The sequence below is a fragment of the Dendrobates tinctorius genome, unplaced genomic scaffold (genome assembly GCF_039654945.1).
Source record: "Dendrobates tinctorius isolate UK_male_01 unplaced genomic scaffold, ASM3965494v1 ptg000554l, whole genome shotgun sequence".
In the NCBI taxonomy this organism is placed as follows: domain Eukaryota; kingdom Metazoa; phylum Chordata; class Amphibia; order Anura; family Dendrobatidae; genus Dendrobates; species Dendrobates tinctorius.
Window position 1 is genome coordinate 255448 of NW_027362212.1, and position 72089 is coordinate 327536.

Consider the following 72089-nt stretch of genomic DNA (forward strand, 5'->3'; position numbering starts at 1 on the left):
TATACACTGGAGGATTCTGGGTGTTGAGAGTTGACAGCTGGGAGATTATACAGTATACACTGGAGGATTCTGGTTTATGAGAGGAGACTGCTGGGAGATTATACAGTATACACTGGAGGATTCTGGGTGATGAGAGGAGACTGCTGGGAGATTATACAGTATACACTGGAGGATTCTGGGTGTTGAGAGTTGACAGCTGGGAGATTATACAGTATACACTGGAGGATTCTGGGTGATGAGAGGAGACTGCTGGGAGATTATACAGTGTACACTGGAGGATTCTGGGTGATGAGAGGAGACTGCTGGGAGATTATACAGTATACACTGGAGGATTCTGGGTGATGGGAGGAGACTGCTGGGAGATTATACAGTATACACTGGAGGATTCTGGGTGATGGAAGGAGACTGCTGGGAGATTATACAGTATACACTGGAGGATTCTGGGTGATGAGAGGAGACTGCTGGGAGATTATACAGTATACACTGGAGGATTCTTGGAGATGAGAGGAGACTGCTGGGAGATTATACAGTATACACTGGAGGATTCTGGGTGATGAGAGGAGACTGCTGGGAGATTATACAGTATACACTGGAGGATTCTGGGTGATGAGAGGAGACTGCTGGGAGATTATACAGTGTACACTGAAGGATTCTGGGTGATGAGAGGAGACTGCTGGGAGATTATACAGTATACACTGGAGGATTCTGGGTGATGAGAGGAGACTGCTGGGAGATTATACATTGTACACTGGAGGATTCTGGGTGATGAGAGGAGACTGCTGGGAGATTATACAGTGTACACTGGAGGATTCTGGGTGATGAGAGGAGACTGCTGGGAGATTATACAGTATACACTGAAGGATTCTGGGTGATGAGAGGAGACTGCTGGCAGATTATACAGTGTACACTGGAGGATTCTGGGTGATGAGAGGAGACTGCTGGGAGATTATACAGTGTACACTGGAGGATTCTGGGTGATGAGAGGAGACTGCTGGGAGATTATACAGTATACACTGGAGGATTCTGGGTGATGAGAGGAGACTGCTGGGAGATTATACAGTATACACTGGAGGATTCTGGGTGATGAGAGTTGACAGCTGGGAGATTATACAGTATACACTGGAGGATTCTGGGTGATGAGAGGAGACTGCTGGGAGATTATACAGTATACACTGGAGGATTCTGGGTGATGAGAGGAGACTGCTGGGAGATTATACAGTGTACACTGGAGGATTCTGGGTGATGAGAGGAGACTGCTGGGAGGTTATACAGTATACACTGGAGGATTCTGGGTGATGGGAGGAGACTGCTGGGAGATTATACAGTATACACTGGAGGATTCTGGGTGATGGAAGGAGACTGCAGGGATATTTTACAGTATACACTGGAGGATTCTGGGTGATGAGAGGAGACTGCTGGGAGATTATACAGTATACACTGGAGGATTCTGGGTGATGAGAGGAGACTGCTGGGAGGTTATACAGTATACACTGGAGGATTCTGGGTGATGGGAGGAGACTGCTGTGAGATTATACAGTATACACTGGAGAATTCTGGGTGATGAGAGGAGACTGTTGGGAGATTATACAGTGTACACTGGAGGATTCTGGGTGATGAGAGGAGACTGCTGGGAGGTTATACAGTATACACTGGAGGATTCTGGGTGATGGGAGGAGACTGCTGGGAGATTATACAGTATACACTGGAGAATTCTGGGTGATGAGAGGAGACTGTTGGGAGATTATACAGTATACACTGGAGTATTCTGGGTGATGAGAGGAGACTGCTGGGAGATTATACAGTATACACTGGAGGATTCTGGGTGATGAGAGGAGACTGCTGGGAGATTATACAGTATACACTGGAGGATTCTGGGTGATGAGAGGAGACTGCTGGGAGGTTATACAGTATACACTGGAGGATTCTGGGTGATGGGAGGAGACTGCTGGGAGATTATACAGTATACACTGGAGAATTCTGGGTGATGAGAGGAGACTGTTGGGAGATTATACAGTATACACTGGAGGATTCTGGGTGATGAGAGGAGACTGCTGGGAGATTATACAGTATACACTGGAGGATTCTGGGTGATGAGAGGAGACTGCTGGGAGATTATACAGTATACACTGGAGGATTCTGGGTGATGAGAGGAGACTGCTGGGAGATTATACAGTATACACTGGAGGATTCTGGGTGATGAGAGGAGACTGCTGGGAGATTATACAGTATACACTGGAGGATTCTGGGTGATGAGAGGAGACTGCTGGGAGATTATACAGTATACACTGGAGGATTCTGGGTGTTGAGAGTTGACAGCTGGGAGATTATACAGTATACACTGGAGGATTCTGGGTGATGAGAGGAGACTGCTGGGAGATTATACAGTGTACACTGGAGGATTCTGGGTGATGAGAGGAGACTGCTGGGAGATTATACAGTATACACTGGAGGATTCTGGGTGATGGGAGGAGACTGCTGGGAGATTATACAGTATACACTGGAGGATTCTGGGTGATGGAAGGAGACTGCAGGGATATTATACAGTACACACTGGAGAATTCTGGGTGATGAGAGGAGACTGTTGGGAGATTATACAGTATACACTGGAGGATTCTGGGTGATGAGAGGAGACTGCTGGGAGATTATACAGTATACACTGGAGGATTCTGGGTAATGAGAGGAGACTGCTGGGAGATTATACAGTATACACTGGGGCATTCTTGGTGATGAGAGGAGACTGCTGGGAGATTATACAGTATACACTGTAGGATTCTGGGTGATGAGAGGAGACTGCTGGGAGATTATACAGTATACACTGGAGGATTCTTGGTGATGAGAGGAGACTGCTGGGAGATTATACAGTATACACTGGAGGATTCTTGGTGATGAGAGGAGACTGCTGGGAGATTATACAGTATACACTGTAGGATTCTGGGTGATGAGAGGAGACTGCTGGGAGATTATACAGTGTACACTGAAGGATTCTGGGTGATGAGAGGAGACTGCTGGGAGATTATACAGTATACACTGGAGGATTCTGGGAGAGGAGACTGCTGGGAGATTATACAGTATACACTGGAGGATTCTGGGTGATGAGAGGAGACTGCTGGGAGATTATACAGTATACACTGGAGGATTCTGGGTGATGAGAGGAGACTGCTGGGAGATTATACAGTATACACTGGAGGATTCTGGGTGATGAGAGGAGACTGCTGGGAGATTATACAGTATACACTGTAGGATTCTGGGTGATGAGAGGAGACTGCTGGGAGATTATACAGTGTACACTGAAGGATTCTGGGTGATGAGAGGAGACTGCTGGGAGATTATACAGTATACACTGGAGGATTCTGGGTGATGAGAGGAGACTGCTGGGAGATTATACAGTATACACTGGAGGATTCTGAGTGATGAGAGGAGACTGCTGGGAGATTATACAGTATACACTGGAGGATTCTGGGTGATGAGAGGAGACTGCTGGGAGATTATACAGTATACACTGGAGGATTCTGGGTGATGAGAGGAGACTGCTGGGAGATTATACAGTATACACTGTAGGATTCTGGGTGATGAGAGGAGACTGCTGGGAGATTATACAGTGTACACTGAAGGATTCTGGGTGATGAGAGGAGACTGCTGGGAGATTATACAGTGTACACTGGAGGATTCTGGGTGATGAGAGGAGACTGCTGGGAGATTATACAGTATACACTGGAGGATTCTGAGTGATGAGAGGAGACTGCTGGGAGATTATACAGTATACACTGGAGGATTCTGGGTGAGGAGAGGAGTCTGCTGGGAGATTATACAGTATACACTGGAGGATTCTGAGTGATGAGAGGAGACTGCTGGGAGATTATACAGTATACACTGGAGGATTCTGAGTGATGAGAGGAGACTGCTGGGAGATTATACAGTATACACTGGAGGATTCTGGGTGATGAGTGGAGATTGCTGGGAGATTATACAGTATACACTGGAGGATTCTGGGAGATGAGAGGAGACTGCTGGGACATTATACAGTATACACTGGAGGATTCTGGGTGATGAGAGGAGACTGCTGGGAGATTATACAGTATACACTGGAGGATTCTGAGTGATGAGAGGAGACTGCTGGGAGATTATACAGTATACACTGGAGGATTCTGGGTGATGAGGAGACTGCTGGGAGATTATACAGTGTACACTGGAGGATTCTGGGTGATGAGAGGAGACTGCTGGGAGATTATACAGTATACACTGGAGGATTCTGGGTGATGAGAGGAGACTGCTGGGAGATTATACAGTATACACTGGAGGATTCTGGGTGATGAGAGGAGACTGCTGGGAGATTATACAGTATACACTGGAGGATTCTGAGTGATGAGAGGAGACTGCTGGGAGATTATACAGTATACACTGGAGGATTCTGGGTGATGAGAGGAGACTGCTGGGAGATTATACAGTATACACTGTAGGATTCTGGGTGATGAGAGGAGACTGCTGGGAGATTATACAGTGTACACTGAAGGATTCTGGGTGATGAGAGGAGACTGCTGGGAGATTATACAGTGTACACTGGAGGATTCTGGGTGATGAGAGGAGACTGCTGGGAGATTATACAGTATACACTGTAGGATTCTGGGTGTTGAGAGGAGACTGCTGGGAGATTATACAGTATACACTGGAGGATTCTGGGTGATGAGAGGAGACTGCTGGGAGATTATCCAGTATACACTGGAGGATTCTGGGTGATGAGAGGAGACTGCTGGGAGATTATACAGTGTACACTGGAGGATTCTGGGTGATGAGAGGAGACTGCTGGGAGATTATACAGTATACACTGGAGGATTCTGGGTGATGAGAGGAGACTGCTGGGAGATTATACAGTATACACTGGAGGATTCTGGGTGATGAGAGGAGACTGCTGGGAGATTATACAGTATACACTGGAGGATTCTGAGTGATGAGAGGAGACTGCTGGGAGATTATACAGTGGACACTGGAGGATTCTGGGTGATGAGAGGAGACTGCTGGGAGATTATACAGTATACACTGGAGGATTCTGGGTGATGAGAGGAGACTGCTGGGAGATTATACAGTATACACTGGAGGATTCTGGGTGATGAGAGGAGACTGCTGGGAGATTATACAGTATACACTGGAGGATTCTGGGTGATGAGAGGAGATTGCTGGGAGGTTATACAGTATACACTGGAGGATTCTGGGTGATGGGAGGAGACTGCTGGGAGATTATACCGTATACACTGGAGGATTCTGGGTGATGAGAGGAGACTGCTGGGAGATTATACAGTATACACTGGAGGATTCTGGGGGATGAGAGGAGATTGCTGGGAGGTTATACAGTATACACTGGAGGATTCTGAGTGATGAGAGGATGCTGCTGGGAGATTATACAGTATACACTGGAGGATTCTGGGTGATGAGAGGAGACTGCTGGGAGATTATACAGTATACACTGGAGGATTCTGGGTGATGAGAGGAGACTGCTGGGAGATTATACAGTATACACTGGAGGATTCTGGGTGATGAGAGGAGATTGCTGGGAGGTTATACAGTATACACTGGAGGATTCTGAGTGATGAGAGGATGCTGCTGGGAGATTATACAGTATACACTGGAGGATTCTGAGTGATGAGAGGAGACTGCTGGGAGATTATACAGTATACACTGGAGGATTCTGGGTGATGAGAGGAGACTGCTGGGAGATTATACAGTATACACTGGAGGATTCTGGGTGATGAGAGGAGATTGCTGGGAGGTTATACAGTATACACTGGAGGATTCTGGGTGATGGGAGGAGACTGCTGGGAGATTATACCGTATACACTGGAGGATTCTGGGTGATGAGAGGAGACTGCTGGGAGATTATACAGTATACACTGTAGGATTCTGGGTGATGAGAGGAGACTGCTGGGAGATTATACAGTGTACACTGAAGGATTCTGGGTGATGAGAGGAGACTGCTGGGAGATTATACAGTGTACACTGGAGGATTCTGGGTGATGAGAGGAGACTGCTGGGAGATTATACAGTATACACTGGAGGATTCTGGGTGATGAGAGGAGACTGCTGGGAGATTATACAGTATACACTGGAGGATTCTGGGTAATGAGAGGAGACTGCTGGGAGATTATACAGTATACACTGGAGGATTCTGGGTGATGAGAGGAGACTGCTGGGAGATTATACAGTATACACTGGAGGATTCTGGGTGATGAGAGGAGACTGCTGGGAGATTATACAGTATACACTGGAGGATTCTGGGTGATGAGGGGAGACTGCTGGGAGATTATACAGTGTACACTGAAGGATTCTGGGTGATGAGAGGAGACTGCTGGGAGATTATACAGTGTACACTGGAGGATTCTGGGTGATGAGAGGAGACTGCTGGGAGATTATACAGTGTACACTGAAGGATTCTGGGTGATGAGAGGAGACTGCTGGGAGATTATACAGTATGCACTGGAGGATTCTGGGTGATGAGAGGAGACTGCTGGGAGATTATACAGTATACACTGTAGGATTCTGGGTGATGAGAGGAGACTGCTGGGAGATTATACAGTGTACACTGAAGGATTCTGGGTGATGAGAGGAGACTGCTGGGAGATTATACAGTGTACACTGGAGGATTCTGGGTGATGAGAGGAGACTGCTGGGAGATTATACAGTATACACTGGAGGATTCTGGGTGATGAGAGGAGACTGCTGGGAGATTATACAGTATACACTGGAGGATTCTGGGTGATGAGGGGAGACTGCTGGGAGATTATACAGTATACACTGAAGGATTCTGGGTGATGAGAGGAGACTGCTGGGAGATTATACAGTGTACACTGGAGGATTCTGGGTGATGAGAGGAGACTGCTGGGAGATTATACAGTATACACTGAAGGATTCTGGGTGATGAGAGGAGACTGCTGGGAGATTATACAGTGTACACTGGAGGATTCTGGGTGATGAGAGGAGACTGCTGGGAGATTATACAGTGTACACTGGAGGATTCTGGGTGATGAGAGGAGACTGCTGGGAGATTATACAGTATACACTGGAGGATTCTGGGTGTTGAGAGTTGACAGCTGGGAGATTATACAGTATACACTGGAGGATTCTGGTTTATGAGAGGAGACTGCTGGGAGATTATACAGTATACACTGGAGGATTCTGGGTGATGAGAGGAGACTGCTGGGAGATTATACAGTATACACTGGAGGATTCTGGGTGTTGAGAGTTGACAGCTGGGAGATTATACAGTATACACTGGAGGATTCTGGTTTATGAGAGGAGACTGCTGGGAGATTATACAGTATACACTGGAGGATTCTGGGTGATGAGAGGAGACTGCTGGGAGATTATACAGTATACACTGGAGGATTCTGGGTGATGAGAGGAGACTGCTGGGAGATTATACAGTGTACACTGGAGGATTCTGGGTGATGAGAGGAGACTGCTGGGAGATTATACAGTATACACTGGAGGATTCTGGGTGATGGGAGGAGACTGCTGGGAGATTATACAGTATACACTGGAGGATTCTGGGTGATGGAAGGAGACTGCAGGGATATTATACAGTACACACTGGAGAATTCTGGGTGATGAGAGGAGACTGCTGGGAGATTATACAGTATACACTGGAGGATTCTGGGTGATGAGAGGAGACTGCTGGGAGATTATACAGTATACACTGGAGGATTCTGGGTGATGAGAGGAGACTGCTGGGAGATTATACAGTGTACACTGAAGGATTCTGGGTGATGAGAGGAGACTGCTGGGAGATTATACAGTATACACTGGAGGATTCTGGGTGATGAGAGGAGACTGCTGGGAGATTATACATTGTACACTGGAGGATTCTGGGTGATGAGAGGAGACTGCTGGGAGATTATACAGTGTACACTGGAGGATTCTGGGTGATGAGAGGAGACTGCTGGGAGATTATACAGTATACACTGGAGGATTCTTGGAGATGAGAGGAGACTGCTGGGAGATTATACAGTATACACTGGAGGATTCTGGGTGATGAGAGGAGACTGCTGGGAGATTATACAGTGTACACTGAAGGATTCTGGGTGATGAGAGGAGACTGCTGGGAGATTATACAGTATACACTGGAGGATTCTGGGTGATGAGAGGAGACTGCTGGGAGATTATACATTGTACACTGGAGGATTCTGGGTGATGAGAGGAGACTGCTGGGAGATTATACAGTGTACACTGGAGGATTCTGGGTGATGAGAGGAGACTGCTGGGAGATTATACAGTATACACTGAAGGATTCTGGGTGATGAGAGGAGACTGCTGGGAGATTATACAGTGTACACTGGAGGATTCTGGGTGATGAGAGGAGACTGCTGGGAGATTATACAGTGTACACTGGAGGATTCTGGGTGATGAGAGGAGACTGCTGGGAGATTATACAGTATACACTGGAGGATTCTGGGTGATGAGAGGAGACTGCTGGGAGATTATACAGTATACACTGGAGGATTCTGGGTGTTGAGAGTTGACAGCTGGGAGATTATACAGTATACACTGGAGGATTCTGGGTGATGAGAGGAGACTGCTGGGAGATTATACAGTGTACACTGGAGGATTCTGGGTGATGAGAGGAGACTGCTGGGAGATTATACAGTATACACTGGAGGATTCTGGGTGATGGGAGGAGACTGCTGGGAGATTATACAGTATACACTGGAGGATTCTGGGTGATGGAAGGAGACTGCAGGGATATTATACAGTACACACTGGAGAATTCTGGGTGATGAGAGGAGACTGTTGGGAGATTATACAGTATACACTGGAGGATTCTGGGTGATGAGAGGAGACTGCTGGGAGATTATACAGTATACACTGGAGGATTCTGGGTGATGAGAGGAGACTGCTGGGAGATTATACAGTATACACTGGAGGATTCTGGGTGATGAGAGGAGACTGCTGGGAGATTATACAGTATACACTGGAGGATTCTGGGTGATGAGAGGAGACTGCTGGGAGATTATACAGTATACACTGGAGGATTCTGGGTGATGAGAGGAGACTGCTGGGAGATTATACAGTGTACACTGGAGGATTCTGGGTGATGAGAGGAGACTGCTGGGAGATTATACAGTATACACTGGAGGATTCTGGGTGATGGGAGGAGACTGCTGGGAGATTATACAGTATACACTGGAGGATTCTGGGTGATGGAAGGAGACTGCAGGGATATTATACAGTACACACTGGAGAATTCTGGGTGATGAGAGGAGACTGTTGGGAGATTATACAGTATACACTGGAGGATTCTGGGTGATGAGAGGAGACTGCTGGGAGATTATACAGTATACACTGGAGGATTCTGGGTGATGAGTGGAGATTGCTGGGAGATTATACAGTATACACTGGAGGATTCTGGGAGATGAGAGGAGACTGCTGGGACATTATACAGTATACACTGGAGGATTCTGGGTGATGAGAGGAGACTGCTGGGAGATTATACAGTATACACTGGAGGATTCTGAGTGATGAGAGGAGACTGCTGGGAGATTATACAGTATACACTGGAGGATTCTGGGTGATGAGGAGACTGCTGGGAGATTATACAGTGTACACTGGAGGATTCTGGGTGATGAGAGGAGACTGCTGGGAGATTATACAGTATACACTGGAGGATTCTGGGTGATGAGAGGAGACTGCTGGGAGATTATACAGTATACACTGGAGGATTCTGGGTGATGAGAGGAGACTGCTGGGAGATTATACAGTATACACTGGAGGATTCTGAGTGATGACAGGAGACTGCTGGGAGATTATACAGTATACACTGGAGGATTCTGGGTGATGAGAGGAGACTGCTGGGAGATTATACAGTATACACTGTAGGATTCTGGGTGATGAGAGGAGACTGCTGGGAGATTATACAGTATACACTGGAGGATTCTGGGTGATGAGAGGAGACTGCTGGGAGATTATACAGTATACACTGTAGGATTCTGGGTGATGAGACGAGACTGCTGGGAGATTATACAGTATACACTGTAGGATTCTGGGTGATGAGAGGAGACTGCTGGGAGATTATACAGTATACACTGGAGGATTCTGGGTGATGAGAGGAGACTGCTGGGAGATTATACAGTATACACTGAAGGATTCTGGGTGATGAGAGGAGACTGCTGGGAGATTATACAGTGTACACTGGAGGATTCTGGGTGATGAGAGGAGACTGCTGGGAGATTATACAGTATACACTGTAGGATTCTGGGTGTTGAGAGGAGACTGCTGGGAGATTATACAGTATACACTGGAGGATTCTGGGTGATGAGAGGAGACTGCTGGGAGATTATACAGTATACACTGGAGGATTCTGGGTGATGAGAGGAGACTGCTGGGAGATTATACAGTGTACACTGGAGGATTCTGAGTGATGAGAGGATGCTGCTGGGAGATTATACAGTATACACTGGAGGATTCTGGGTGATGAGAGGAGATTGCTGGGAGGTTATACAGTATACACTGGAGGATTCTGGGTGATGGGAGGAGACTGCTGGGAGATTATACCGTATACACTGGAGGATTCTGGGTGATGAGAGGAGACTGCTGGGAGATTATACAGTATACACTGTAGGATTCTGGGTGATGAGAGGAGACTGCTGGGAGATTATACAGTATACACTGGAGGATTCTGGGTGATGAGAGGAGACTGCTGGGAGATTATACAGTATACACTGGAGGATTCTGGGTGATGAGAGGAGATTGCTGGGAGGTTATACAGTGTACACTGGAGGATTCTGGGTGATGAGAGGAAACTGCTGGGAGATTATACAGTATACACTGGGGGATTCTGGGTGATGAGAGGAGACTGCTGGGAGATTATATAGTATACACTGGAGGATTCTGGGTGATGAGAGGAGACTGCTGGGAGATTATACAGTATACACTGGAGGATTCTGGGTGATGAGAGGAGATTGCTGGGAGGTTATACAGTATACACTGGAGGATTCTGGGTGATGGGAGGAGACTGCTGGGAGATTATACAGTATACACTGGAGGATTCTGGGTGAGGAGAGGAGACTGCTGGGAGATTATACAGTATACACTGGAGGATTCTGGGTGATGAGAGGAGATTGCTGGGAGGTTATACAGTGTACACTGGAGGATTCTGAGTGATGAGAGGATGCTGCTGGGAGATTATACAGTATACACTGGGGGATTCTGGGTGATGAGAGGAGACTGCTGGGAGATTATATAGTATACACTGGAGGATTCTGGGTGATGAGAGGAGACTGCTGGGAGATTATACAGTATACACTGGAGGATTCTGGGTGATGAGAGGAGATTGCTGGGAGGTTATACAGTATACACTGGAGGATTCTGGGTGATGGGAGGAGACTGCTGGGAGATTATACCGTATACACTGGAGGATTCTGGGTGATGAGAGGAGACTGCTGGGAGATTATACAGTATACACTGTAGGATTCTGGGTGATGAGAGGAGACTGCTGGGAGATTATACAGTGTACACTGAAGGATTCTGGGTGATGAGAGGAGACTGCTGGGAGATTATACAGTGTACACTGGAGGATTCTGGGTGATGAGAGGAGACTGCTGGGAGATTATACAGTATACACTGGAGGATTCTGGGTGATGAGAGGAGACTGCTGGGAGATTATACAGTATACACTGGAGGATTCTGGGTAATGAGAGGAGACTGCTGGGAGATTATACAGTATACACTGGAGGATTCTGGGTGATGAGAGGAGACTGCTGGGAGATTATACAGTATACACTGGAGGATTCTGGGTGATGAGAGGAGACTGCTGGGAGATTATACAGTATACACTGGAGGATTCTGGGTGATGAGGGGAGACTGCTGGGAGATTATACAGTGTACACTGAAGGATTCTGGGTGATGAGAGGAGACTGCTGGGAGATTATACAGTGTACACTGGAGGATTCTGGGTGATGAGAGGAGACTGCTGGGAGATTATACAGTGTACACTGAAGGATTCTGGGTGATGAGAGGAGACTGCTGGGAGATTATACAGTATGCACTGGAGGATTCTGGGTGATGAGAGGAGACTGCTGGGAGATTATACAGTATACACTGTAGGATTCTGGGTGATGAGAGGAGACTGCTGGGAGATTATACAGTGTACACTGAAGGATTCTGGGTGATGAGAGGAGACTGCTGGGAGATTATACAGTGTACACTGGAGGATTCTGGGTGATGAGAGGAGACTGCTGGGAGATTATACAGTATACACTGGAGGATTCTGGGTGATGAGAGGAGACTGCTGGGAGATTATACAGTATACACTGGAGGATTCTGGGTGATGAGGGGAGACTGCTGGGAGATTATACAGTATACACTGGTGGATTCTTTGTGAAGAGAGGAGACTGCTGGGAGATTATACAGTATACACTGGAGGATTCTGGGTGATGAGAGGAGACTGCTGGGAGATTATACAGTATACACTGGAGGATTCTGGGTGATGAGGGGAGACTGCTGGGAGATTATACAGTATACACTGGTGGATTCTTTGTGAAGAGAGGAGACTGCTGGGAGATTATACAGTATACACTGGAGGATTCTGGGTGATGAGAGGAGACTGCTGGGAGATTATACAGTATACACTGGAGGATTCTGGGTGATGAGAGGAGACTGCTGGGAGATTATACAGTGTACACTGGAGGATTCTGGGTGATGAGAGGAGACTGCTGGGAGATTATACAGTATACACTGGAGGATTCTGGGTGATGGGAGGAGACTGCTGGGAGATTATACAGTATACACTGGAGGATTCTGGGTGATGGAAGGAGACTGCAGGGATATTATACAGTACACACTGGAGAATTCTGGGTGATGAGAGGAGACTGCTGGGAGATTATACAGTATACACTGGAGGATTCTTGGAGATGAGAGGAGACTGCTGGGAGATTATACAGTATACACTGGAGGATTCTGGGTGATGAGAGGAGACTGCTGGGAGATTATACAGTGTACACTGAAGGATTCTGGGTGATGAGAGGAGACTGCTGGGAGATTATACAGTATACACTGGAGGATTCTGGGTGATGAGAGGAGACTGCTGGGAGATTATACATTGTACACTGGAGGATTCTGGGTGATGAGAGGAGACTGCTGGGAGATTATACAGTGTACACTGGAGGATTCTGGGTGATGAGAGGAGACTGCTGGGAGATTATACAGTGTACACTGGAGGATTCTGGGTGATGAGAGGAGACTGCTGGGAGATTATACAGTATACACTGAAGGATTCTGGGTGATGAGAGGAGACTGCTGGGAGATTATACATTGTACACTGGAGGATTCTGGGTGATGAGAGGAGACTGCTGGGAGATTATACATTGTACACTGGAGGATTCTGGGTGATGAGAGGAGACTGCTGGGAGATTATACATTGTACACTGGAGGATTCTGGGTGATGAGAGGAGACTGCTGGGAGATTATACAGTGTACACTGGAGGATTCTGGGTGATGAGAGGAGACTGCTGGGAGATTATACAGTATACACTGAAGGATTCTGGGTGATGAGAGGAGACTGCTGGGAGATTATACAGTGTACACTGGAGGATTCTGGGTGATGAGAGGAGACTGCTGGGAGATTATACAGTGTACACTGGAGGATTCTGGGTGATGAGAGGAGACTGCTGGGAGATTATACAGTATACACTGGAGGATTCTGGGTGATGAGAGGAGACTGCTGGGAGATTATACAGTATACACTGGAGGATTCTGGGTGTTGAGAGTTGACAGCTGAGAGATTATACAGTATACACTGGAGGATTCTGGGTGATGAGAGGAGACTGCTGGGAGATTATACAGTGTACACTGGAGGATTCTGGGTGATGAGAGGAGACTGCTGGGAGATTATACAGTATACACTGGAGGATTCTGGGTGATGGGAGGAGACTGCTGGGAGATTATACAGTATACACTGGAGGATTCTGGGTGATGGAAGGAGACTGCAGGGATATTATACAGTACACACTGGAGAATTCTGGGTGATGAGAGGAGACTGTTGGGAGATTATACAGTATACACTGGAGGATTCTGGGTGATGAGAGGAGACTGCTGGGAGATTATACAGTATACACTGGAGGATTCTGGGTGATGAGAGGAGACTGCTGGGAGATTATACAGTATACACTGGAGGATTCTGGGTGATGAGAGGAGACTGCTGGGAGATTATACAGTATACACTGGAGGATTCTGGGTGATGAGAGGAGACTGCTGGGAGATTATACAGTATACACTGGAGGATTCTGGGTGTTGAGAGTTGACAGCTGGGAGATTATACAGTATACACTGGAGGATTCTGGGTGATGAGAGGAGACTGCTGGGAGATTATACAGTATACACTGGAGGATTCTGGGTGATGGGAGGAGACTGCTGGGAGATTATACAGTATACACTGGAGGATTCTGGGTGATGGAAGGAGACTGCAGGGATATTATACAGTACACACTGGAGAATTCTGGGTGATGAGAGGAGACTGTTGGGAGATTATACAGTATACACTGGAGGATTCTGGGTGATGAGAGGAGACTGCTGGGAGATTATACAGTATACACTGGAGGATTCTGGGTGATGAGTGGAGATTGCTGGGAGATTATACAGTATACACTGGAGGATTCTGGGAGATGAGAGGAGACTGCTGGGACATTATACAGTGTACACTGGAGGATTCTGGGTGATGAGAGGAGACTGCTGGGAGATTATACAGTATACACTGGAGGATTCTGGGTGATGAGAGGAGACTGCTGGGAGATTATACAGTATACACTGGAGGATTCTGAGTGATGAGAGGAGACTGCTGGGAGATTATACAGTATACACTGGAGGATTCTGGGTGATGAGGAGACTGCTGGGAGATTATACAGTGTACACTGGAGGATTCTGGGTGATGAGAGGAGACTGCTGGGAGATTATACAGTATACACTGGAGGATTCTGGGTGATGAGAGGAGACTGCTGGGAGATTATACAGTATACACTGGAGGATTCTGGGTGATGAGAGGAGACTGCTGGGAGATTATACAGTATACACTGGAGGATTCTGAGTGATGACAGGAGACTGCTGGGAGATTATACAGTATACACTGGAGGATTCTGGGTGATGAGAGGAGACTGCTGGGAGATTATACAGTATACACTGTAGGATTCTGGGTGATGAGAGGAGACTGCTGGGAGATTATACAGTATACACTGGAGGATTCTGGGTGATGAGAGGAGACTGCTGGGAGATTATACAGTATACACTGTAGGATTCTGGGTGATGAGAGGAGACTGCTGGGAGATTATACAGTATACACTGTAGGATTCTGGGTGATGAGAGGAGACTGCTGGGAGATTATACAGTATACACTGGAGGATTCTGGGTGATGAGAGGAGACTGCTGGGAGATTATACAGTATACACTGAAGGATTCTGGGTGATGAGAGGAGACTGCTGGGAGATTATACAGTGTACACTGGAGGATTCTGGGTGATGAGAGGAGACTGCTGGGAGATTATACAGTATACACTGTAGGATTCTGGGTGTTGAGAGGAGACTGCTGGGAGATTATACAGTATACACTGGAGGATTCTGGGTGATGAGAGGAGACTGCTGGGAGATTATACAGTATACACTGGAGGATTCTGGGTGATGAGAGGAGACTGCTGGGAGATTATACAGTATACACTGGAGGATTCTGGGTGATGAGAGGAGACTGCTGGGAGATTATACAGTATACACTGGAGGATTCTGGGTGATGAGAGGAGACTGCTGGGAGATTATACAGTGTACACTGGAGGATTCTGGGTGATGAGAGGAGACTGCTGGGAGATTATACAGTATACACTGGAGGATTCTGGGTGATGAGAGGAGACTGCTGGGAGATTATACAGTATACACTGGAGGATTCTGGGTGATGAGAGGAGACTGCTGGGGGATTATACAGTATACACTGGAGGAATCTGAGTGATGAGAGGAGACTGCTGGGAGATTATACAGTGTACACTGGAGGATTCTGGGTGATGAGAGGAGACTGCTGGGAGATTATACAGTATACACTGGAGGATTCTGGGTGATGAGAGGAGACTGCTGGGAGATTATACAGTATACACTGGAGGATTCTGGGTGATGAGAGGAGACTGCTGGGAGATTATACAGTATACACTGGAGGATTCTGAGTGATGAGAGGAGACTGCTGGGAGATTATACAGTATACACTGGAGGATTCTGGGTGATGAGAGGAGACTGCTGGGAGATTATACAGTGTACACTGGAGGATTCTGGGTGATGAGAGGAGACTGCTGGGAGATTATACAGTATACACTGGAGGATTCTGGGTGATGAGAGGAGACTGCTGGGAGATTATACAGTATACACTGGAGGATTCTGGGTGATGAGAGGAGACTGCTGGGAGATTATACAGTATACACTGGAGGATTCTGAGTGATGAGAGGAGACTGCTGGGAGATTATACAGTATACACTGTAGGATTCTGGGTGATGAGAGGAGACTGCTGGGAGATTATACAGTGTACACTGAAGGATTCTGGGTGATGAGAGGAGACTGCTGGGAGATTATACAGTGTACACTGGAGGATTCTGGGTGATGAGAGGAGACTGCTGGGAGATTATACAGTATACACTGGAGGATTCTGGGTGATGAGAGGAGACTGCTGGGAGATTATACAGTATACACTGGAGGATTCTGGGTGATGAGAGGAGACTGCTGGGAGATTATACAGTATACACTGGAGGATTCTGGGTGATGAGAGGAGACTGCTGGGAGATTATACAGTATACACTGGAGGATTCTGGGTAATGAGAGGAGAGGAGACTGCTGGGAGATTATACAGTGTACACTGGAGGATTCTTGGTGATGAGAGGAGACTGCTGGGAGATTATACAGTATACACTGAAGGATTCTGGGTGATGAGAGGAGACTGCTGGGAGATTATACAGTGTACACTGGAGGATTCTGGGTGATGAGAGGAGACTGCTGGGAGATTATACAGTGTACACTGGAGGATTCTGGGTGATGAGAGGAGACTGCTGGGAGATTATACAGTATACACTGGAGGATTCTGGGTGATGAGGGGAGACTGCTGGGAGATTATACAGTATACACTGGAGGATTCTGGGTGATGAGAGGAGACTGCTGGGAGATTATACAGTATACACTGGAGGATTCTGGGTGATGAGAGGAGACTGCTGGGAGATTATACAGTATACACTGGAGGATTCTGGGTGATGAGAGGAGACTGCTGGGAGATTATACAGTGTACACTGGAGGATTCTGGGTGATGAGAGGAGACTGCTGGGAGATTATACAGTATACACTGGAGGATTCTGGGTGATGAGAGGAGACTGCTGGGAGATTATACAGTATACACTGGAGGATTCTGGGTGATGAGGGGAGACTGCTGGGAGATTATACAGTATACACTGGTGGATTCTTTGTGAAGAGAGGAGACTGCTGGGAGATTATACAGTATACACTGGAGGATTCTGGGTGATGAGAGGAGACTGCTGGGAGATTATACAGTATACACTGGAGGATTCTGGGTGATGAGAGGAGACTGCTGGGAGATTATACAGTATACACAAGAGGATTCTGGGTGATGGGAGGAGACTGCTGGGAGATTATACAGTATACACTGAAGGATTCTGGGTGATGAGAGGAGACTGCTGGGAGATTATACAGTGTACACTGGAGGATTCTGGGTGATGAGAGGAGACTGCTGGGAGATTATACAGTGTACACTGGAGGATTCTGGGTGATGAGAGGAGACTGCTGGGAGATTATACAGTATACACTGGAGGATTCTGGGTGATGAGAGGAGACTGGTGGGAGATTATACAGTATACACTGGAGTATTCTGGGTGATGAGAGGAGACTGCTGGGAGATTATACAGTGTACACTGGAGGATTCTGGTTTATGAGAGGAGACTGCTGGGAGATTATACAGTATACACTGGAGGATTCTGGGTGATGAGAGGAGACTGCTGGGAGATTATACAGTATACACTGGAGGATTCTGGGTGTTGAGAGTTGACAGCTGGGAGATTATACAGTATACACTGGAGGATTCTGGTTTATGAGAGGAGACTGCTGGGAGATTATACAGTATACACTGGAGGATTCTGGGTGATGAGAGGAGACTGCTGGGAGATTATACAGTATACACTGGAGGATTCTGGGTGTTGAGAGTTGACAGCTGGGAGATTATACAGTATACACTGGAGGATTCTGGGTGATGAGAGGAGACTGCTGGGAGATTATACAGTGTACACTGGAGGATTCTGGGTGATGAGAGGAGACTGCTGGGAGATTATACAGTATACACTGGAGGATTCTGGGTGATGGGAGGAGACTGCTGGGAGATTATACAGTATACACTGGAGGATTCTGGGTGATGGAAGGAGACTGCAGGGATATTATACAGTACACACTGGAGAATTCTGGGTGATGAGAGGAGACTGCTGGGAGATTATACAGTATACACTGGAGGATTCTTGGAGATGAGAGGAGACTGCTGGGAGATTATACAGTATACACTGGAGGATTCTGGGTGATGAGAGGAGACTGCTGGGAGATTATACAGTGTACACTGAAGGATTCTGGGTGATGAGAGGAGACTGCTGGGAGATTATACAGTATACACTGGAGGATTCTGGGTGATGAGAGGAAACTGCTGGGAGATTATACATTGTACACTGGAGGATTCTGGGTGATGAGAGGAGACTGCTGGGAGATTATACAGTGTACACTGGAGGATTCTGGGTGATGAGAGGAGACTGCTGGGAGATTATACAGTATACACTGAAGGATTCTGGGTGATGAGAGGAGACTGCTGGGAGATTATACAGTGTACACTGGAGGATTCTGGGTGATGAGAGGAGACTGCTGGGAGATTATACAGTGTACACTGGAGGATTCTGGGTGATGAGAGGAGACTGCTGGGAGATTATACAGTATACACTGGAGGATTCTGGGTGATGAGAGGAGACTGCTGGGAGATTATACAGTATACACTGGGGGATTCTGGGTGATGAGAGGAGACTGCTGGGAGATTATACAGTATACACTGGAGGATTCTGGGTGATGAGAGGAGACTGCTGGGAGATTATACAGTATACACTGGAGGATTCTGGGTGTTGAGAGTTGACAGCTGGGAGATTATACAGTATACACTGGAGGATTCTGGGTGATGAGAGGAGACTGCTGGGAGATTATACAGTGTACACTGGAGGATTCTGGGTGATGAGAGGAGACTGCTGGGAGATTATACAGTATACACTGGAGGATTCTGGGTGATGGGAGGAGACTGCTGGGAGATTATACAGTATACACTGGAGGATTCTGGGTGATGGAAGGAGACTGCAGGGATATTATACAGTACACACTGGAGAATTCTGGGTGATGAGAGGAGACTGTTGGGAGATTATACAGTATACACTGGAGGATTCTGGGTGATGAGAGGAGACTGCTGGGAGATTATACAGTATACACTGGAGGATTCTGGGTGATGAGAGGAGACTGCTGGGAGATTATACAGTATACACTGGAGGATTCTGGGTGATGAGAGGAGACTGCTGGGAGATTATACAGTATACACTGGAGGATTCTGGGTGATGAGAGGAGACTGCTGGGAGATTATACAGTATACACTGGAGGATTCTGGGTGATGAGAGGAGACTGCTGGGAGATTATACAGTATACACTGGAGGATTCTGGGTGTTGAGAGTTGACAGCTGGGAGATTATACAGTATACACTGGAGGATTCTGGGTGATGAGAGGAGACTGCTGGGAGATTATACAGTGTACACTGGAGGATTCTGGGTGATGAGAGGAGACTGCTGGGAGATTATACAGTATACACTGGAGGATTCTGGGTGATGGGAGGAGACTGCTGGGAGATTATACAGTATACACTGGAGGATTCTGGGTGATGGAAGGAGACTGCAGGGATATTATACAGTACACACTGGAGAATTCTGGGTGATGAGAGGAGACTGTTGGGAGATTATACAGTATACACTGGAGGATTCTGGGTGATGAGAGGAGACTGCTGGGAGATTATACAGTATACACTGGAGGATTCTGGGTAATGAGAGGAAACTGCTGGGAGATTATACAGTGTACACTGGGGCATTCTTGGTGATGAGAGGAGACTGCTGGGAGATTATACAGTATACACTGGAGGATTCTGGGTAATGAGAGGAGACTGCTGGGAGATTATACATTATACACTGGGGCATTCTTGGTGATGAGAGGAGACTGCTGGGAGATTATACAGTATACACTGTAGGATTCTGGGTGATGAGAGGAGACTGCTGGGAGATTATACAGTATACACTGGAGGATTCTTGGTGATGAGAGGAGACTGCTGGGAGATTATACAGTATACACTGGAGGATTCTTGGTGATGAGAGGAGACTGCTGGGAGATTATACAGTATACACTGTAGGATTCTGGGTGATGAGAGGAGACTGCTGGGAGATTATACAGTGTACACTGAAGGATTCTGGGTGATGAGAGGAGACTGCTGGGAGATTATACAGTATACACTGGAGGATTCTGGGAGAGGAGACTGCTGGGAGATTATACAGTATACACTGGAGGATTCTGGGTGATGAGAGGAGACTGCTGGGAGATTATACAGTATACACTGGAGGATTCTGGGTGATGAGAGGAGACTGCTGGGAGATTATACAGTATACACTGGAGGATTCTGAGTGATGAGAGGAGACTGCTGGGAGATTATACAGTATACACTGGAGGATTCTGGGTGATGAGAGGAGACTGCTGGGAGATTATACAGTATACACTGTAGGATTCTGGGTGATGAGAGGAGACTGCTGGGAGATTATACAGTGTACACTGAAGGATTCTGGGTGATGAGAGGAGACTGCTGGGAGATTATACAGTGTACACTGGAGGATTCTGAGTGATGAGAGGAGACTGCTGGGAGATTATACAGTATACACTGGAGTATTCTGGGTGATGAGAGGAGACTGCTGGGAGATTATACAGTATACACTGGAGGATTCTGAGTGATGAGAGGAGACTGCTGGGAGATTATACAGTATATACTGGAGGATTCTGGGTGATGAGAGGAGACTGCTGGGAGATTATACAGTATACACTGGAGGATTCTGAGTGATGAGAGGAGACTGCTGGGAGATTATACAGTATATACTGGAGGATTCTGGGTGATGAGAGGAGACTGCTGGGAGATTATACAGTATACACTGTAGGATTCTGGGTGATGAGAGGAGACTGCTGGGAGATTATACAGTATATACTGGAGGATTCTGGGTGATGAGAGGAGACTGCTGGGAGATTATACAGTATACACTGGAGGATTCTGGGTGATGAGAGGAGACTGCTGGGAGATTATACAGTATACACTGTAGGATTCTGGGTGATGAGAGGAGACTGCTGGGAGATTATACAGTGTACACTGGAGGATTCTGGGTGATGAGAGGAGACTGCTGGGAGATTATACAGTATACACTGGAGGATTCTGAGTGATGAGAGGAGACTGCTGGGAGATTATACAGTATACACTGGAGGATTCTGAGTGATGAGAGGAGACTGCTGGGAGATTATACAGTATACACTGGGGGATTCTGGGTGATGAGTGGAGATTGCTGGGAGATTATACAGTATACACTGGAGGATTCTGGGAGATGAGAGGAGACTGCTGGGAGATTATACAGTATACACTGGAGGATTCTGAGTGATGAGAGGAAACTGCTGGGAGATTATACAGTATACACTGGAGGATTCTGGGTGATGAGTGGAGATTGCTGGGAGATTATACAGTATACACTGGAGGATTCTGGGAGATGAGAGGAGACTGCTGGGACATTATACAGTATACACTGGAGGATTCTGGGTGATGAGAGGAGACTGCTGGGAGATTATACAGTATACACTGGAGGATTCTGAGTGATGAGAGGAGACTGCTGGGAGATTATACAGTATACACTGGAGGATTCTGGGTGATGAGAGGAGACTGCTGGGAGATTATACAGTATACACTGGAGGATTCTGGGTGATGAGAGGAGACTGCTGGGAGATTATACAGTATACACTGAAGGATTCTGGGTGATGAGAGGAGACTGCTGGGAGATTATACAGTGTACACTGGAGGATTCTGGGTGATGAGAGGAGACTGCTGGGAGATTATACAGTATACACTGGAGGATTCTGAGTGATGAGAGGAGACTGCTGGGAGATTATACAGTATACACTGGAGGATTCTGAGTGATGAGAGGAGACTGCTGGGAGATTATACAGTATACACTGGAGGATTCTGAGTGATGAGAGGAAACTGCTGGGAGATTATACAGTATACACTAGAGGATTCTGGGTGATGAGTGGAGATTGCTGGGAGATTATACAGTATACACTGGAGGATTCTGGGAGATGAGAGGAGACTGCTGGGACATTATACAGTATACACTGGAGGATTCTGGGTGATGAGAGGAGACTGCTGGGAGATTATACAGTATACACTGGAGGATTCTGAGTGATGAGAGGAGACTGCTGGGAGATTATACAGTATACACTGGAGGATTCTGGGTGATGAGGAGACTGCTGGGAGATTATACAGTGTACACTGGAGGATTCTGGGTGATGAGAGGAGACTGCTGGGAGATTATACAGTATACACTGGAGGATTCTGGGTGATGAGAGGAGACTGCTGGGAGATTATACAGTATACACTGGAGGATTCTGGGTGATGAGAGGAGACTGCTGGGAGATTATACAGTATACACTGGAGGATTCTGAGTGATGAGAGGAGACTGCTGGGAGATTATACAGTATACACTGTAGGATTCTGGGTGATGAGAGGAGACTGCTGGGAGATTATACAGTGTACACTGAAGGATTCTGGGTGATGAGAGGAGACTGCTGGGAGATTATACAGTGTACACTGGAGGATTCTGGGTGATGAGAGGAGACTGCTGGGAGATTATACAGTATACACTGTAGGATTCTGGGTGTTGAGAGGAGACTGCTGGGAGATTATACAGTATACACTGGAGGATTCTGGGTGATGAGAGGAGACTGCTGGGAGATTATACAGTATACACTGGAGGATTCTGGGTGATGAGAGGAGACTGCTGGGAGATTATACAGTATACACTGGAGGATTCTGGGTGATGAGAGGAGACTGCTGGGAGATTATACAGTATACACTGGAGGATTCTGGGTGATGAGAGGAGACTGCTGGGAGATTATACAGTGTACACTGGAGGATTCTGGGTGATGAGAGGAGACTGCTGGGAGATTATACAGTATACACTGGAGGATTCTGGGTGATGAGAGGAGACTGCTGGGAGATTATACAGTATACACTGGAGGATTCTGGGTGATGAGAGGAGACTGCTGGGAGATTATACAGTATACACTGGAGGATTCTGAGTGATGAGAGGAGACTGCTGGGAGATTATACAGTATACACTGGAGGATTCTGGGTGATGAGAGGAGACTGCTGGGAGATTATACAGTATACACTGTAGGATTCTGGGTGATGAGAGGAGACTGCTGGGAGATTATACAGTGTACACTGAAGGATTCTGGGTGATGAGAGGAGACTGCTGGGAGATTATACAGTGTACACTGGAGGATTCTGGGTGATGAGAGGAGACTGCTGGGAGATTATACAGTATACACTGTAGGATTCTGGGTGTTGAGAGGAGACTGCTGGGAGATTATACAGTATACACTGGAGGATTCTGGGTGATGAGAGGAGACTGCTGGGAGATTATACAGTATACACTGGAGGATTCTGGGTGATGAGAGGAGACTGCTGGGAGATTATACAGTATACACTGGAGGATTCTGGGTGATGAGAGGAGACTGCTGGGAGATTATACAGTATACACTGGAGGATTCTGGGTAATGAGAGGAGAGGAGACTGCTGGGAGATTATACAGTGTACACTGGAGGATTCTTGGTGATGAGAGGAGACTGCTGGGAGATTATACAGTATACACTGAAGGATTCTGGGTGATGAGAGGAGACTGCTGGGAGATTATACAGTGTACACTGGAGGATTCTGGGTGATGAGAGGAGACTGCTGGGAGATTATACAGTGTACACTGGAGGATTCTGGGTGATGAGAGGAGACTGCTGGGAGATTATACAGTATACACTGGAGGATTCTGGGTGATGAGGGGAGACTGCTGGGAGATTATACAGTATACACTGGAGGATTCTGGGTGATGAGAGGAGACTGCTGGGAGATTATACAGTATACACTGGAGGATTCTGGGTGATGAGAGGAGACTGCTGGGAGATTATACAGTATACACTGGAGGATTCTGGGTGATGAGAGGAGACTGCTGGGAGATTATACAGTGTACACTGGAGGATTCTGGGTGATGAGAGGAGACTGCTGGGAGATTATACAGTATACACTGGAGGATTCTGGGTGATGAGAGGAGACTGCTGGGAGATTATACAGTATACACTGGAGGATTCTGGGTGATGAGGGGAGACTGCTGGGAGATTATACAGTATACACTGGTGGATTCTTTGTGAAGAGAGGAGACTGCTGGGAGATTATACAGTATACACTGGAGGATTCTGGGTGATGAGAGGAGACTGCTGGGAGATTATACAGTATACACTGGAGGATTCTGGGTGATGAGAGGAGACTGCTGGGAGATTATACAGTATACAAAAGAGGATTCTGGGTGTTGAGAGTTGACAGCTGGGAGATTATACAGTATACACTGGAGGATTCTGGGTGATGAGAGGAGACTGCTGGGAGATTATACAGTGTACACTGGAGGATTCTGGGTGATGAGAGGAGACTGCTGGGAGATTATACAGTATACACTGGAGGATTCTGGGTGATGGGAGGAGACTGCTGGGAGATTATACAGTATACACTGGAGGATTCTGGGTGATGGAAGGAGACTGCAGGGAGATTATACAGTACACACTGGAGGATTCTGGGTGATGAGAGTAGACTGTTGGGAGATTATACAGTATACACTGGGGGATTCTGGGTGATGAGAGGAGACTGCTGGGAGATTATACAGTACACACTGGAGGATTCTGGGTGATGAGAGGAGAGGAGACTGCTGGGAGATTATACAGTATACACTGGAGGATTCTGGGGGATGAGAGGATACTGCTGGGAGATTATACAGTGTACACTGGAGGATTCGGGGTGAGGAGAGGAGACTGCTGGGAGATTATACCGTATACACTGGAGGATTCTGGGTGATCAGAGGAGACTGCTGGGAGATTATACAGTATACACTGGAGGATTCTGGGGGATGAGAGGAGACTGCTGGGAGATTATACAGTGTACACTGGAGGATTCTGGGTGATGAGAGGAGACTGCTGGGAGATTATACAGTATACACTGGAGGATTCTGGGTGATGAGAGGAGACTGCTGGGAGATTATACAGTATACACTGGAGGATTCTGGGTGATGAGAGGAGACTGCTGGGAGATTATACAGTATACACTGGAGGATTCTGGGTAATGAGAGGAGAGGAGACTGCTGGGAGATTATACAGTGTACACTGGAGGATTCTTGGTGATGAGAGGAGACTGCTGGGAGATTATACAGTATACACTGGAGGATTCTGGGTGATGAGAGGAGACTGCTGGGAGATTATACAGTGTACACTGGAGGATTCTGGGTGATGAGAGGAGACTGCTGGGAGATTATACAGTGTACACTGGAGGATTCTGGGTGATGAGAGGAGACTGCTGGGAGATTATACAGTATACACTGGAGGATTCTGGGTGATGAGGGGAGACTGCTGGGAGATTATACAGTATACACTGGAGGATTCTGGGTGATGAGAGGAGACTGCTGGGAGATTATACAGTATACACTGGAGGATTCTGGGTGATGAGAGGAGACTGCTGGGAGATTATACAGTATACACTGGTGGATTCTTTGTGAAGAGAGGAGACTGCTGGGAGATTATACAGTATACACTGGAGGATTCTGGGTGATGAGAGGAGACTGCTGGGAGATTATACAGTATACACTGGAGGATTCTGGGTGATGAGAGGAGACTGCTGGGAGATTATACAGTATACACTGGAGGATTCTGGGTGATGAGAGGAGACTGCTGGGAGATTATACAGTATACACAAGAGGATTCTGGGTGTTGAGAGTTGACAGCTGGGAGATTATACAGTATACACTGGAGGATTCTGGGTGATGAGAGGAGACTGCTGGGAGATTATACAGTGTACACTGGAGGATTCTTGGTGATGAGAGGAGACTGCTGGGAGATTATACAGTATACACTGGAGGATTCTGGGTGATGGAAGGAGACTGCAGGGAGATTATACAGTACACACTGGAGGATTCTGGGTGATGAGAGTAGACTGTTGGGAGATTATACAGTATACACTGGAGGATTCTGGGTGATGAGAGGAGACTGCTGGGAGATTATACAGTATACACTGGAGGATTCTGGGTGATGAGAGGAGACTGCTGGGAGATTATACAGTATACACTGGAGGATTCTGGGGGATGAGCGGAGACTGCTGGGAGATTATACAGTATACACTGGAGGATTCTGGGTGATGAGAGGAGACTGCTGGGAGATTATACAGTATACACTGGAGGATTCTGGGTGATGAGAGGAGACTGCTGGGAGATTATACAGTATACACTGGAGGATTCTGGGTGATGGGAGGAGACTGCTGGGGGATTATACAGTATACACTGGAGGATTCTGGGTGATGAGAGGAGACTGCTGGGAGATTATACAGTATACACTGGAGGATTCGGGGTGAGGAGAGGAGACTGCTGGGAGATTATACAGTATACACTGGAGGATTCTGGGTGATGTGAGGAGACTGCTGGGAGATTATACAGTATACACTGGAGGATTCTGGGTGATCAGAGGAGACTGCTGGGAGATTATACAGTATACACTGGAGGATTCTGGGGGATGAGAGGAGACTGCTGGGAGATTATACAGTATACAGTGGAGGATTCTGGGTGATGAGAGGAGACTGCTGGGAGATTATACAGTATACACTGGAGGATTCTGGGTGATGAGAGGAGACTGCTGGGAGATTATACAGTATACACTGGAGGATTCTGGGTGATGAGAGGAGACTGCTGGGAGATTATACAGTGTACACTGGAGGATTCTGGGTGATGAGAGGAGACTGCTGGGAGATTATACAGTATACACTGGAGGATTCTGGGTGATGAGAGGAGACTGCTGGGAGATTATACAGTATACACTGGAGGATTCTGGGTGATGAGAGGAGACTGCTGGGAGATTATACCGTATACACTGGAGGATTCTGGGTGATGAGAGGAGACTGCTGGGAGATTATACAGTATACACTGGAGGATTCTGGGTGATGAGAGGAGACTGCTGGGAGATTATACAGTATACACTGGAGGATTCTGGGTGTTGAGAGTTGACAGCTGGGAGATTATACAGTATACACTGGAGGATTCTGGGTGATGAGAGGAGACTGCTGGGAGATTATACAGTGTACACTGGAGGATTCTGGGTGATGAGAGGAGACTGCTGGGAGATTATACAGTATACACTGGAGGATTCTGGGTAATGAGAGGAGAGGAGACTGCTGGGAGATTATACAGTATACACTGGAGGATTCTGGGTGATGAGAGGAGACTGCTGGGAGATTATACAGTATACACTGGAGGATTCTGGGTGATGAGAGGAGACTGCTGGGAGATTATACAGTATACACTGGAGGATTCTGGGTGATGGGAGGAGACTGCTGGGAGATTATACAGTATACACTGGAGGATTCTGGGTGATGAGAGGAAACTGCAGGGAGATTATACAGTACACACTGGGGGATTCTGGGTGATGAGAGGAGACTGCTGGGAGATTATACAGTATACACTGGAGGATTCGGGGTGAGGAGAGGAGACTGTTGGGAGATTATACAGTATACACTGGAGGATTCTGGGTGATGAGAGGAGACTGCTGGGAGATTATACAGTATACACTGGATGATTCTGGGGGATGAGAGGAGACTGCTGGGAGATTATACAGTGTACACTGGAGGATTCTGGGTGATGAGAGGAGACTGCTGGGAGATTATACATTATACACTGGAGGATTCTGGGTGATGAGAGGAGACAGCTGGGAGATTATACAGTATACACTGGAGGTTTCTGGGTGATGAGAGGAGACTGCTGGGAGATTATACAGTATACACTGGAGGATTCTGGGTGATGAGAGGAGACTGCTGGGAGATTATACAGTATACACTGGAGGATTCTGGGTGATGAGAGGAGACTGCTGGGAGATTATACAGTGTACACTGGAGGATTCTGGGTGATGAGAGGAGACTGCTGGGAGATTATACAGTATACACTGGAGGATTCTGGATGATGACAGGAGACTGCTGGGAGATTATACAGTATACACTGGAGGATTCTGGGTGATGAGAGGAGACTGCTGGGAGATTATACAGTGTACACTGGAGGATTCTGGGTGATGAGAGGAGACTGCTGGGAGATTATACAGTATACACTGGAGGATTCTGGGTGATGAGAGGAGACTGCTGGGAGATTATACAGTATACACTGGAGGATTCTGGGTGATGAGAGGAGACTGCTGGGAGATTATACAGTATACACTGGAGGATTCTGGGTGATGAGAGGAGACTGCTGGGAGATTATACAGTATACACTGGAGGATTCTGGGTGATGAGAGGAGACTGCTGGGAGATTATACAGTATACACTGGAGGATTCTGGGTGATGAGAGGAGACTGCTGGGAGATTATACAGTATACACTGGAGGATTCTGGGTGATGAGAGGAGACTGCTGGGAGATTATACAGTATACACTGGAGGATTCTGGGTGATGAGAGGAGACTGCTGGGAGATTATACAGTATACACTGGAGGATTCTGGGTAATGAGAGCAGAGGAGACTGCTGGGAGATTATACAGTATACACTGGAGGATTCTGGGTGATGAGAGGAGACTGCTGGGAGATTATACAGTATACACTGGAGGATTCTGGGTGATGAGAGGAGACAGCTGGGAGATTATACAGTATACACTGGAGGATTCTGGGTGATGAGAGGAGACTGCTGGGAGATTATACAGTGTACACTGGAGGATTCTGGGTGATGAGAGGAGACTGCTGGGAGATTATACAGTATACACTGGAGGATTCTGGGTGATGAGAGGAGACTGCTGGGAGATTATACAGTATACACTGGAGGATTCTGGGTGATGAGAGGAGACAGCTGGGAGATTATACAGTATACACTGGAGGATTCTGGGTGATGAGAGGAGACTGCTGGGAGATTATACAGTATACATTGGAGGATTCTGGGTAATGAGAGGAGAGGAGACTGCTGGGAGATTATACAGTATACACTGGAGGATTCTGGGTGATGAGAGGAGACTGCTGGGAGATTATACAGTATACACTGGAGGATTCTGGGTGATGGGAGGAGACTGCTGGGAGATTATACAGTATACACTGGGGGATTCTGGGTGATGAGAGGAGACTGCTGGGAGATTATACAGTATACACTGGGGGATTCTGGGTGATGAGAGGAGACTGCTGGGAGATTATACAGTATACACTGGAGGATTCTGGGTGATGAGAGGAGACTGCTGGGAGATTATACAGTATACACTGGGGGATTCTGGGTGATGAGAGGAGACTGCTGGGAGATTATACAGTGTACACTGGAGGATTCTGGGTGATGAGAGGAGACTGCTGGGAGATTATACAGTATACACTGGAGGATTCTGTATGATGAGAGGAGACTGCTGGGAGATTATACAGTATACACTGGAGGATTCTGGGTGATGAGAGGAGACTGCTGGGAGATTATACAGTATACACTGGAGGATTCTGGGTGATGAGAGGAGACTGCTGGGAGATTATACAGTATACACTGGAGGATTCTGGGTGATGAGAGGAGACTGCTGGGAGATTATACAGTGTACACTGGAGGATTCTGGGTAATGAGAGGAGAGGAGACTGCTGGGAGATTATACGGTATACACTGGAGGATTCTGAGTGATGAGAGGAGACTGCTGGGAGATTATACAGTATACACTGGAGGATTCTGGGTAATGAGAGGAGAGGAGACTGCTGGGAGATTATACGGTATACACTGGAGGATTCTGGGTGATGAGAGGAGACTGCTGGGAGATTATACAGTGTACACTGGAGGATTCTGGGTAATGAGAGGAGAGGAGACTGCTGGGAGATTATACGGTATACACTGGAGGATTCTGGGTGATGAGAGGAGACTGCTGCGAGATTATACAGTATACACTGGAGGATTCTGGGTAATGAGAGGAGAGGAGACTGCTGGGAGATTATACGGTATACACTGGAGGATTCTGAGTGATGAGAGGAGACTGCTGGGAGATTATACAGTTTACACTGGAGGATTCTGGGTGATGGGAGGAGACTGCTGGGAGATTATACTGTATACACTGGAGGATTCTGGGTGAGGAGAGGAGACTGCTGGGAGATTATACAGTATACACTGGGGGATTCTGGGTGAGGAGAGGAGACTGCTGGGAGATTATACAGTATACACTGGAGGATTCTGGGGGATGAGAGGAGACTGCTGGGAGATTATACAGTATACAGTGGAGGATTCTGGGTGATGAGAGGAGACTGCTGGGAGATTATACAGTATACACTGGAGGATTCTGGGTGATGGAAGGAGACTGCAGGGAGATTATACAGTATACACTGGGGGATTCTGGGTGATGAGAGGAGTCTGCTGGGAGATTATACAGTATACACTGGAGGATTCGGGGTGAGGAGAGGAGACTGCTGGGAAATTATACAGTATACACTGGAGGATTCTGGGTGATGAGAGGAGACTGCTGGGAGATTATACAGTATACACTGGAGGATTCTGGGTGATGGAAGGAGACTGCAGGGAGATTATACGGTATACACTGGAGGATTCTGGGTGATGAGAGGAGACTGCTGGGAGATTATACAGTATACACTGGGGGATTCTGGGTGATGAGAGGAGTCTGCTGGGAGATTATACAGTATACACTGGAGGATTCTGGGTGATGAGAGGAGACTGCTGGGAGATTATACAGTATACACTGGGGGATTCTGGGTGATGAGAGGAGTCTGCTGGGAGATTATACAGTATACACTGGAGGATTCTGGGTGATGAGAGGAGACTGCTGGGAGATTATACAGTATACACTGGAGGATTCTGGGTGATGGAAGGAGACTGCAGGGAGATTATACGGTATACACTGGAGGATTCTGGGTGATGAGAGGAGACTGCTGGGAGATTATACAGTATACACTGGGGGATTCTGGGTGATGAGAGGAGTCTGCTGGGAAATTATACAGTATACACTGGAGGATTCTGGGTGATGAGAGGAGACTGCTGGGAGATTATACAGTATACACTGGAGGATTCTGGGTGATGGAAGGAGACTGCAGGGAGATTATACGGTATACACTGGAGGATTCTGGGTGATGAGAGGAGACTGCTGGGAGATTATACAGTATACACTGGGGGATTCTGGGTGATGAGAGGAGTCTGCTGGGAGATTATACAGTATACACTGGAGGATTCTGGGTGATGAGAGGAGACTGCTGGGAGATTATACCGTATACACTGGAGGATTCTGGGTGATGAGAGGAGACTGCTGGGAGATTATACAGTATACACTGGAGGATTCTGGGGGATGAGAGGAGACTGCTGGGAGATTATACTGTATACACTGGAGGATTCTGAGTGATGAGAGGAGACTGCTGGGAGATTATACAGTATACACTGGAGGATTCTGGGTGATGAGAGGAGACAGCTGGGAGATTATACAGTATACAATGGAGGATTCTGAGTGATGAGAGGAGACTGCTGGGAGATTATACAGTATACACTGGAGGATTCTGGGTGATGAGAGGAGACAGCTGGGAGATTATACAGTATACAATGGAGGATTCTGAGTGATGAGAGGAGACTGCTGGGAGATTATACAGTATACAATGGAGGATTCTGGGTGATGAGAGGAGACTGCTGGGAGATTATACAGTATACACTGGAGGATTCTGGGTGATGGAAGGAGACTGCAGGGAGATTATACGGTATACACTGGAGGATTCTGGGTGATGAGAGGAGACTGCTGGGAGATTATACAGTATACACTGGGGGATTCTGGGTGATGAGAGGAGTCTGCTGGGAGATTATACAGTATACACTGGAGGATTCTGGGTGATGAGAGGAGACTGCTGGGAGATTATACCGTATACACTGGAGGATTCTGGGTGATGAGAGGAGACTGCTGGGAGATTATACAGTATACACTGGAGGATTCTGGGGGATGAGAGGAGACTGCTGGGAGATTATACTGTATACACTGGAGGATTCTGAGTGATGAGAGGAGACAGCTGGGAGATTATACAGTATACACTGGAGGATTCTGGGTGATGAGAGGAGACTGCTGGGAGATTATACAGTATACAATGGAGGATTCTGAGTGATGAGAGGAGACAGCTGGGAGATTATACAGTGTACACTGGAGGATTCTGGGTGATGAGAGGAGACAGCTGGGAGATTATACTGTATACACTGGAGGATTCTGGGTGATGAGAGGAGACTGCTGGGAGTTTATACAGTATACACTGGAGGATTCTGGGTGATGAGAGGAGACAGCTGGGAGATTATACAGTATACACTGGAGGATTCTGGGTGATGAGAGGAGACTGCTGGGAGATTATACAGTGTACACTGGAGGATTCTGGGTGATGAGAGGAGACAGCTGGGATATTATACTGTATACACTGGAGGATTCTGGGTGATGAGAGGAGACTGCTGGGAGTTTATACAGTATACACTGGAGGATTCTGGGTGATGAGAGGAGACAGCTGGGAGATTATACAGTATACACTGGAGGATTCTGGGTGATGAGAGGAGACTGCTGGTAGATTATACAGTATACACTGGAGGATTCTGGGTGATGAGAGGAGACTGCTGGGAGATTATACAGTATACACTGGAGGATTCTGGGTGATGAGAGGAGACAGCTGGGAGATTATACAGTATACACTGGAGGATTCTGGGTGATGAGAGGAGACTGCTGGGAGATTATACAGTATACACTGGAGGATTCTGGGTGATGAGAGGAGACAGCTGGGAGATTATACAGTATACACTGGAGGATTCTGCGTGATGAGAGGAGACTGCTGGGAGATTATACAGTATACACTGGAGGATTCTGGGTAATGAGAGGAGAGGAGACTGCTGGGAGATTATACAGTATACACTGGAGGATTCTGGGTGATGAGAGGAGACTGCTGGGAGATTATACAGTATACATTGGAGGATTCTGGGTAATGAGAGGAGAGGAGACTGCTGGGAGATTATACAGTATACACTGGAGGATTCTGGGTGATGAGAGGAGACTGCTGGGAGATTATACAGTATACACTGGAGGATTCTGGGTGATGGGAGGAGACTGCTGGGAGATTATACAGTATACACTGGGGGATTCTGGGTGATGAGAGGAGACTGCTGGGAGATTATACAGTATACACTGGGGGATTCTGGGTGATGAGAGGAGACTGCTGGGAGATTATACAGTATACACTGGAGGATTCTGGTGATGAGAGGAGACTGCTGGGAGATTATACAGTATACACTGGAGGATTCTGGGTGATGAGAGGAGACAGCTGGGAGATTATACAGTATACACTGGAGGATTCTGGGTGATGAGAGGAGACTGCTGGGAGATTATACAGTATACACTGGAGGATTCTGGGTGATGAGAGGAGACAGCTGGGAGATTATACAGTATACACTGGAGGATTCTGCGTGATGAGAGGAGACTGCTGGGAGATTATACAGTATACACTGGAGGATTCTGGGTAATGAGAGGAGAGGAGACTGCTGGGAGATTATACAGTATACACTGGAGGATTCTGGGTGATGAGAGGAGACTGCTGGGAGATTATACAGTATACATTGGAGGATTCTGGGTAATGAGAGGAGAGGAGACTGCTGGGAGATTATACAGTATACACTGGAGGATTCTGGGTGATGAGAGGAGACTGCTGGGAGATTATACAGTATACACTGGAGGATTCTGGGTGATGGGAGGAGACTGCTGGGAGATTATACAGTATACACTGGAGGATTCTGGGTGATGAGAGGAGACTGCTGGGAGATGATACAGTATACACTGGAGGATTCTGGTGATGAGAGGAGACTGCTGGGAGATGATACAGTATACACTGGGGGATTCTGGGTGATGAGAGGAGACTGCTGGGAGATTATACAGTATACACTGGGGGATTCTGGGTGATGAGAGGAGACTGCTGGGAGATTATACAGTGTACACTGGTGGATTCTGGGTGATGAGAGGAGACTGCTGGGACATTATACAGTATACACTGGGGGATTCTGGGTGATGAGAGGAGACTGCTGGGAGATTATACAGTATACACTGGGGGATTCTGGGTGATGAGAGGAGACTGCTGGGAGATTATACAGTATACACTGGAGGATTCTGTATGATGAGAGGAGACTGCTGGGAGATTATACAGTGTACACTGGAGGATTCTGGGTGATGAGAGGAGACTGCTGGGAGATTATACAGTATACACTGGAGGATTCTGGGTGATGAGAGGAGACTGCTGGGAGATTATACAGTATACACTGGGGGATTCTGGGTGATGAGGGGAGACTGCTGGGAGATTATACAGTATACACTGGAGGATTCTGGGTGATGAGAGGAGACTGCTGGGAGATTACACAGTATACACTGGAGGATTCTGGTGATGAGAGGAGACTGCTGGGAGATGATACAGTATACACTGGAGGATTCTGTATGATGAGAGGAGACTGCTGGGAGATTATACAGTGTACACTGGAGGATTCTGGGTGATGAGAGGAGACTGCTGGGAGATTACACAGTATACACTGGAGGATTCTGGGTGATGGGAGGAGACTGCTGGGAGATTATACAGTGTACACTAGAGGATTCTGGGTGATGGGAAGAGACTGCTGGGAGATTATACAGTATACACTGGAGGATTGTGGGTGATGTTGGTCTCTTTATACCATCTACCATTTCTCCCCACAGATGTCAGAGGACTATGGAGGACACCAGGATGTAGCGATGGAGGATCAGAAGCTTCCTATGTTCCCCGGTAAGGAGAGGCCAGAGTATAACTGGAGGAGGATCTCGCACACATTAGCACTTTGGTCACTTACAGGATAGTAGTCTAAGAAACTGTAGGAGAGATCAGTGTAATATAATAACATAGTTATTAAGGTTGAAGGGAGACTTTAAGTCCATCTAGTTCACCCCATATCCTATCCTAACTTGCCCTAACATGTTGATCCAGAGGAAGGCAAAAAAAACCCATGTGGCAAACAGTAAGCTTCACATTGGGGAAAAAAATTCCTTCCCGACACCACATACGGCAATCAGACTCGCTCCCTCGATCAACGCAATATTAAGGAAACTAGTGTATATACCCTGTAATATTATACTTTTCAAAAAAGGCATCCAGTCCCTTCTTAAATATTAGTAGGGAATCACTCATTACAGCATCATATTGCAGAGAGTTCCATAGTCTCACTGCTGTTACAGTAAAGAATCCGCGTCTGTGAGTGTATTGTAAGGGTTCCAATGGATTGTGATGAATAAGAAAATGCTCACACAAGAATTGAATTTACTAAATTGATTTACTATATAAAGTGATAAGATCAAATTATAAACAATATAAAACTATAAATACATATGCATTAATCAGAAACAGGCATTATTCATATATTACATTATTCAGATAGTCTCATCTCAGTGTCCTCTCTGGTCTGTCACATCTCTTTCTCTGTGTCTCTCCCTCTCCGCTAATCAGTACTCTCCTTTTATCCCCCCCAAAAGCATTCAAATGTGTCTTCTTTGATCTATCCTTGAATGCTAATGAGAAAGTCCCCTAACCAAATCACATCCTTGGGAATGTTTACACACCCAATCTAATTATGACAATGAAGGTCCTTTGTTGGTAGATAAGTGTAAGCCAGTTATTTGTTCTGCTTGGACAATTTGACCATCTGGTTGAAACAAGTTTCAATGACCTTCTAGGAAGGTTCAAAGAGCTGAATATTTATACTATATATATAGTATAACTGATTGAAACTATATCAATAGTTGGTATTAATTAATTGGAGTGTTGAAACCATTAAAAATAAATCATAGTATACATTCCACCCCTTGGTTTCAATCACTTTAATTAACCTGCCACTAAACTATTCCATTTATCATTATTTGCATTGCTCATTTATATATATATATTTATTTATTTGCTACCAATAGAAAACCGCTTGGTAAAAAATAACATCCTGGGCTTAAAACGGAACAAAAACAACATTGGACCAACATGTAATGAAATATCAAATGTCTGTAGAAATCTTCTTTCTTCGGATCTTCTTGACCGCAATTTTTAAGTGGGTCTCTGTTGCAGGGAAAGCACGGGGATTATTATGCCCTCATCATTTTGGGGTGACTTCACTACTTTCCCTGGTTAGCAAAAGAACAGACTCTAAAGAGCAATCTGTCCCTGCCCTTCATGACATTAACCCCTCGTTTCTCCAAAGCAATGGGTGAGGGGAGTGCAGGTGTCCATGGCTGAGCATAAGAGTACCTTTCATCTTCTATTGCTCCAGCTGTTCAGGGCCTCACTTTATATGCCATTTGCATCAGCTGGCAGTCATGAGGATTCACCCTGGTTGACGGTTCAGCATCATCTGGGCTCAGTCTCAGCGCTCAATTGGACATCTTCAGTCTACACACAAGACACAGCACTGAGGGAAAGTGAAGTTCACAATCATACTTGAAAGTTCCAAAGTCTTGGCAGAGCTAACTCAGTCCAAAATAACTCAGTCCTGGTGGCTTGTTTTCCACCCCTTGATCAAATGAATCAAACAAAATTACCGTAGGTTTGTTGGTCCAAATTAGTTGTGCCCAGAATGACCTTTGAAATTTTCTACTGTAGCAAATATTTCTACTCTAGATAATAATACTACATAAATATATATCATATGTGTATGGACTTATACACTGATCAAACACATCAAATTCATGTCAATCACATTTGCATAAGAACGATGATCATAATTACCAGTACAATCATGTTCATGGAGATCACAAAATAGTGTTACTACTAATCATAGAATCATAGAATCATAGAATCGTAGAGTTGGAAGGGACCTCCTGGGCCATCTGGTCCAACCCCCTGCTCAAAGCAGGATTCGCTAAATCATCCCAGTCAGATGTCTGTCCAGCCTCTGTTTGAAGACTTCCATTGAAGGAGAACTCACCACTTCTCGTGGCAGCCTGTTCCACTCATTGATCACTCTAACTGTCAAAAAGTTTTTTCTAATATCTAATCTTTGTCTCCTCCCATTCAGTTTCATCCCATTGCTTCTAGTCTTTCCTTGTGCAAATGAGAATAAAGTTGATCCTTCTACAATGTGACAGCCCTTTAGATATTTAGATATTTAGATATTTTAGATATCAGAATCAGTACAATTACACGTTAAGGAAAACCGAACCCAAACCAATTTGCTATTAACCCAATTCTAGCAAATTATTATTTTTACATCATAATATAGTATATATATTACATATACACACACTCTGGCTAAACCTAATGCACTCATTCAGTAAGCAGGAGAGATTCTCATTTATATATAGACACACACACTTTGGGTACCCACACATTTGCATTGCATGACTCAGGTGTAGGTGAACAAAGCTATATCGAGAACAAAAGACTGACATTAACAAACTAGCATTCATTGAAATTATTTAACATATATGTTCTTCAAAACCCAATTTGCGCAGGAGCTCCCAAAAAATAAAAAATGTTAAAACTCAAAAATAAGTCATAATTAAATGGCCAATGTTTCTTCTTTCACTCCTGCAAACAAACAAAAGGTTAATTACACCCCCCACCCCCCAATCCAACATGTAGTGGACTGAAAAAAAGAGAAAAACAATTCCTTTAAAAACCAAGAATGCGAAACACAGTACAATTAAAATTCAGAAAATGAGCTCATAAAAATAAAAATATACCAAATAAATAAAAATAAAAAAATACCACGTGGATTTTTCTTTGGCTGTGAACCAATTTTAATCAAGGGATATCCATGACAAATACACAAAGCACATACAGTGACAAAGACAACACTTAGTACAAATAAGTCATCTATTTATCTTGTCAACCCCCCAGTATATTATCAGTCATCTAACTTTAGGTCAGTCTTAAATTCATTGTCTGTACTGTCACTCCCTCTTTTACTTGTATGTTTCTCTCACAATGGCTCCCACATGCAGAATCATCTTATATCTGCTGTGGTCTTTTGCCTTTTAAAACATCAAGGTCTATTACAAACCCTCAGGTGAGGAATGCACATTTATGCATCACCAAGACCAAACCCAAACCCAATTCATCATATATCAGCCAGCGCATACGTCACAGTATGCTCACAGGAGAATTTATCATCATATATCAGCCAGCGCATACGTCACAGTACGCTCACAGGAGTATTTCTCTTCATATATCAGCCAGCGCATACGTCACAGTATGCTCACAGGAGTATTTCTCTTCATATATCAGCCAGCGCATACGTCACAGTATGCTCACAGGAGTATTTCTCTTAAGAAACTCTAGAATGAAAACAAACATCATTAGACATCAAAAAATGGCAAAACTGTTCAAACAACAATTTTCAGGGATATTCAGTTACTTTTATAATTAGTCCAGGAGGGAATCTTGGCAGGGGGTGTAGTATGCCATGGTATTGGAAGAGTGCCAGGGGCGGTTACAGTGGGGGCTTTGCATGCCTCCATCAGGTGTCCCACCTCTATCTTTCCAACCCCCTTTCTCATTTGTCACCACCCTCTTGGGTCTGGCGAGTTGCAATTTACCTTTCCTCCTCAGATCTTGCCATCTCCTCAGCAGGTCACTTGTAGAGATCCCATCTATCTCCTGGAATGGAACTCCACTAGCTATCAGGTCACAACTCCGTCCTGCTCTTTCTAATTTGGGTATCCTCCTCTTCTCTCCTTTCTTGATCTACTCTCTCTACTGTACTATTTTTTGATACTTTTGCTCTCTCTAGAGCAGATAGCTGGGAGATTAGATTGCATGCTGTGTAGACATTAGTGGAATTTCCCATAAGTGCACTGAACATAGTGAATAATGGAGCTTTGTATGACGCTGGGGCACCTTCTATGAACTTATTCTTCATCAATACTGTCAATATTGCAGCATCTGGTCCCTTCCAATCCTCAACAACAGCAAAGTGATCATTCAGATCTGGCTAAGGATTGCGAGTTATGCCACCTATGCATGCGATTTCTCTCAATCTCTGAACTCCATCTGCAAGAGTCTCCCATCGTGTCTGAGGTATTAATTCTATGGGAGAGTCATACACTTGTGCCACAGAATCCCTCACCAAATGCAGCAAAGGGAAAGTCTCTGCAGTGTCCCTTGCACGTCTCATTTTTAGACGTACCATAGGATCAATACAGATACTACAAAGTCCTATTGCCTCAAGACGGTTCAAGACTATAGTATCGGCTCCCTGATCCCATAATCTGAGAATCGATGCTAACAAAGGTTCTCCTGCTTGCTGCCTGTACCTGGTAGCTAATTCTGTTAATTCTCCAGCTGTATAATTCCTAGTTTCTTCGGTCATTGAAGCTTCTGCTCCTGTAGCTGCGTTTCCTGCATCCATCCTATCTCCACTACGCTGTGTGACTTCTCTCCTAGTTTTAGTAGTCACAATCGGTCTGGCTTGCATTTCTTCCTCATCTTTCTCACAGCCATCCCATTCTAGCAAATCTGACCATTTCTCACATGCAATCATGGTTCTAATCTGTGCAGTACGAATATCTGGCACTGGCCGCTGTCGCCTCCTGCGCCTATTCTTATTCACATTTTTCATTACATAAGCTTCAAAATTCCTTTGCATATTGTCATGCTGTTTCATTTGGTCTCTCAAGGCTTATTGCAAGCTAATCCCTTGCTCTATAGCTGTATGCAGCTCTAAACGCAAATGATCTATCTCCTCCTGTAAGCTTTGACACACTTGCACACAGATCCATCCAACGGCTGCTGCAGCTTTCTGCTCTTTTGCATCATACCTTGAGAGATCAAATTTGCCAGCCACATCCTGAGGATTTGATAACTGCTGTCCCTCCATATATTTGTTACATTCCTGTGGCATTGGGGTCCACTTTCCTGGTAACACCCATTCTGGCAAAGATCTGACACTACTCTCAACTACTTTCCTACTCTTAACAAACTTATTCAATTTTGCAAACATTTTTATTCAAAACAATCCCGCTTCTGACACCAATTTGTATTGTAAGGGTTCCAATGGATTGTAATGAATAAGAAAATGCTCACACAAGAATTGAATTTACTAAATTGATTTACAATATAAAGTGATAAGATCAAATAATAAACAATATAAAACTATAAATACATATGCATTAATCACAAACAGGCATTATTCATACATTACATTATTCAGATAGTCTCATCTCAGTGTCCTCTCTGGTCTGTCACATCTCTTTCTCTGTGTCTCTCCCTCTCCACTAATCAGTACTCTCCTTTTATCCCCCCCCAAAAGCATTCAAATGTGTCTTCTTTGATCTATCCTTGAATGCTAATGAGAAAGTCCCCTGACCAAATCACATCCTTGGAAATGTTTACACACCCAATCTAATTATGACAACGAAGGTCCTTTGTTGGTAGTGTGATAAAACACTCCGGGATCTCCTTTGCTGGGGTCAAAGGTCACGTGCGTTCAGTATGAAACTCAGGCGCAGAGCTGGATTCGGGTATAACTGACACTGGGTCAGGTTTATTCAAGGTGAAAGCAATGCAAAAGGAAATAAAACATAAAACAAATCCTTGCCTGTCCGGCACTAACTAAACAAAGTACAACCTAACTACCAACTGGCGGGCTTCTCCCGTCCAGCCAAACCACAGTTGCAGTGGGCACTGCTTCCACTCACGTGTGTCTCTCACACAGACAGGCTCTCTGTGTTCCCAGGCTGAGACACTCACACAACCACCTTGCATCCTTTTATATCCACCTCCCATTATTCATTAGCAAGCAGGTGTGATACTGACCAGACTAGGCCACATAGGAAAGGAATCTGGGCGAGATATACCTGCCCTCATCCACTATTCCCACATGATTCTCACATATCCCCCCCCTCTGCTCAGACCACTCTGGTCGAGCAATGACACCCGCCAAACAGTGCACTCGGGACAGGGCATCTGCATTCCCCATCTGTACCCCTGGGCGGTGCTCCACCGTAAAAGTGTAGGCCTGCAGGGCAAGGAACCACCGGGTCACCCGGCTATTCCGTTCCTTGTTCAAGTGCATCCACTTGAGAGGGGCATGGTCAGTGATTAGCCTGAACTTTCGGCCCACCAGGTAATATTTTAGGGCCTCTAGAGCCCACTTAATGGCGAGGCACTCTTTTTCTACGACGGCATACCTTTGCTCGTGTTTATTCAGCTTCCTGCTGAGATAGAGGTCTGGGTGTTCCACTCCGTCCCTCACTTGTGAGAGTACGGCCCCGATACCGGTATCAGAGGCATCCGTTTGTACCACAAACTCGCTGCGGAAGTCCGGAGTCACCAGTATGGGCTGAGAGCAAAGTGCCCGTTTTAGGCTATGGAAGGCTTCTTCAGCCGCTAAACTCCATTTAATCATGACGGAGTCTTTCCCTTTTGTAAGATCCGTCAGGGGGGTAGCGATGGCTGCAAAATTGGGTATGAACCGGCGATAATAGCCGGCGATCCCCAGGAAGGCTTGCACCTGCTTCTTGTTGACAGGTTGTGGCCAGTCCTGAACCGCCTGAATCTTATCAACCTGGGGTTTAACAACACCCCTCCCAATTACATACCCCAAATACCGGGCTTCTTCTAGCCCGATGTGACATTTCTTGGGGTTCGCGGTTAGACCTGCCTCCCACAGGTCGTCAATCACAGCTTGTACTTTTTGGAGATGAGTCTTCCAGTCCAAGCTGTAAATGACAATGTCGTCCAAATAGGCCGAAGCGTACTGCCTATGTGGCCTCAGGACTCGATCCATCAGTCTCTGGAAGGTCGCCGGTGCTCCGTGCAGTCCAAACGGCATATACACATACTGAAATAAACCTTCCGGCGTAGCAAATGCCGTCTTTTCTCTGGCAGCCTCCGCCAGAGGGATCTGCCAATACCCCTTTGTTAGGTCTAGGGTCATAATATACCGGGCTTTTCCTAACCGATCTATCAACTCGTCGACCCGGGGCATGGGGTAGGCATCAAATTTTGAGACCGCATTCAGTTTCCTGAAGTCATTGCAGAACCGGATGGTGCCGTCCGGTTTAGGAATTAGCACAATCGGGCTGGACCAAGCACTGTGCGATTCCTCAATGACTCCTAACTCTAACATTGCCTTCACTTCTCGGGAAACGGCTTCACGGCGCGCTTCCGGGATTCGGTAGGGCTTTACGTGAACTGTGACACCAGGTTCCGTTAAGATGTCATGTTTCATTAGCATAGTCTGCCCGGGTTTTTCTGAGAAAAACTTTTGGTTGTGAAGTAGAAACTGCCTGACCTCAGTCTTTTGCCGCTCCGAGAGAGTCTCTGCAACCCGTACCTCCGGTACGGTATGCGAGCAGACGGGACGGGCCAGCTCCGCTGACAAGGCAGACCGATCTTTCCAGGGTTTTATCAGATTTACATGATAAATCTGTTCAGGTTTCCGCTTACCTGCCTGGTATACTTTGTAGTTTACTTCACCAACTCTTTCCTTGATCTCAAAGAGGCCCTGCCACTTTGCCAGGAACTTACTGTCCACCGTGGGGACCAGGATCAACACCCTATCTCCGGGTGCAAACGTACAGATCTTGGCGCCCCTATCATAGATTCTTTTTTGGGCTCCTTGAGCCTGTATCATGTGTTCTTTGACGATAGGCATAACAGCCGCAATACGGTCCTGCATTTGTGTGACGTGATCTATCACTGTTTTAAATGGAGTAACCTGACCCTCCCAGGTTTCTTTTGCAACGTCTAACAGTCCGCGAGGACGTCGGGCGTACAATAACTCGAAAGGCGAGAATCCTGTGGAAGACTGGGGTACTTCCCTGATGGCAAAAAGCAAATACGGAAGTAAATAGTCCCAGTTCTTCCCATCCTTGTCTATCACCTTTCTCAGCATCTGCTTCAGAGTTTTATTGAACCGTTCGACCAACCCGTCTGTTTGAGGGTGATACACGGATGTGCGTAACGGTTCGATTTGTAACAATCGGCAGAGCTCCTTCATTACCCTGGACATAAAGGGAGACCCCTGGTCGGTGAGTATCTGGTTTGGTATACCGACCCGACTAAACACATGCACCAGTTCCTTGGCAATCGTCTTGGTGGCCGTGTTACGCAAAGGGATGGCCTCCGGGTAACGAGTGGCATAATCCAAGATGACCAGGATATGCTGGTGTCCACGTGCAGACCGTGGAAGGGGCCCAACTAAATCCATCCCAATCCTCTCAAACGGGACTTCAATAATAGGTAGGGGTACCAAAGGGCTACAGAACCGGGGCTTAGGTGCAGAGGCTTGGCAGTCAGGACAAGACTCGCAATATACACGAATATCATGATGCATGCCTGGCCAAACAAAACAGTGCAATATCCTTTCGGTGGTTTTCTGGACTCCCAGGTGACCTCCCATCACATGTCCGTGGGCCAGGTCCAGCACCTGCCGCCGGTAGGGTTTTGGCACGACTAATAGTTGCACCGTATCTTCCCCCTTTTTCTCTATCTGATAGAGTAAATCATTCTCCAGAACCATGTAAGGATATGCCAGCCTAGAGCCAGGTTCTACGGGTACCCCATTTATCACTTTTACATTTGTCCTAGCCTGAGAAAGGGTAGGATCCTTTATTTGCTCGCTTTGGAAGTCATCTTTCTGAACTTCTAAATCCGGCAAACGGGGAGGTGGACGGCTGTCAGCCTCCTCCTCTTCCCCGGTCTCCTCATTATCACCCGCCATGACTGAAAACGGGAACTGCAGGTCATCTCCCGCAGACTCTGTCATGATATGTATTTTTCCCCAATACTTTGCAATGTCTTGTGTATACCTGTAACAATATGTTTCCTTTCCCCATTGCCTGTGTCTCTGGGACTATAATGTAATTATGTAAGTAACCTGTCTCCTTTCCACAAGACTTGTGTATCTAGACCATAATTGAATTCAGGCTTGGGTCAACACAGCTAGGGGAATCACCATTGTTCTCCTCAGCAGGGGGAGTACTCACAATACACATCCTTGTAGACACCTCGGAGCCGTGCGATGGACCAAACCATTGACTAGGAGGTGGGAACTTCTACTCCCCTACACTTGGGCTGATCCCAGGAGCCCAAGACAATGGACTTATGTGTGACCCATCAGATGTGAGTTGGATGCTGAAAGAGAAGGGCGAGGCTGTCTGAGGAAGCCTCGGCCTTAGTGTGATCGTGGCGGATTTCTGGGACTCTAAAAGGACTATGGTTTTGTGATCTGGCACAAGGATTGTCGGGAGGTGCCCCCGAATCAGTTTCCTGTGGACTTATTTTGGGACTCTGCAAATTACCTTCGTGTTGTTCCTGTTTTTTGGTCAATAAATCTGTTGGATTATTCCCAGGTCTGTTGTCCCTCCTTGCTCTGGAGAATACTCCCGTCACAAACTGGTTGGCAGCGGTGGGATCAGAGCAGAAGGAATGGAGGACAACGGCCCATCAACATCTGGAACCAGCACTGCAGAGTACAAGAACCTTACTGCGGTGAACCTACAAACAAAGGCCCGTGAACTGGGAGTCAGCTACAAGGGACTCTCCAAGGAGCCGCTGATTGAGGCTTTGGAAGGAGTTCACCTGCAAGATGATGCTGAGGAAGGATCCTCACAGCAAAGAGAGAAAAGACGGCAGCCGGAGGTAAATACCCAAAAAAGTAAGTGGGTTGTGTGGTACGAGGAGGAGATGGCCTTGCTGGGAGAAGAGGCTACCATAGAAGATAAGAGGGAGGTCATGCGCACAGCCAAGGAGAGGCAGCGCAGGATGGAGGAGAGGGCAATGCTGGAGAGGGAGATCGCTTTGGAGGCAGCGAGAAGCTCCAGACAGACTGTACCCACAGCATCCCCCATGAGGGAACTCCCCAGAGTGTCCCGCAAAGACTTCAAGCCGTTTAATGAGGCTTCCGGTGACATTGAGGGCTTCTTCCTGGACTTTGAGCATCAGTGTCGATTAATGGAAGTCCCGGAAAGGGAGCGCGTCCGACATCTTGTGGGGCTCTTAGAGGGTGGAGCTGCCGCAGCCTATAGAGCTATGGACCCTCGGTGGAACTGTGAGTATGCAGAGATTAAACGGACTGTTCTAGAACATTATGCTGTGACCCCAGACACTTACAGGACCCAGTTTCGTACTTTAGCCTGTAATGAGGAAGTGTCTTTCAAGATGTATGCCCACAGACTCAAACAAATATGTAATCGCTGGCTGGAGGCAGAGGAGGCCTTAACCTGGAACACCTGTCTCCAGGTTATCCTAAAAGAACAATTTTTTGCCCAGTGCCCCGCTGAGATCAGGGAATGGGTGCGTGAGAGGAAACCTGCTACAGTGGAAGAAGCTGCATCTCTCGCTGATGAGGCTCTCACCATCAAGCCTCGGTGGAGAGTTCTGTTGGAGGATGGAGAGAGGCCTACCAGCTCCACAACACCGGTGGCCCCCAGTTCTTCTGTCCCCATTGTTCCCCGTTCCTCTGAGCCACCACCTCGTGTTGATACCTGTGTTAATGTGCCTCCTGTTGCTTCCACTGCGTTTTCTGGAATACGACGAGGAGAGGAAGTAGCAGAGCGCAGGTGTTATGGTTGTGGGCATCCGGGGCATCTGCAGGCCTCATGTCCAGCCAGCTCATGGAGGAATCGTCCTCAAACCCCTACAGCACCTTCAGGTGGGACCCGACCGGCAGGTTCCCTTACTCCTCGCCCAAGAGGACGTATTGGATGGAGTGAGACACAGCACAGATGCTATCGATGTGGGCAGCCGGGGCATCTGCAAGCCTCCTGCCCAGCTGTTCAAAAGAGGATTGATCCTGTACCCAATCATATTATTAATTATGTACAGCCAAGTGCCATGGAGGAAGACGTGTCACCACTACGTGAGGACTGGCCTAGTGCCTCACCCACCCATGATGCACCACTAGGAGTTTATGGTGTGCGACCCGCAGCTATGACGACTTCAGCTCATCGAGGTAAGCACTTGCAGGAGGTCGTGCTGGATGGACAAAGACTTGTTGGATTTTGTGACTCAGGGGCTTTCCTCACGCTGGCTGATCCCCGAGTGGTTCGGCCTGAGGCAATCCATAGAGGACCTGGGATTGTCATTGAACTGGCTGGTGGACAATGGAGGACTATTCCCACAGCCACTGTGGATCTGAACTTTGGTTTTGGGGTCAGGCGATGTTTGGTTGGGGTGATGGGTGGTCTGCCTGCAGCTGTTCTCCTGGGCAATGATGTGGGAAAGCTACGATGCCAATTCGTGGCTGCATGAAGCCACATGTAAGTTACGCCATGCCTATGTGTACTTAACCAGTGACCTGTAGAGGTCCCTAGTACGTACACAAATTAGGAGGGGAAGGGATTGTCATGATATGTATTTTTCCCCAATACTTTGCAATGTCTTGTGTATACCTGTAACAATATGTTTCCTTTCCCCATTGCCTGTGTCTCTGGGACTATAATGTAATTATGTAAGTAACCTGTCTCCTTTCCACAAGACTTGTGTATCTAGACCATAATTGAATTCAGGCTTGGGTCAACACAGCTAGGGGAATCACCATTGTTCTCCTCAGCAGGGGGAGTACTCACAATACACATCCTTGTAGACACCTCGGAGCCGTGCGATGGACCAAACCATTGACTAGGAGGTGGGAACTTCTACTCCCCTACACTTGGGCTGATCCCAGGAGCCCAAGACAATGGACTTATGTGTGACCCATCAGATGTGAGTTGGATGCTGAAAGAGAAGGGCGAGGCTGTCTGAGGAAGCCTCGGCCTTAGTGTGATCGTGGCGGATTTCTGGGACTCTAAAAGGACTATGGTTTTGTGATCTGGCACAAGGATTGTCGGGAGGTGCCCCCGAATCAGTTTCCTGTGGACTTATTTTGGGACTCTGCAAATTACCTTCGTGTTGTTCCTGTTTTTTGGTCAATAAATCTGTTGGATTATTCCCAGGCCTGTTGTCCCTCCTTGCTCTGGAGAATACTCCCGTCACAGACTCTTCCCACGAGTCTTCCGGGGAGACCTCTTCCAGGGGTTCGGGACCCACACGCGCCCTGGGAGAAGAATCATGTACCCGATTACCCGAGGGCATCAACTGATTCTCCCACAATTGCCAGAAGTGGGGAAAATCCCGGCCCAGGATAACATCATGCAATAACGCCGGGACGAGTCCCACTTTATGTTGCACAGACCCATAGGAAGTAGTAATGCATATGACCGTGGTGAGGTACGAACAGGTGTCTCCATGCACACACATTACAGAAAATTTGTCTGATGGTCCAGTCGGGGCTGACACCAGACTGGCCTTCACCAGAGTCACCACACTTCCCGAGTCTAACAATGCCACCACATTTTTGCCATCAACAGTTAAATCACACAGGTGTTTTTCCACATCCTTTTGACCGGCATTCACACTCACTACCCATGCAACCATAGACATGCGGTTTTTAGAGTCTGTGATGTCGCACTGCATGGGTTCAGTAGTGACCGGACAGTTCGCAGCAATATGTCCCATCTCTTGGCAGCGGAAACACCTAACGGGCCCCTTGCTTAGACCATAGTTCGTTACTCTCGGCCTCGCAGTGCGGGCAGTCCCGTTTCCCTCCCCCACTGTCTTAGGGATTTTTCCATCTCCCCTACTCCCTGGAACAGTCTTACCGGTTCCACGTGGAGATGATGAAGAACGAGGTGGGGTAGCGTCGTCTCGGAGTCCTTCCGCCACGGAGTAACGTTCAACCAGATCCACCAGTTGATCTGCCGTCGTAGGATTTCCATGGCTTACCCACTTCCTCAGGGCTGGCGGTAGAGCTCTCAGGTACTTGTCCAGGTCGACTCTGGATTATCTCTGGCGCTGTCAGCACCTCGGGTTGTAGCCACTTCTTCGTCACGTGGACCAGGTCGAACATCTGTGACCGCGGTGGTTTATCCGGCTGATAAGTCCATTGATGCACTCTCTGTGCACGGACAGCGGTCGTCACTCCCAGTCGGGCCAAGATCTCGGCTTTCAGTTTGTCAAAGTCCTGCACAGCTTCAGGCTCTAAGTCATAATAAGCCTTTTGGGCCTCACTGGAAAGAAACGGGGCAATCAGGCCGGCCCATCGTGCCTTCGGCCATTTTTCTCGTACCGCCGTCCGTTCAAACGTGGTCAGGTATGCCTCGACGTCATCTTCGGTCGTCATCTTCTGCCAGTACCGACTCACGTGAATCACTCTCGACTCGGCTTCCAGGTTAACCTCATGTAGGCTTGCCAGGCGCTGCGCCACCTGCTGGAGAAGCGAACGATCGGTAGCTGTCATGTCCACCAACTCCTCCAGCTGGGCCATCATCACCCGATTAGCTTCTTGCTGGACGGCGGTGGACTGTACCAGCGCTTTCACCACGTCCTCCATGCTCATGCTTGCAACGTGATGCCCGCGTTCTCCACCACAATGTGATAAAACACTCCGGGATCTCCTTTGCTGGGGTCAAAGGTCACGTGCGTTCAGTATGAAACTCAGGCGCAGAGCTGGATTCGGGTATAACTGACACTGGGTCAGGTTTATTCAAGGTGAAAGCAATGCAAAAGGAAATAAAACATAAAACAAATCCTTGCCTGTCCGGCACTAACTAAACAAAGTACAACCTAACTACCAACTGGCGGGCTTCTCCCGTCCAGCCAAACCACAGTTGCAGTGGGCACTGCTTCCACTCACGTGTGTCTCTCACACAGACAGGCTCTCTGTGTTCCCAGGCTGAGACACTCACACAACCACCTGGCATCCTTTTATATCCACCTCCCATTATTCATTAGCAAGCAGGTGTGATACTGACCAGACTAGGCCACATAGGAAAGGAATCTGGGCGAGATATACCTGCCCTCATCCACTATTCCCACATGATTCTCACAGTAGATAAGTGTAAGCCAGTTATTTGTTCTGCTTGGACAATTTGACCATCTGGTTGAAACAAGTTTCAATGACCTTCTAGGAAGGTTCAAAGAGCTGAAATATATATATATATCTGATTGAAACTATATCAATAGTAGTTGGTATTAATTAATTGGAGTGTTGAAACCATTAAAAATAAATCATAGTATACAGTGAGTATGCTTAAAACTTCTTTCCTCCAGACGTAGAGGATGCCCCCTTGTCCCCGTCACAGGTCTAAGAGTAAAAAGATCATTAGAAAGGTCTTTGTATTGTCCCCGCATATATTTATACATTGTAATAAGATCACCCCTAAGAATAACCCCAAGTGTAATAACCTGTCTTGGTATTGCAGACCCCCTAGTTCCCTAATACCCTTGGTCGCTCTTCTCTGCACCCGCTCCAGTTCAGCTATGTCTTTCTTATACACCGGAGACCAGAACTGTACGCAGTATTCTAAGTGTGGTCGCACTAGTGACTTATATAGAGGTAAAATTATGTTCTCCTCATGGGCATCTATGCCTCTTTTAATGCATCCCATTATTTTATTTGCCTTTGCAACAGCTGCCTGACACGGGCCACTAAATGTGAGTTTGTCGTCCACCCATACACCCAGGTCTTTTTCAGTGACAGTTTTGCCCAGTGTTTTACAATTAAGCACATAATTATACATCTTGTTTGTTCTACCCAAGTGCATGACCTTACATTTATCCCCATTAAAGTTCATTTGCCATTTATCAGCCCAAGCTTCTAGTTTACATAAATCCTCCTGTAATATAAAATTGTCCTCCTCTGTATTGATTACCCTGCAGAGTTTAGTGTCAGCTGCAAATATTGAAATTCTACTCTCTATGCCCCCTACAAGGTCATTAATAAATATGTTAAAAAGAAGCAGGCCCAATACTGACCCCTGCGGTACCCAATACTGACCCCTGTGGTACCCCATTGCTAACCGTCACCCAGTCTAAGTGTGCCCCATTAATAACCACCCTTTGTTTCCTATCCCTGAGCCAGCTCTTAACCCACCTACACATATTTTCCCCTATCCCCATTGTTCTCATTTTATGTATCAACCTTTTGTGTGGCACCGTATCAAAAGCTTTTGAACAGTCCATGTACACCACGTCCACTGCATTTCCTTGGTCCAGTCCGGAACTTACCTCTTCATAAAAGCTTATCAGATTAGTCTGACAGGAACGGTCCCTTGTAAACCCATGTTGATATTGGGTCATGAGGTTATTCTTTTTCAGATACTCCAGTATAGTATCTCTTAGAAAACCCTCCAGGATTTTACCCACAGTTGAGGTTAAACTCACTGGCCTATAATTTCCAAGTTCAGTTTTTGTCCCCTTTTTGAATATTGGCACCACATTTGCTATACGCCAGGCCTGTGGTACAGACCCTGTTATTATGGAATCTTTAAAGATTAAAAATAATGGTCTATCTATGACTGTGCTTATTTCCTGCAGTCCTCGGGAGTGTATCCCATCCGAGCCCGGGGATTTGTCAATTTTAGTGATTTTTAGATGCCGCCGTACTTCCTGCTGGGTTAAGCAGGTGACATTTAATGGAGAATTTTTACCCCTGATCATGTTATCTGTCATGAGATTTTCTTGTGTAAATCCTGTTGATAAAGTCATTTAGCATATTGGCTTTTTCCTCATCCTCATCCACCATTTCACCCAGACTATTATTAAGGGGGCCAACACTATCATTTTTTAGTTTCTTACTATTTATGTAGTATAGAATATTTTGGGATTATTTTACTTTCTCTGGCAATGAGTCTCTCTGTCTCAATCTTTGCTGTCTTGATTTGCTTTTTACAGAATTTATGTAATCTTCTGTATTTAGTTAATGCCTCATCACTACCTACATGCTGTAATTCCCTGCTTTCTTTTTGTCCCTTATTGCTCCCCTTACAGCTCTATTTAGCCATAGTGGTCTCCTGTTTCTCGCATGTTTATTCCCATACGGTATATATTGTGCACAGCTCCTATTCAGGAGGATAATAAACGTCTCCCATTTTCTTTGTGTATTTTTATGTCTCAGGATATCGTCCCAGTTATTGCACCAAGATCATCTCTCATCCGTTGGAAATTTGCTTTCCTGAAGTTTGGTGTCCTTGTAACCCCTCTACTACACATCTTATTACAGGATACATGAACACTTATTATCCTGTGATCACTATTACCCCAGTGACCCCCAACCCTTATATCTGATCTGCGGTCTGGCCTGTGGGGTAATATTAGGTCTAGCAGTGCCCCCCCTCTTGTTGGGTCCTGAACCAGTGGTGAAAGGTAATTGTCTCTCATAGTTGTCAGACACCTATCACCTTTGCTGAACTGCAGGTTTCGGTTCCCCAATGTATTTCAGGGTAGTTGAAGTCCCCCATAATAATGACTTCTCCTTGAGTCGCTGCTTCATCTATTTGCTTTATGAGGATATTCTCTGTTGCTTCCATTATTTTTGGAGACTTATAACAAACCCCTATCAGTAATTTATTATTTTTCCCCCCTCCCCTTATCTCTACCCACAGGGACTCTACATTCTCATTAGATTCATATATATTATCACGAAGGATGGGTTTTAAGGATGATTTTACATATAAACACACGCCCCCCCCCTCGCTTATTTGTTCAGTCATTTCTGAACAGACTATAGCCCTGTAAATTATCCGCCGGTCACGGCTCTCGTCCGGCCATGTCTCAGATATCCCCACCATGTCTTAATTATGTTCCAACAACATTAACTCCAATTCCTCCATGTTGTTGGCGAGGCTTCTGGCATTATTATACATGCACTTTATGTATCTCTCTGTACCTCTATTTCTTAAATTATTACCTGTTCTAACCCCTCCCCCCATGCCACCCCCACCCCCAATGTCATTATTTGTCCCCAGGTCTCTATCTGCACTGTCTTCCCCTCCTATAAAAGGAATACCCCCCCCCCGTCCCTAGGTTAAACACTCCTCCAACCTTCTAGCCATTTTCTCCCCCAGCACAGCTGCACCCTCCCCATTGAGGTGCAGCCCGTCCCTAGCGTAGAACCTGTAGCCAACTGAGAAGTCGGCCCAGTTCTCCAGGAACCCAAACCTCTCCTTCCTACACCAATTCCTGAGCCACTTATTAACCTCCCTAATCTCCCGTTGCCTCTCTGGCGTGGCACGTGGTACAGGAAGTATTTCCGAAAATACCATCTTGGAGTTCCTTGCTTTAAGCTTGCAGCCTAATTCCCTGAAATCATCTTTAAGGACCTTCCACCTACCTCTAACTTTGTCATTTGTGCCAATGTGCACCATGACCGCTGGAGCCTCACCAGCCCCTCCCAGTAATCTGTCAACCCGATCAGCGATGTGTCAGACTCGAGCGCCAGGTAGGCAGCACACCGTTCAACGATCCCTGTCTTTGTGACAGATTGCCCTATCTGTCCCCCTAATAATTGAGTCGCCCACTACCAGCACCTGTCTGGCCTGCCCTGCTCTCCTATTTCCCCCCTTACTGGAGTAGACACTCCTCCGGCTTTCAGAGGACATGCCTTGCTGCAGCAGTGCTACTCCTGCACTAACACTCCCCTCATCTGCCAACTTAGCAAACTTATTGGGGTGTGTCAGATCCGGACTAGCCCCCCTGGCGCTGTTCCTTCTACCCCGCCTTCTAACTGTCACCCAGCTAGCTGCTTCATTGTCCTGCAGCTCCAACCTAGCATCCCCCCCTCATCTATCCCATTGAGCGTCTGCTCAGTGAGCAGAAGACTCCTTTCCATATTGTCTATGGATCTCAGTGTTGCCAGCTGCACATTTAGATCCAGTATCTGGGCTTCCAAATGCACAACGTGCTCACATCTCGCACAGCAGTATGCACCCTCGACCGGCTGTTCAAGGATTTCATACATGCGGCAAGACGTGCACTGGATGGCATTGGCAATAGTGGAGCACATCCTAATGGGGATTGCACCAGACAGAAAAGATAAGTAAAAAAATATATAAAGTATTAATAAAATACAAACAGCAATTTAGTAATACTTCGCTTGGAAACGCCCTGAATCCAAAGTCACTGAATCACAAGTCACACACTTACCACAGTTCGCACTTACGCTCAGGTCACACTCAGCTCGTTCACACTCGCTCAGGCAGAAGATGTAAAAGATTTTTTTTTTCCCTTTTACCAGCACACCACCCTGCTGCTCAATGCACTTCCAAAAAAAAATAGGGTCTTATCCAAGAAATACAGTTAGTTTAGCACTCAGATTAAACTCTGCTGTTCTATCTGTTAAAGATGCATATAATATAGAAAATCATCCTCAGTGGATCCACGGGTCAGCAAGCGACCATCAGACTGTAGAGGGAGTTAGTGGACAATAATCCGAGCAGCCGGGGGCGTGGCCTGGATCGCTTGTGGGGAGGACGTGTTGTGCTGTTGCTCCCGCTGCTAGCCACGAAGTGAGCCCTGTTTTGACCACAACGGGGACGTCTGTGTGCCCCCCGGAGAGAGCTGGACCAGGAGAGAGTGGTGGAGGACTGAGTGGAGGAAACCGCGGCTCTCTGGGAGGAGAGCGGTCGCGGGGAACAGGCCTTGGCGCTGGAGGTGGACAGGCGCCATCTTTGCTGCGTCTTCCTGCTTCTTCCTGAGCGGCGTGGGTCAGAAGACTGCGGAGAGCCGTTGGAGGGGGTGGAGGGCCGCGGCCTATGCTGGAGGAGAGACCGCTGACCGCTACAGAAAGGAAGGAGAAGGTCTGCTTACCGGAGGAGAGGGAGGTGAGCTGGATGCAGGAGCCTGGCTGGTGATCAGAGGGTGGCCGCAGTGCTGGGTGCTCCTGGTGTCTGGGACGGGCGCTCCTGCTGTATATAGTGATTGGGGGTTTGGGGGTACTGCTCCCCCTTTCCAGAGACGCTAAGACCGGCCTGATCCCATACCACAGCAGTGAGAAACACTATATATAGGGCACCATATCAGGGCCTTATTTACTAATGCCAGCGCTCCACCTTTTAAGACGCATGAGGTCATCTTCACCTATGAACATGCATTAATAGACTTTCCCTAAATGCACGAGGAGCGATTTAAATGCACGCTTTAATTCAATATTATGGTCAAATCTAATAAAGAGCGTGCAAAACCGCTGGATACTGGGGTGCATCAAGGCAGACAAAGCGAAATGGAGAAATTTTTGAAAAATAAACCTGGGTCGGCTAGGCCCGCACCAAAAAAGCTACATACAAATGCTGAGGTAGAGGAACGGGTCGAGGACTCGGACTCAAGTGAAGATGTCTCTGGCAGCGACATTACCCACTCAGACTCTGGGAAGTTCTCTAGATCAGTATTTAAAAAACTTCTGACCCAAGCATTAAAACCTTTGGTTACAGAGATATCTGGTATGAGAGCTGATCTGTCACATATTGGTAACAGAGTGGAGTCCCTTGAAGCATCTCAGTCCTCTCTCATTAGCCACTCTAATGCCATGAGGGACCATTTGGACTACCAAAGAGCACAACTTAATAACTCTCTTCTGGCCTTGGAAGATCAAGAGAACAGAAGTCGCAGAAAAAATATAAGGATTAAAGGATTGCCTGAAAGTGTTTCTGCAGAAATACTGGAAAAATCCACAAAAGAAATCTTTGCCCTCCTAATCCCGCAAGAAAAATGCGACCAAATTGTAATTGAGAGGGTCCATAGATCGCTCAGACCCAGGCCTAAACCTTCTGAACCCCCGAGGGATGTGATCTGTGGCTTGTTGAGTTATGTGGACACCAATGTTATTTTGTCTGCTTCAAGGGATGTTAAAAATCTCGCTTACGAAGGATCTGCCATACAGCTCTACCAAGACATTGCGCCGTCGACCCTTGCAAAGAGAAGAATCCTGAGACCCTTATTGGAAATACTACGCTCGTGTAAAATCCTCTATAAATGGCTGTTTCCGTTTGGAATATCGGTAAATGGAGACGGCAAACAAGTAACAGTGACTTAAGCAAAATATGGGACACTTTTGACATTGCTTCTATTGATATTCCTTCATGGTTGCCTTTGGATATGGATCTTCGCACACCCCCTCCTATCAACGCTTATACAGGAGGTCAGGGGGATTGGGCCTCAGTGAAGAGACGCATGCCCCCTAAGCGAGGGAAATCTGGGGCAAGAAAAGAGATGCCCCCCTGAATTTTGTTTTATTCGGTCTAGTCGTATTTTCTTACATTTGGACCCAGTAGTTTTGGTTTAACTTTGCAATGTTTTGGACCACTTTAGTTTGCCTTGATTGGCACCTGCCTAGGTGTTGACGCTTTCATTTAACTGCCGTATAAGCTAACATGTGCTACTTGTGTGTTGGAAATGTGATTTCCTGCTCTGTCATGGGGGGCATGTTGGACCCCCTGCTCCTGCCGCAGGCAGGTAGTTGGTTATTGTTATTTATTGGTTACTGTTATTTTACCTTGCATTTTGTATTTTTTGTGGTCTGTCGGCATGGGACACTTTATCATTTATTTTTTCTTTTGCTACATCTAATTTACTATGGGTGACAAGGAAAAATTTGCCACTATAGTAGTGGCTTCGTATAATGTAAAGGGGCTACGCTCCCCGTGTAAGAGAAATCAGGTATTGAACCTTCTGCATGCAAAAAAGGCTAGTGTGGTCTTTCTACAGGAGACACATTTTAAAGCGGGGAGAGTACCAGACATGTCCTGATCTCGTTACCCGACCTGGTATCATAGTACAGGTGGGTCGGCATCTAGAGGAGTGAGTATTGCTATTAAAAAAAAATGTTCCTTTTGTCTTGCATGATTGCCTCTCAGATTCCGAAGGAAGATATATTATACTGAAGGGCCTTATTGCTAATACCAAAGTTACCCTATGTAACTTATATGCCCCAAACAGGAATCAGATTGGATGGCTGTGCAGGACAATGAATACCTTAAAACTATTTACTGAAGGTTTATTGCTGATGGGGGGAGATTTTAATGTACCACTTAATCCATCTTTGGATACTTCCACGGGCAAGTCGACCCTTTCTCAAAAGGCACTGAGAAAACTACACCTTTCTTTCCAAGAATTACACTTGATAGACCCCTGGAGGACACTCTCTCCTTCGGGCAGAGACTACACTTTTTATTCCCATCCGTGTGGCAGCTATCATAGAATTGACTATATATTGATACAAACAACCAACCTCTCATTAGTCAAAAATGCGACCATAGACGCTATCTCACTATCGGACCATGCTCCTATTTTTCTCGACATGGGCATAGAAACCCTTCCGCGACCAGCCAGGTCTTGGTCGCTTAATGAGACATTATTAGATTCAGATTCCCACATTACGAGACTGACTGACACTCTGGAATTCTTTTTTCAGACAAATCTGCAATCTGGCCCATCCCTACCTGTGGTGTGGGAGTCACATAAAGCGGTAATGAGGGGAGAATTTATAGCTTTGAGTTCCCATCTCAAAAAAGAAAGGACAAAACAGGTTGTGTCTATTTTGCACCAAATTAATTCCTTGGAAAGATTACATAAGAGATCTCAAGTAATTAAGATACTAACTGAACTGACGGACCTAAGGAATTCGCTAAAAAATCTTTTAAATATCCAATCGGCCAAAACCTATATGAGATGCAAACAGAGGTTCTATCCCCATGGCAATAAAAGCAGCAAGCTTATGTCTTCATTGCTTAAAAAGCAGCAGGAAAGGACGTTTGTTAGGCAGCTCAAAACTCAGGATGGCTCCTCAATTTTCGAGACCGCTGATATTGCCGAGGAGTTTAGATCCTTTTATGACAGCTTATATAATCTAAGTATACCAGATAGTATGCAAGATCCAATAAAAGCTATAGAAAAAATTAGAGAGTTCCTGACTCCACTAGTTTTACCTAAAATAACCCTGGAAGGCCAAACTTTGTTAACTGCTCCGGTTACCCCTAAAGAAATTTTGGATACTCTTTCCACCATTCCAAATGGAAAGGCCACAGGCCCGGATGGTCTCCCCATAATATAATATAAAAAGTTTATAAGATCACTCTTACCTCAATTGGCGACCTTGTTTAATTCCTATTTGAAAGGCCAGCTTCCCCCTAAGCAATCACTGGAGGCATATATTACGGTTCTCCCGAAGGAGGGTAAGGACCCCAACTTGTGCACCAGCTATAGACCAATTTCATTACTTAATGCGGACATAAAACTGTGGGCTAAAATACTAGCGGGTAGAATAAGCAACTTTTTACCCAAATTGATTCATGCGGATCAGGCGGGCTTTGTGAGGGGTAGGGAAGGGAAATGTTAGGAATCTGAGTTCTGCCATACCTATGCAGAAACCCAGGTCCTCACATTTATCTCCAGAGGCTAAGTCCTTTGTGCCAGCGTCTGAGCATGCTCACAGGACGAGCTCCTATTGGAGTTCGGGAGTCAGGTGCTCAGGTCCTGCTCTGAATCCTATTGGCTCCTATTGGAGTTCTGGAGATTTCCGGCAGGTCCCGTACGCTATAAAAAGCGTAGCATGGCTGTTCCGCCATGCGCTAGTATAGTCATACTTGCTGCTGTATGTTTGTTGATGGATGCATGGACTGGTGAATGACTCATTTGAAACCCCCATTCCTTGGTTATTACGAATGTGTGAGAGTTTGAGTTAGAGCCAGTACTAGCGCCAGTGCGCCATTGCTCCAGCGCTCAGCAGCTAGCGTCACCTTGCGCCTGCTTGACAGCAGCGTTTCTACAGCGGCTTAGTTAACGCCGCGCTGCAGTAGCAGCTCTAGGTGCGTTCGCACTTGCAACGCCCTATTTTCCAGACGTACACGGTAGGTCTAGACGGAGTTGGTGCCGTCAGCTAGGGCCGCTCCTGTGACCAGATACCGCGTCTGTGTCGCTGAGCTCCTGTGACATTCAAACAGACTCAGCGCTGTTGCACATGTGTTTATGCTTGCAGCTCTGTGTGTGTAACAGAGCTTGTGTATACTTGCAGCTCTGTGTGTGTAACAGAGCTTGTGTATACTTGCAGCTCTGTGTGTGTAACAGAGCTTGTGAATGCTTGCAGCTCTGTGTGTGTAACAGAGCTTGTGAATGCTTGCAGCTCTGTGTGTGTAACAGGCTCTGTGTATGCTTGCAGCTCTGTGAGTGAAACAGAGCTCGCTGCAGCCTTATCTGTTCATGTGCTCTGTGAGTGCAACAGAGCTTGTCCAGTGCTCTCGGGTGAAGCCTTAACCCTGTGCACTCTACCGCCAGATACCTCTGCCACCACCTAGCAGCGGTCTTACCATCTACCGCACGGTGGACCCCGAGCAGTGAACGCACTTTATTTATAATTTTATTTAGTGCGTTCCACCGCTCCTAACAGGAAAGATAACTCCACTAGGGTCATACAGTCTATAATGTTTGCCAAAACCCGGCAGGTCCCCTTGGTACTCTTGTCAACGGATGCCGAGAAGGCTTTTGACAGAGTGTGCTGGAGATTCATGGAGCAGGTGTTAATTAAATTCGGTTTTCCTCCTCAATATATAACAGCAGTCCTCTCTCTTTACTCCCAACCGACGGCCAGGGTCAGAATAAATGGCACCCTATCAAAAAGTCTGGAGATTCACAATGGGACTAGGCAGGGATGCCCTCTGTCCCCATCTTTGTTCATTTTGGTTATAGAAACTTTGATACAAAGCATCAGACAAGAACAACGCATAAAGGGGTTGTCGGTGGGCCCGGGGACATTTAAAACGCTAGCTTTCGCAGATGATCTGCTTTTCCTCATATCCAACCCATCTCAGGCATTTCCGATCATCCTCCGAATTTTTCAACAGTTTGGCTCCCTTTCCAATTTTAAAATTAACCTAGCCAAATCTGAAGCGTTAAATATCTCTCTCCCTCATTCCCAACTTTCCATTCTTCGTACGCAGACTCCCTTCTCTTGGGCTAATGGCTCTATTAAATACTTAGGAATATTCATAACTAGGGACCCCACTAACTTATTTCAAAGTAATTTCATACCCTTATTGAAGAAAGTTACCAATCTGATGCATAAATATAACCTACCTACTTTATCTTGGTTGGGTCGCATCAACGTGTTTAAGGCATATATCATGCCTATTATTTTGTATGCCATGAATATGGTACCGATTCAGATACCCCTGACCTTTTTTGGGTCATTAAAGTCACTAATAGGAAAATTTTATCTGGAAATCTAAACCGGCTAGGTTGCCTTATAGGCTTCTTACTTACCCAGTCTCCTCTGGTGGATTGGGAGTTCCAGACCCCCTAGTATATTATAAAGCAATCCACCTTGGCAGATGGTTAAAGGTGGTGTCATGCACTGAGGGTGGGGAGGGAGCTTGTGTCGACCTGGCTTTACTGGGCCCGAGGGGTTTGCCTTATCTATGGACTAGGGCTAAACCACCGGTTACTCTTAGACTAGACGAGATAACTTCTACTACATTACGTATCAAAAGATTGATGTTGGGGGAATTACCGGAGGACACTTTTCCTTCGACATTAACGCCGATTAGCTCAATACCGTTTCTATTAAATTTTGATTTTCAGGATCCTTATAATCTATGGTCTACCCTCTCTAGAGATACATTGAATAGCTTTTACGGTAATAAAATATTACAGGGAGGAGTTTGGCCATCGAATGCAATGAGTCAACCAACTAATTTTCTTCAGTGCCAGCACATTCGACGTACGCTTCTACAGTTTAGGAAGAAATTCCCGACCAAATCGAACTGGTCCTGGTTAGATATCATGATCAAACTCCCGCTCCCACGGCTAAAAATCCTGTCTCGTATTTACTCACATCTGATCTCTCCGGGAGTACATTTTAAGCCCTCATTTATTTACTCCTGGGAAATGGAACTTAATACTACGTTCACAGAAAAACAAGTATCTAGAATGCTATCTAGTGCACGGGGATTCTCCAGGTGTGTTCTTTTGCAAGAAAATTCTTATAAAATATTGACCAGGTGGCATTGGACTCCCACAAAGCTTTTTCAGAGGGGTCTTGCTGATAATGATGCTTGTTGGAGATGCCTCAACTCTGGAGGACATCACACACACATATTCTGGGATTGTCCCAAATTGAGACATTTTTGGGACGGTGTCGAGCTAGTTCTCAAGAAATTGCAATTAATTAAGACCAATCTCAGGGCTACGGAAGTTCTTCTTTCGTGCCCATCAAAGGATTTCTTACCAAGAAAACATGGCCTACTCCCATTGATGCTAAGTGCTGCAAAACAACTGATAGCTGTTCATTGGAAAGATGTCGCTCCCCCTACATTGGAGGAGTGGCATGGTAAGATAAATCAGATTTCTCGTCTGGAGGAGCTGTCTAGCTGGGAGGTCTTCAACCACAAATCTTATGTGTTGACCTGGGCCCCGTGGACTAGATATCTGGGGGATAATCCTCGAGGTGAGAGATCGGATAATACATGAGTCTTACTTAGACCTGATGGCCTTTATTTAGGGGTAGCTGGTTCTAAGGTTACTTATAAAACTGTTCACCTATTCTATTTTTATAATACACTCATTTATTGCTAGTGTCGATGCCGACGACTGCTTTGTGTTGATGTTATTGTTATTGTTTGCTATTATGTATCCCTCTTTTCCCTTCCCTTCTTTTTCTTCCTTTTTCCCACCCACTTTCCCCCCCCCCTTTGTTTTCCCCCCTTTATTTCTTAACACCTTGGACCGACGTCTAAGCAATGTTTAACCATCTGTATTTGAAAAACGATGTTTTGTCTTATGGTGTGGTTTAAACTTGAAAATAAAGAATTTAAAAAAAAAAATAATCCGAGCAGCTGACACAATGAAGACGTATATCCCAGTATGATACAGTAAGGTGGTGATTTATTTCAACGTGTTTTGAAGTATATAACTTTTCTTCAGGAGAAAACCACATGTGTGACGAGACATCAGGAATATCATTTAAATAGGTTAATGCTTTGAATGTGGGCACCAAAAAATGGCACCACATGGCAACATGTCTGGGTTCAGTCCGTTACCACATGGTAGGACACTTGATATACACTGGTCAAAAAAATAAAGGGAACACTTAACAGAATCTAGCTCCAAGTAAATCAAACTGCTGTGAAATCAAACTGTCCACTTAGGAAGCAACACTGATTGACAATCAATTTCACATGCTGTTGTGCAAATGGAACAGACAACAGACGGAAATTATTGGCAATTATCAAGACACCCTCAATAAAGGAGTGGTTCTGCAGGTGGGGACCACAGACCACATCTCAGTACCAATGCTTTCTGGTTGATGTTTTGGTCACTTTTGAATGTTGGTTGTGCTTTCACACTCGTGGTAGCATGAGGCGGACTCTACAACCCACACAAGTGGCTCAGGTAGTGCTTCATCCAGGATGGCATATCAATGCGAGCTGTGGCAAGAAGGTTTGCTGTGTCTGTCAGCATAGTGTCCAGAGGCTGGAGGCGCTACCATGAGACAGGCCAGTACACCAGGAGACATGGAGGGGGCCATAGGAGGGCAACAACCCAGCAGCAGGACAGCTACCTCTGCCTTTGTGCACAGGAGGAGCACTGCCACAGGCCTGCAAAATTACCTCCAGCAGGCCACAGATGTGAATGTGTCTGCACAAACGGTTAGAAACCGACTCCATGAGGATGGTCTGAGGGCCTGATGTCTACAGATGGAGGTTGTGCTCACAGCCCAACACCGTGCAGGACGCTTGGAATTTGCCACAGAACACCAGGATTGGCAAATTCGCCACTGGTGACCTGTGCTCTTCACAGATGAAAGCAGGTTCACGTTGAGCACATATGACAGACGTGACAGAGTCTGGAGACGCCATGGAGAGTGATTTGCTGCCTGCAACATCCTTCAGCGTGACTGGTTTGGCAGTGGGTCAGTAAAGGTGTGGGGTGGCATTTCTTTGGAGTGACGCACGGTGTTGGGCTGTGAGCACAACCCCCATCTGTGGACGTCTGGCACTCAGACCATCCTCATGGAGTCGGTTTCTAACAACACTGACAGTCCGTCACACTCCAGAGTCCATAGGGCGGCTGAGCTGTCACTCACAGCATCCCTAGGGGCTACAGTAAAGAACCATAACAGTACCCTCTCTTCTAGAAGGGCACTGGAACCTCCGGTTTCCCATGAAACCTAGAATGAAAAGCCCTGACCATTCGTTCTCTCCTCCCGTCCATATCCATTCCAATGGATGAGGTACTGGAGGGAATTTCGGACCCATTGGGAATCCACAGCTCTCTGCACCTCATACTCTAGACTGTCATCGACAGCAACCAGAGTAGACAGGGAGGAGGGCAACACCACCAAGGGGACAAACTCCTTCAACAGTGAACTGTGGAAGATATTAGAGGTGTGGAGAGATAGAGGAAGCTTCAATGCAAAAGTCACCGTATTTACCACTTTCAGAACCTCATAGGGACCGATTAACTTCGGACCCAACTTCGCCGACTGTCCCTTTAAGTTTAATGTTTTTGGATGATAGTCAAACCCTATAGCACACTTTAAAAAAACAGGATCAGTTGAATGTCTTGTATTAGACCTTCCGTTTTTGGCTAACTTGAGCAACCCCAATATTCTTTTGAACCTCCTTCCAAACAACTCCAAGTGCCAGTATGGCAAAATTCCTCCCCAGGACACTCAGAACTTATCCTGGAAATGTCACCAAAATAAGAATAATTCTAGAAAAATGCAGAAGTGCCAGTTGATTGATTGACCAACTGTTACTGGCGAACTCTGAATGAGGACCAGTCCTCCTGCTGAGCCACAACAAAACGCCTCAAAATTTGCTCCAAAGATTGATTTGTCCTCTCTGGACTTTGATTTCAAGGTGGTAGGCAGAGGAAAGAGACAAGTCAATGCACAGTTTTTACAAAAGCTCTTCAGCGCCTGGAAACAAACTGCACTTGGAATTCCATGCAATTTCGCCACGTGACGAATAGTCAACCTGGAGAGTCTTTCTGCATTAGGAAATCCTTGAGAAGAAAGATCCAGCTCAGAAGAATAAAATCCAAAGCTTTATTCAAAATCCGAGTAAAAATAAGACATACCCGACTGGGAGACCCAGAGGAAAGGTTGCTGCTGAGAGACTGGACGCGTTTCGAACAACGACAAGTGTTCTTAGACTCAGTGGTCCGTGCTGTGAAGATATAGTGGCTTTTCAAGGGTGAGCTGAACCAACCTTTTTCTATGCTCATTAGGAAATCCTGACAAGGGAACAAAATGAGCTTGTTTACTGAATCGGTAAACCACCACCCAAATACCAGTTTTCCTGTCTGACAGAGGCAAATCTGTAATGGAATCCGTGGACTCCTCTGTCCATGGTCTTTGCGGAATTGGCAATGGAAGCAATTCCCCGGTCGGCCGCTTATGACAAACTTTAGCTTCTATGTAGACTTAAAGGGAAGGTGCCGCAATTTTATATAATTTGCAAAAAAAGAGTAAGTAACAAAACATGTTGTTTCAGCAAATGTTGTACTAACCAGGATTTATGGATTGTTTGTAATAATGTTTTAATGTAGCCACTGGGTGCTGCCGTCTTGATTTGCAGATCTGTGGAGGACTCATACAGTCTGCGAATATGGCCGTCCCTGCACATAGGAGACTGCGGTCGGCTCCCGACCCCACATTGCAGCCTCATTAGCAGAGAACTGGGCACGCCCCTGTGGGCTGCACCACTCACTGCTGTAGGTGTGGCTGGGCGCCATTTTACTGTAGCCCAGTGCTATCTGCTGAGCTCCACTTTCTGCACCGTGCTTCCTGCTCCAGCTCCACTGTCCTCCTGCTCTGTCTCCGCCTCCTCACTCACAGCCCCAGTGATCTCCGGTAATCTGGCACCTTCCCTCTTATGGCTGTTTGAGGACAGTGACATATACAGCCCATAGTCTAGTGTATGGGGGGCTGGAAGTTTCACCAGTGTGGGCATATCTGTAATACTGTCTCCTGTGATACTGCCTGCTGAGCCGTGTATCTAATCCTCTCCTGTGTGATACTGACTGCTGAGCCGTGTATCTAATCCTCTCCTGTGATACTGCCTGCTGAGCGGTGTATCTAATCCTCTCCTGTGTGATACTGACTGCTGAACCATGTATCTAATCCTCCCCTGTGTGATACTGACTGCTGAGCCGTGTATCTAATCCTCTCCTGTGTGATACTGACTGCTGAGCCGTGTATCTTATCCTCTCCTGTGTGATACTGACTGCTGAGCCGTGTATCTAATCCTATCCTGTGTGATACTGCCTGCTGAGCGGTGTATCTAATCCTCTCCTGTGTGATACTGACTGCTGAGCCGTGTATCTAATCCTCCCCTGTGTGATACTGACTGCTGAGCCGTGTATCTAATCCTCCCCTGTGTGATACTGACTGCTGAGCGGTGTATCTAATCCTCTCCTGTGTGATACTGACTGCTGAGCCGTGTATCTAATCCTCCCCTGTGTGATACTGACTGCTGAGCCGTGTATCTAATCCTCCCCTGTGTCATACTGACTGCTGAGCCGTGTATCTAATCCTCCCCTGTGTGATACTGACTGCTGAGCGGTGTATCTAATCCTCTCCTGTGTGATACTGACTGCTGAGCCGTGTATCTAATCCTCTCCTGTGTGATACTGACTGCTGAGCCGTGTATCTAATCCTCCCCTGTGTGATACTGACTGCTGAGCCGTGTATCTAATCCTCTCCTGTGTGATACTGACTGCTGAGCCGTGTATCTAATCCTCTCCTGTGTGATCCTGACTGCTGAGCCGTGTATCTAATCCTATCCTGTGTGATACTGACTGCTGAGCCGTGTATCTAATCCTCTCCTGTGTGATACTGACTGCTGAGCCGTGTATCTAATCCTCTCCTGTGTGATCCTGACTGCTGAGCTGTGTATCTAATCCTATCCTGTGTGATACTGACTGCTGAGCCGTGTATCTAATCCTCCCCTGTGTGATACTGACTGCTGAGCGGTGTATCTAATCCTCTCCTGTGTGATCCTGACTGCTGAGCCGTGTATCTAATCCTCTCCTGTGTGATCCTGACTGCTGAGCCGTGTATCTAATCCTCTCCTGTGTGATACTGACTGCTGAGCTGTGTATCTAATCCTCTCCTGTGTGATACTGACTGAGCCGTGTATCTAATCCTCTCCTGTGTGATACTGTGTGCTGAGCTGTGCATCTAATCCTATCCTGTGTGATACTGCCTGCTGAGCCGTGTATCTAATCCTCTCCTGTGTGATACTGTCTGCTGAGCCGTGTATCTAATCCTCCCCTGTGTGATACTGCCTACTGAGCCGTGTATCTAATCCTCCCCTGTGTGATACTGCCTGCTGAGCCGTGTATCTAATCCTCCCCTGTGTGATACTGACTGCTGAGCCGTGTATCTAATCCTCTCCTGTGTGATACTGCCTGCTGAGCCGTGTATCTAATCCTCCCCTGTGTGATACTGACTGCTGAGCCGTGTATCTAATCCTCTCCTGTGTGATACTGTCTGCTGAGCCGTGTATCTAATCCTATCCTGTGTGATACTGTCTGCTGAGCCGTGTATCTAATCCTATCCTGTGTGATACTGTCTGCTGAGCCGTGTATCTAATCCTCTCCTGTGTGATACTGTCTGCTGAGCCATGTATCTAATCCTATCCTGTGTGATACTGACTGCTGAGCCGTGTATCTAATCCTCTCCTGTGTGATACTGACTGCTGAGCCGTGTATCTAATCCTCTCCTGTGTGATATTGACTGCAGAGCAGTGTATCTAATCCTCGTGTGATACTGTCTGCAGAGCTGTGTATCTAATCCTCTCTTGTGTGATACTGACTGCTGAGCCGTGTATCTAATCCTATCCTGTGTGATACTGTGTGCTGAGCTGCGTATCTAATCATATCCTGTGTGATACTGACTGCTGAGCCGTGTATCTAATCCTAACCTGTGTGATACTGACTGCTGAGCCATGTATCTAATCCTCTCCTGTGTGATTCTGACTGCTGAGCCGTGTATCTAATCCTCCCCTGTGTGATACTGTCTGCTGAGCCGTGTATCTAATCCTAACCTGTGTGATATTGACTGCAGAGCAGTGTATCTAATCCTCTCGTGTGATACTGTCTGCAGAGCTGTGTATCTAATCCTCTCTTGTGTGATACTGACTGCTGAGCCGTGTATCTAATCCTATCCTGTGTGATACTGTGTGCTGAGCTGCGTATCTAATCCTCTCCTGTGTGATACTGACTGCTGAGCCGTGTATCTAATCCTCTCCTGTGTGATACTGACTGCTGAGCCATGTATCTAATCCTCTCCTGTGTGATACTGTCTGCTGAGCCGTGTATCTAATCCTATCCTGTGTGATACTGTCTGCTGAGCCGTGTATCTAATTCTATCCTGTGTGATACTGTCTGCTGAGCCGTGTATCTAATCCTCTCCTGTGTGATACTGACTGCTGAGCCGTGTATCTAATCCTCTCCTGTGTGATACTGTCTGCTGAGCCGTGTATCTAATCCTAGCCTGTGTGATACTGACTGCTGAGCCGTGTATCTAATCCTCTCCTGTGTGATATTGACTGCAGAGCAGTGTATCTAATCCTCTCGTGTGATACTGTCTGCAGAGCTGTGTATCTAATCCTCTCGTGTTATACTGTCTGCTGAGCCGTGTATCTAATCCTATCCTGTGTGATACTGTGTGCTGAGCTGCGTATCTAATCCTATCCTGTGTGATACTGACTGCTGAGCTGTGTATCTAATCCTATCCCGTGTGATACTGCTCTCCTGAAATACTCTGTGCTGCTGTCACCCTGCTGGTTTTATGTGTGATCTACATGGTGGTATTGTGTGTGATCTATATGGCGGCATTATGTGTGAAGTATATGGTGGTATTATTTGTGATCTGCTAAACGGAGACCCATTCTAGGGTGGTTCTGGCTGAGCACCTGCACACGGGTCAGGGGTAATAGGTGCAGTCAGGGGAGGGCTGGCGAGGCAGCTGAAGAGAGGGGTCTCATTTTTATCGTTACTGTATGGCTCCATTTCCCCCCAGCCTGCTTCCCAGTGTCACTCCGGACTGCGCCTGTCGCCTCGCTTTCACACATCGCCAGGACAGAATCTGAGGAGGGGAATGGGGTCTTTGCCTGCAAAGTCTGGATCAGAATAGGCCATCAATCAGCAGAAATGTTTCCTGGATTTCTGTGCTGCTGTCTCCCTGCTCCTCCCCCATATATCTCCCTCTGTGCCCCCCATAGACCAGCACACTGCTCTCCTGAAATACTGTGCTGCTGTCACCGTGCTCCTCCCCCATATATCTCCCTCTGTGCCCCCCATAGACCAGCACACTACTCTCCTGAAATACTGTGCTGCTGTCACCCTGCTCCTTCCCCATATATCTCCCTCTGTGCCCCCCATAGACCAGCGCACTGCTCTCCTGAAATACTCTGTGCTGCTGTCTCCCTGCTCCTCCCCATAGACCAGCACACTGCTCCCCTGAAATACTCTGTGGTGCTGTCACCCTGCTCCTCCCCCATATATCTCCCTCTGTGCCCCCCATAGACCAGCACACTGCTCTCCTGAAATACTGTGCTGCTGTCACCCTGCTCCTTCCCCATATATCTCCCTCTGTGCCCCCCATAGACCAGCGCACTGCTCTCCTGAAATACTCTGTGCTGCTGTCTCCCTGCTCCTCCCCATAGACCAGCACACTGCTCCCCTGAAATACTCTGTGGTGCTGTCACCCTGCTCCTCCCCCATATATCTCCCTCTGTGCCCCCCATAGACCAGCACACTGCTCTCCTGAAATACTGTGCTGCTGTCACCCTGCTCCTCCCCCATATATCTCCCTCTGTGCCCCCCATAGACCAGCGCACTGCTCTCCTGAAATACTCTGTGCTGCTGTCTCCCTGCTCCTCCCCCATATATCTCCCTCTGTGCCCCCCATAGACCAGCACACTGCTCTCCTGAAATACTCTGTGCTGCTGTCACCCTGCTCCCCCCCATATATCTCCCTCTGTGCCCCCCATAGACCAGCCCACTGCTCTCCTGAAATACTCTGTGCTGCTGTCACCCTGCTCCTTCCACATATATCTCCCTCTGTGCCCCCCATAGACCAGCGCACTGCTCTCCTGAAATACTCTGTGCTGCTGTCTCCCTGCTCCTCCCCCATATATCTCCCTCTGTGCCCCCCATAGACCAGTGCACTGCTCTCCTGAAATACTCTGTGCTGCTGTCACCCTGCTCCCCCCCATATATCTCCCTCTGTGCCCTCCACAGACCAGCACACTGCTCTCCTGAAATACTCTGTGCTGCTGTCTCCCTGCTCCTCCCCCATATATCTCCCTCTGTGCCCCCCATAGACCAGCGCACTGCACTCCTGAAATACTCTGTGCTGCTGTCTCCCTGCTCCTCCCCCATATATCTCCCTCTGTGCCCCCCCATAGACCAGCGCACTGCTCTCCTGAAATACTCTGTGCTGCTGTCACCCTGCTCCCCCCATATATCTCCCTCTGTGCCCCCCATAGACCAGCGCACTGCTCTCCTGAAATACTCTGTGCTGCTGTCACCCTGCTCCCCCCCATATATCTCCCTCTGTGCCCTCCACAGACCAGCACACTGCTCTCCTGAAATACTCTGTGCTGCTGTCTCCATGCTCCTCCCCCATATATCTCCCTCTGTGCCCCTCATAGACCAGCGCACTGCACTCCTGAAATACTCTGTGCTGCTGTCTCCCTGCTCCTCCCCCATATATCTCCCTCTGTGCCCCTCATAGACCAGCGCACTGCACTCCTGAAATACTCTGTGCTGCTGTCTCCCTGCTCCTCCCCCATATATCTCCCTCTGTGCCCCCCCATAGACCAGCGCACTGCTCTCCTGAAATACTCTGTGCTGCTGTCTCCCTGCTCCTCCCCCATATATCTCCCTCTGTGCCCCCCCATAGACCAGCACACTACTCCTGAAATGCTGTGCTGCTGTCACCCTGCTCCTTCCCCATATATCTCCCTCTGTGCCCCCCATAGACCAGCGCACTGCTCTCCTGAAATACTCTGTGCTGCTGTCTCCCTGCTCCTCCCCATAGACCAGCACACTGCTCCCCTGAAATACTCTGTGGTGCTGTCACCCTGCTCCTCCCCCATATATCTCCCTCTGTGCCCCCCATACACCAGCACACTGCTCTCCTGAAATACTGTGCTGCTGTCACCCTGCTCCTCCCCCATATATCTCCCTCTGTGCCCCCCATAGACCAGCACACTGCTCTCCTGAAATACTCTGTGCTGCTGTCTCCCTGCTCCTCCCCCATATATCTCCCTCTGTGCCCCCCATAGACCAGCACACTGCTCTCCTGAAATACTCTGTGCTGCTGTCACCCTGCTCCCCCCCATATATCTCCCTCTGTGCCCCCCATAGACCAGCGCACTGCTCTCCTGAAATACTCTGTGCTGCTGTCACCCTGCTCCTTCCCCATATATCTCCCTCTGTGCCCCCCATAGACCAGCGCACTGCTCTCCTGAAATACTCTGTGCTGCTGTCTCCCTGCTCCTCCCCCATATATCTCCCTCTGTGCCCCCATAGACCAGCGCACTGCTCTCCTGAAATACTCTGTGCTGCTGTCACCCTGCTCCCCCCATATATCTCCCTCTGTGCCCCCCATAGACCAGCGCACTGCTCTCCTGAAATACTCTGTGCTGCTATCACCCTGCTCCCCCCATATATCTCCCTCTGTGCCCTCCACAGACCAGCACACTACTCTCCTGAAATACTCTGTGCTGCTGTCTCCCTGCTCCTCCCCCATATATCTCCCTCTGTGCCCCCCATAGACCAGCGCACTGCACTCCTGAAATACTCTGTGCTGCTGTCTCCCTGCTCCTCCCCCATATATCTCCCTCTGTGCCCCCCCATAGACCAGCGCACTGCTCTCCTGAAATACTCTGTGCTGCTGTCTCCCTGCTCCTCCCCCATATATCTCCCTCTGTGCCCCCCATAGACCAGCACACTGCTCTCCTGAAATACTCTGTGCTGCTGTCACCCTGCTCCTCCCCCATATATCTCCCTCTGTGCCCCCCCATAGACCAGCACACTACTCTCCTGAAATACTGTGCTGCTGTCACCCTGCTCCTTCCCCATATATCTCCCTCTGTGCCCCCCATAGACCAGCGCACTGCTCTCCTGAAATACTCTGTGCTGCTGTCACCCTGCTCCTCCCCCATATATCTCCCTCTGTGCCCCCCATAGACCAGCGCACTGCTCTCCTGAAATACTCTGTGCTGCTGTCACCCTGCTCCTCCCCCATATATCTCCCTCTGTGCCCCCCATAGACCAGCGCACTGCTCTCCTGAAATACTCTGTGCTGCTGTCTCCCTGCTCCTCCCCATAGACCAGCACACTGCTCTCCTGAAATACTCTGTGCTGCTGTCACCCTGCTCCTCCCCCATATATCTCCCTCAGTGCCCCCCCATAGTCCAGCACACTACTCTCCTGAAATACTGTGCTGCTGTCACCCTGCTCCTTCCCCATATATCTCCCTCTGTGCCCCCCATGCCCCCCATAGACCAGCGCACTGCTCTCCTGAAATACTCTGTGCTGCTGTCTCCCTGCTCCTCCCCATAGACCAGCACACTGCTCCCCTGAAATACTCTGTGGTGCTGTCACCCTGCTCCTCCCCATATATCTCCCTCTGTGCCCCCCATAGACCAGCGCACTGCTCTCCTGAAATACTCTGTGCTGCTGTCACCCTGCTCCCCCCATATATCTCCCTCTGTGCCCCCCATAGACCAGCGCACTGCTCTCCTGAAATACTCTGTGCTGCTGTCACCCTGCTCCCCCCCATATATCTCCCTCTGTGCCCTCCACAGACCAGCACACTTCTCTCCTGAAATACTCTGTGCTGCTGTCTCCCTGCTCCTCCCCCATATATCTCCCTCTGTGCCCCCCATAGACCAGCGCACTGCTCTCCTGAAATACTCTGTGGTGCTGTCACCCTGCTCCTCCCCCATATATCTCCCTCTGTGCCCCCCCATAGACCAGTGCACTGCTCTCCTGAAATACTCTGTGCTGCTGTCTCCCTGCTCCTCCCCCATATATCTCCGTCTGTGCCCCCCATAGACCAGCACACTGCACTCCTGAAATACTCTGTGCTGCTGTCTCCCTGCTCCTCCCCCATATATCTCCCTCTGTGCCCCCCATACACCAGCACACTGCTCTCCTGAAATACTGTGCTGCTGTCTCCCTGCTCCTCCCCATATATCTCCCTCTGTGCCCCCATAGACCAGCACACTGCTCTCCTGAAATACTCTGTGCTGCTGTCTCCCTGCTCCTCCCCCATACATCTCCCTCTGTGCCCCCCATAGACCAGCACACTGCTCTCCTGAAATACTCTGTGGTGCTGTCACCCTGCTCCTCCAACCTATATCTCCCTCTGTGCCCCCCATAGACCAGCACACTGCTCTCCTGAAATACTCTGTGCTGCTGTCACCCTGCTCCCTCCACCATATATCTCCCTCTGTGACCCCCCATAGACCAGCACACTGCTCTCCTGAAATACTCTGTGCTGCTGTCACCCTGCTCCTCCCCCATATATCTCCCTCTGTGCCCCCCATAGACCAGCACACTGCTCTCCTGAAATACTCTGTGCTGCTGTCACCCTGCTCCTCCCCATATATCTCCCTCTGTGCCCCCCATAGACCAGCACACTGCTCTCCTGAAATACTCTGTGCTGCTGTCACCCTGCTCCTCCCCATACATCTACCTCTGTGCCGCCCATAGACCAGCACACTGCTCTCCTGAAATACTCTGTGCTGCTGTCACCCTGCTCCTCCCCCATATATCTCCCTCTGTGCCCCCCATAGACCAGCGCACTGCTCTCCTGAAATACTCTGTGCTGCTGTCACCCTGCTCCTCCCCCATATATCTCCCTCTGTGCCCCCCATAGACCAGCACACTGCTCTCC